The sequence below is a fragment of the Caretta caretta genome, chromosome 1 (genome assembly GCF_965140235.1).
Source record: "Caretta caretta isolate rCarCar2 chromosome 1, rCarCar1.hap1, whole genome shotgun sequence".
Classification (NCBI taxonomy): Eukaryota; Metazoa; Chordata; order Testudines; family Cheloniidae; genus Caretta; species Caretta caretta.
Window position 1 is genome coordinate 350,752,657 of NC_134206.1, and position 69,909 is coordinate 350,822,565.

The 69,909-nt window shown below is 50.2% G+C and overlaps 3 protein-coding genes and 3 long non-coding RNA genes across 6 annotated transcripts; 3 read left to right on the top strand and 3 right to left on the bottom strand.

The window, feature by feature from the left end:
* Window positions 1-2,192: 2,192 nt before the first annotated feature.
* LOC125630623 (interferon-induced protein with tetratricopeptide repeats 2) lies at window positions 2,193-7,126 on the bottom strand. The gene is made up of 2 exons (XM_048836810.2): window positions 6,809-7,126; window positions 2,193-4,273 (listed from the first exon to the last, which is right to left on the bottom strand). The coding sequence occupies exons 1-2, from the start codon at window positions 6,811-6,813 to the stop codon at window positions 2,968-2,970; spliced, it is 1,311 nt and encodes a 436-aa protein (XP_048692767.1). The 5' UTR covers window positions 6,814-7,126; the 3' UTR covers window positions 2,193-2,967.
* Window positions 7,127-7,333: 207 nt separating this feature from the next.
* Window positions 7,334-8,634, top strand: LOC142070677 (uncharacterized). Its single transcript, XR_012666639.1, has 2 exons — window positions 7,334-7,639; window positions 8,322-8,634. It is a non-coding gene; the product is annotated as an uncharacterized LOC142070677 (long non-coding RNA).
* A 2,067-nt stretch (window positions 8,635-10,701) lies between these two features.
* LOC125630625 (uncharacterized) lies at window positions 10,702-14,550 on the top strand. The gene is made up of 3 exons (XR_012666640.1): window positions 10,702-11,053; window positions 11,244-11,350; window positions 11,492-14,550. It is a non-coding gene; the product is annotated as an uncharacterized LOC125630625 (long non-coding RNA).
* Window positions 14,551-32,259: 17,709 nt separating this feature from the next.
* On the bottom strand, window positions 32,260-35,740 carry LOC125630621 (interferon-induced protein with tetratricopeptide repeats 5). The gene is made up of 3 exons (XM_048836808.2): window positions 35,444-35,740; window positions 32,925-34,332; window positions 32,260-32,790 (listed from the first exon to the last, which is right to left on the bottom strand). The coding sequence occupies exons 1-2, from the start codon at window positions 35,446-35,448 to the stop codon at window positions 32,925-32,927; spliced, it is 1,413 nt and encodes a 470-aa protein (XP_048692765.1). The 5' UTR covers window positions 35,449-35,740; the 3' UTR covers window positions 32,260-32,790.
* Window positions 35,741-36,012: 272 nt separating this feature from the next.
* Window positions 36,013-41,347, top strand: LOC142070678 (uncharacterized). The gene is made up of 3 exons (XR_012666642.1): window positions 36,013-37,250; window positions 40,859-40,956; window positions 41,098-41,347. It is a non-coding gene; the product is annotated as an uncharacterized LOC142070678 (long non-coding RNA).
* Window positions 41,348-43,084: 1,737 nt separating this feature from the next.
* Window positions 43,085-59,116, bottom strand: LOC125636905 (C-type lectin). The gene is made up of 5 exons (XM_075124601.1): window positions 59,041-59,116; window positions 51,955-52,049; window positions 51,522-51,659; window positions 46,751-46,865; window positions 43,085-43,146 (listed from the first exon to the last, which is right to left on the bottom strand). The coding sequence occupies exons 1-5, from the start codon at window positions 59,105-59,107 to the stop codon at window positions 43,085-43,087; spliced, it is 477 nt and encodes a 158-aa protein (XP_074980702.1). The 5' UTR covers window positions 59,108-59,116.
* Between the last annotated feature and the right edge of the window lie 10,793 nt (window positions 59,117-69,909).

Consider the following 69,909-nt stretch of genomic DNA (forward strand, 5'->3'; position numbering starts at 1 on the left):
TTCGCTGGACTCTCTCCAATTTATCCACATCCTTCTTGTAGTGTGGGGCCCAAAACTGGACACAGTACTCCAGATGAGGCCTCACCAATGTCGAATAGAGGGGAACGATCACGTCCCTCGATCTGCTCGCTATGCCCCTACTTATACATCCCAAAATGCCATTGGCCTTCTTGGCAACAAGGGCACACTGCTGACTCATATCCAGCTTCTCGTCCACTGTCACCCCTAGGTCCTTTTCTGCAGAACTGCTGCCTAGCCATTCGGTCCCTAGTCTGTAGCTGTGCATTGGGTTCTTCCGTCCTAAGTGCAGGACCCTGCACTTATCCTTATTGAACCTCATCAGATTTCTTTTGGCCCAATCCTCCAATTTGTCTAGGTCCTTCTGTATCCTATCCCTCCCCTCCAGCGTATCTACCACTCCTCCCAGTTTAGTATCATCCGCAAATTTGCTGAGAGTGCAATCCACACCATCCTCCAGATCATTTATGAAGATATTGAACAAAACCGGCCCCAGGACCGACCCTTGGGGCACTCCACTTGATACCGGCTGCCAACTAGACACGGAGCCATTGATCACTACCCGTTGAGCCTGACAATCTAGCCAGCTTTCTACCCACCTTGTAGTGCATTCATCCAGCCCATACTTCCTTAACTTGCTGACAAGAATACTGTGGGAGACCGTGTCAAAAGCTTTGCTAAAGTCAAGAAACAATACATCCACTGCTTTCCCACTAGTCTTGGCCTTCACAACAAAGAGATCCACAGGTTGACTGTGCGTTGGGTGAAGAAATATTTCTTTTTTGTTTGTTTTAAACCTGCTGCCTATTCATTTCATTTGGTGACCCCTAGTTCTCGGTTTATGAGAAGGAGTAAATAACACTTCCTTATTTACTTTCTCCACACCAGTCATGATTTTATAGACCTCTATCATATCCCCCTTTAGTCATCTCTTTTCCAAGATGAAAAGTCCTAGTCTTATTAATCCCTCCCAATATGGAAGCCGTTCCATAACCCTAATAATTTTTGTTGCCCTTTTCTGAAACTTTTCCAATTCCAAACGATCTTTTTTCAGATGTGGGTTCCACATCTGCACGCAGTATTCAGGATGTGGGCGTACCATGGATTTATATAGAGGCCACAGGATATTTTGTGTCTTCTTATCTATACTTCGCCGAATGATTCCCAACATTCTGTTCGGTTTTTTGACTGTCACTGCACATTGAGTGGATGTTTTCAGAGAACTATTCACAATGACTCCAAGATCTTTCTTGGGTGGTAACAGCTAATTTAGACCCCATCATTTTCTATGTATAGTTGGGATTATGTTTTCCCATGTGCATTTCTTTGCATTTATCAACATTGAATTTCATCTGCCATTTGTTGCCCAGTCACCCAGTTTTGTGAGCTCTCTTAAAACCTCTTCGCAGTCTGCCTGGGACTTAACTATCTTGCGTAATTTTGTATCATCTGTAAATTTTGCCACCTCACTGCTTACCCCTTTGTCCAGATCATTTAGGAATATGTTAAACAGCACTGGTACCAGACCAGACCCCTGAGGGACATCACTGTTTACCTTTCTCCATTTTGAAAACTGACCATTTATTCCTACCCTTTGTTTTCTATCTTTTAACCTGTTACTGATCCATGAGAAGACCTTCCCTCTTATCTCATGACAGCTTACTTTGCTTAAGAGCCTTTGGCGAGGGACATTATCAAAGGCTTTCTTAAAATCTAAGTACATGTTGACTCTTCCCCAGCAAATCATGTTCATTGATGTGTCTGATCATTCTGTTCTTTGCTATAGTTTCAACCCGTTTGCCCGGTACTGAAGTCAGGTTTACCAGCCTGTAATTGCCAGAATCACTTCTGGAGCCTTTAAAAAAAAATGGCCTCACATTAGCTATCCTCCAGTCATTTGGTACAGAAGCTGATTTAAATGATCGGTTACAGATAGTTCTGCAATGTCACATTTGAGTTCCTTCAGAACTCTTAGGTGATACCATATGGTCCTGGTGACTTATTACTGTTTAGTTTATCAATTTGTTCCAAAACCTCCTGTAATGACACCTCAATGTGGGACAGTTCGTGTTCCGTTAGTGACTGTCACGGTGCTTTACTGTGAGCTCGACGTGCCCGTGGGGTCCTGTGTGTGCTGCTCACCCTGATGCAATCTAGAGACAGGAGAAGCAATGTTTCAACACAAAGAAAGAGACTGATTTATTTCTCTTTTCTCTGTTACATATGTTTTTACTTCATTTACAATAAATCAGATCCATGACAAGCTGGGGAAACTGGTGCCATGTAAATGTAAGTCATGGTCAGGTGAGGTGCGGAAAGCAAAGATGGGAATAATTATATAGACACACTACAGGCACTCAGCAAAATGCAAATGCAAAAACTCAACGCTGTTAGAAGAAACTCCACACCTATTTGCTATGTGGATATTAGAAAGCAGCAGAGCTGGAGGGTAGGTTTGCGTAGAGACAAGGATGGTTGCACTGTCCCTCTGAGTAGAAACAGCTGCTCAGTATCAGAAGCTAAACTCTGCTCTGCAGTGATGCTTACAAAACACTTGACAATGGCTGGGTAGCTGATGGGCTGAGACCACTGTCCATTTCGCTGACCAGTATTGTCTGCCTCTGCTCCTGCATCTGTCTGCTGGTTCCCTCCTGTTGTCTCTTGTTGCAGACTGTAGACTCTTTGGGGCCAGACACAATGGGGTCCTGGTCCATGTCTTGGCTACTAGGCGTGACTACAAGACAGGTAGCTAATAATAATTAGCAGCAGCAGCAGCAGCATATGCCATAGTCTGAGTCATTTGCAACACGAATGTCATTGTTACACAGGTGGGGAAAGTAACTCACTTCAGAAGGAGGTCTTGGTGTGTCCAGGGAAGGGAAAGGATCCCCCATGTTCTCCGGATCTCCAGTCTCCTGCTCTATTGTTGCCACGAGTGGACTTCCTCCTTTATTCAAGAGAATGACTTTCAGTCTCGTGAATGAAGTCACGTATGGCCTCAGCCTCAGTGGTTTGGGAGTTCTGCTGGAATATTTCTGCCACCTTTTCCAACTTCCTTTTCAGCAGTTGCCTCTCCGGGTAGTTGTCTGGAATGGCAAAACCTGTTTTGTACATCTCAGCTGCCTCCCACACTGACTTCTGCTGGTACAAGAGGAAATTTCCCCAGTGAAGGCAGACTGCCTGCTGACACTTCTTGCTGAGGCTGGGCATTTCACTCAGGAGATTGAGATAAATCTCTTCTCGGTAGTGAGGTGTGTTTTCTCCATACATTTCAGCTAAAGCCAGCCTTGAAAACACAGAGGCTGGATCTTTCTGCACAGCCTTTTTGAAGGCCTCAATAGCTGCTGCCAACATTTCTTCTCTTCTGCTGGATTTGGCCCCCCACACCTGTATCTTGTAGCAATAACCAAGGTCATAGTGAAGGAGATGATAATTGGGGTTCAGAGAGATTGCTCGCTCTAGAATAGAAATTTTTTTTTCTACGAATTCCCCTTCAAAGAACTTGGCTGCATGTCTCAGGACCTCAGGGTCCAGGCTATTCTGAACAACATCTTCTAAGAGGGCTTCTGCTTGCTGTCTATCCGATTTCTTAAGGATCTCGGCTAAATACACCTTAGCTTCATAGTTTTGCTGCTGTTCAGGGATAATGTCTTCCAACTTCTCTCTGGCTTCATTCCAAGACGTAGAATTGTATGAGTGATCCCATGATGCAAAGGCTGCGATTGCCAACCCAGCAAGAAATTCCCCATTTGCTTCGTCTTCTCTTAACGCCATTTGGAAACACTCTGTGGCTTCTTTGCCATTGCGGAAGCCTGCTGCCAGGAGAGACCAGCCTTTCTGTGCATGTATCTCAGGGATCTGAGCTGCATGTGGAGAGCGGCTCTTCAGGGAGCTGCAGATCTTTCTGACCTTGTCCAGGTAAAGTTCAACCAAATCATAGTGGGCCAAGTGATAATAGATCCAGGCGTAGTTTCCGTAAATGACCAGGACCTGCCGGGGGAAGTTATCTGGGTGATCTCTTTGCAGAATCTTTTCGGCTTCTCTAAGGCTTTGCAGAGCGTTTTCATATTGCCCTTGCAGGTGGCAGAGATAAGCCTGCATGGCAAGGAGCGTGGGCTGGTTCTGGTAGTGAGTGTGGGCAATCCTGAGAGCCAGAGTTTGGAGGAGGTGAACTGCATCTACCTGGTCTCTGATTTCAAAGTTCCAGGTGAAGTGGCACTGGAGGGCCTGCAGCTTCTCCTTCAGACGCAGGGTGCTGTAAAGAGAGGGGAAAATGAGACTCCATTTGGGCTGAATGAATTTCCACTACATGCTACAATCATGGGTCAGTGATTACAGAGTGACAGGGTTTCTTTCTGGTTAAAAGCAAATTGCTCAGTGGCAACAAAGAACTAAGCCTGGATTTCAGTGTCTGATGTCCTCACTCTCCCATGCATGGGACCAGTATGAATGGGTTGAATCTAACCTTTGTGAAATCCTCTTAGTACTTCCTGTGTCCTAGAAAGCAACACTGCAAAACCCCATGACTCATTGCAGTAGATGCAGCCTGTGGTATTTGTTATGTCACAGAAAGCTCCCCGCTTTGTAACTTCAGGAGAATTTCTCAGGGGGGAAATAACAATGTACAAAACATTTGTTCAAAATGTGTTTCCCTGTTTGAATGCTCCTCCAGCACCAGAGCTGCTAAGTGAGAGTATTTAGAAGTGACTATTTTGTTGTGCAGTTCACCTTTAGGGCTGAAGCTAGCTATTAACTGGACTATTTGATGTGTGTTATTCCAAGCCAAAATGTACATCATGATGTCACAACACAGAGTTTACAAAAGAAAGGGATTTCCCATGTAAGAACTTGGTGAATCTGGAGCTAAGGTTGCAAATGCAGTATGGACCAATAATGTAAGGTATGGGGGTTAACCTTTATAGAAATGAAATTTTTAGGGAGCTGACATCTAGAAAATTGAACCTTCAGGGTGCGCTTAAACCCCCTCAAACATTGGAAATCATCTGGCTGCCCACTGGGGTCATTTATGTCCTGGGATACGTATATGTGTGAGTGGAGAGAGAGTCTCGCACTGACTTCAATGGCGGCCATTTATCCAAGGAGACAGGAAGGGCCTGACTCTCATTTACACAAAGGCTAGTTCCCAGCCCGCTGGCAGCGTAAAGCGAGTGTAAATGGAAAGGCCCCTTCGCACGGCCAGGGTGCTGTGAAATGGCCGCAGGGTGTGCCTACCCTGCAGTGAGAGGTGGGACCGTAGCATGGGCTGCCCTTCCGGCACTAGCTGTAACCTAGATATCACAGCTAAAAACAGCAGTGACGCTTGGCGGTGCAGGACCTGCAAGCCCATCTGGCCCCCCAGGTACGTACTTGTGTTTCTAGCCCACATCTGGGTCTGTGCCACTGCGGCTTCACTGCTCATTTTAGTCCCACTAGTTAGATTAAAGCTCGCACGGGGATGCCTACCTGAGCTAGACACACCTGCGACTGCACTGTAGCCATAACCTTAGTATCAATGGGAACGGGGCCCACTCTAGTCAGTAGGCAGGAGAGAAATGTAATGGGGAGATTCTGAGGGTCGGCAGAATGTAAATATTCTGTCTCCGGACATTTAATTGAGACAATTGAGGCCTGTTACACCCCTCCCGCTGCTGTGCATCCTGCATGCAGATGTGGTTGCCCCATCTCGAAACAGATAAATTGGAATTGGAAAAGGTTGAGAAAAGGGCAACAAAAATGATGAGGGGCATGGAACGGCTTCCATGTTAGGAGAGATTAATAAGACTGGGACTGCTCATCTTGGAAAAGAGACGACTAAGGGGGGATATGATTGCGGTCTATACAGTCATGACTGGTGTGGAGAAAGTAAATAAGGAAGTGTTTTTTGGAACCTGAAATATGGTCACCCTGGAACAAGCACCACACTGAACAATAGAACAATCCCCCGCCCCCCCCCCCGCGTCTTGTTAGACTCACAGGACTCCCCCCTCTGCCTTGCTAGACACATAGCCCCCCCCGCACTCCCTCCAGCTGTCCCTGCGCTGTGGTCTGGTGCCGGTGCCCTGCGCTCAGGGTGGTGCTGGGGGGGCAGTGGGGTGACATGGTCTCAGCTCCAGGCTGAGCGTTCACAAGAGCCCCCCGCCCCCCCTTGCAAGCAGCTGGTTCCCCTCCCTGCAGCCTCCCCCGCGCTGTAGCTCCGGGCTCCTGCTGCTGCTGCCTTTTCTCTCTGCAGTTCCTGGGCTGGTCCCATCCCACCCCCCCGGCTGCCCCTTGGCTCCAGCTCCCCAGGGATCAGAGTTAATCTCTCCCCCCTCCCCAACACCCGCAGCCAGGTTTCCTGAGCTGTAGCTTTCGAAAGCTTAGGCTCAAATAAATTGGTTCATCTCTAAGGTGCCACAAATCCTCCTTTTCTTTTTGTGAATACAGACGAAGACGGCTGCTACTCTGAAACACAACGGAGAGGGGGACAGGGCTGGGGGGGGGCACTCTCTTACCGACTCCTCCGTTGATGCGGAGCGAAGCCGGAGTGACAGCTGGCCAGAGGGGGAGCTCTCCGTGAAGGTGGAGCGAGGGGAGCTCGCAGGGCGAGGTGCCAACAGTGACCTGCACTAGCCCTGAGAGGCACCAGCCTGGAGAGTCAACAGGACGCAGAATTACCCCAGAGTGACCCCGCCCCAGAGCTTTCAAAGCCGGAGATTTACAGCCCCAGAAATGCGCAGAGGGGGTGGAAAGCTGTCTGACTTTAGCCCTGGCTGGAAATGTCCCCCCCGCCCAGCGACCCCAATGCTCCTACCTCATTGCGCTCCGCTGAGTCCCAGCCCGGCCAGGGGAGGTGACGGCTCCTTTCACTGCCCCGGGTTTCTTCCCAAGGTGTGGACGTGCCCGGTTCTGGGAGAGACCCGAGTTCTGCCCGGGCAGGCTGGACTGTGGCCGCCCGGACGATGCTGCCCTTCTTATGCAGGGCGGGTTGCTAGCTGGGGATCTCACTGGTTTGGCTGGGGAGCTGCATTTCCCCGGAAAGCGGGAGTGAGCAGCAGAAAAGGAAACTGAAACTTAACTTTCACTTCCACTTGTCAGCTTCAGCGTCCCCTCAGCCTGAGTCGCCACCTGCAGCTCCCTGGGTGACATGGGACTAGTTATGGGGGGGGGGGGGGTGTCGGTGTGTGGGTGTGGGTGGGTGTGGGTGTGGGTGTGTGTGGGTGTGTGTGGGTGGGTGTGTGTGGGTGTGTGTGTGTGTGTCGGTGTGTGGGTGTGTGGGTGTGGGTGTGTGTGTGTGGGTGTGTGTGGGTGTGGGTGCGGGTGTGTGTGTGTCGGTGGGTGTGGGTGTGGGTGTGTGTGGGTGTGGGTGCACACACGCGCTTGCACACGTACAATCCTGGCCTGGGCTTCCCAGCACACGGACGGGGTCACTCACCATCCCCGCGCCGCGGGCGCTCCCTGCTACGCCCCCAACCAGCTCCACAGCCCCCTGCCCCGAACCGGTTGCCCGCGTCCCGGCCCCGGCCAGCCCTTCCCCACCACCGGGGGGTGTTCGTATCGCCCTCACGCACTTCCAGGGCCCTGCCTGGGGCACGGAGCAGCGAGGAGCAGAGGGCGATGACGGAGGCAGGGCAATTAGCCAAAGGTGAGAGCTTTGTACCTGCTCCCCCAGGTCTCCGCCTCTCCCCGAACCTCCCCCAGCTTTATCCGCGCAGGGTGCGACTTTCCAAAGGGCCCCCCCCCCGGTTTAGTCACCCAGGCCCCATTGGCTGCCAGCGTGATCCCTGCTCCTCAGTCACTTGGGCACTTTTGAAAATGCCTCCCCCACATACAAATTAAACCCTCTAAAGTGAGGAAATAACAGTCAGGTTGTGACGTTATTGACATGACCTGCGACCGTATAGATCATTGTTCCAACCACTGTTATATAGTTGCAGCAAATATTGTACAGAGGTTGTGGTGTGAGGTGTCTATGGAGAGGTTAGGGTTGGCTGGGTAGGATTATGATGGGTCTATCGTTGTTGTGGTTGAAGTGATGAACATTGGCTATGTACTTGTATCTCCATGTGCTTGATTCTAAGTAGCCTCAGGGAAGCATTTGGTCAGCTTCTTGAGAAGGGACTATTCTCAATAAGTGCCCAGTCAAGAAACGCTTAACTGACAGTGGACCTTGGGAGACTCCAATTCACATGAGAAGTCTTCCTGGGAATGTTCAAGGTAGCATGTGAGCAATGGCTGCTCTCCCTGTAAAAGAATTGAGTCATGCAGGGACATGTGACTTGCCCAAGTGACTCCAGACGCCATCTTGCTGCTGTGATTTTCCACAGTAAGAACAAAGGGGTGTCCTTCCACATGGCAGAGGATATAAAAGGCCCTGGAAATCCCTCCATTTTATCTTCAATCCTGTTTCTTACCTTTGGAGAGACTTTGCTACACTGAAGCTCTGAACAAAGGACTGAATGACCCATCCCAGCTGGGGATGTTCTCCAGAGACTTGATTTGAACCTGCCGTTTATTCCATCACTACGACATGCCTGAACCAAGAACTTTGCCATCACTGTATGTCATTGATTCCATTTAAGCAATTTTAGCTCTCATCTATATTTCTTTCTTTCAATGAGTAAACTTTTAGATTCTAAAGGATTGGCAACAGTGTGATTTGTGGGTAAGATCTGACTTGTATATTGACCTGGGTCTGGGGGTTGGTCCTTTAGGTTTGGGAGAACCGTTATTCTTTTACTGGGGTATTGGTTTTCATAACCAGTCGTCCCCATAACGAGTGGTCCTGGTGGTGATACTGGGGAACTGGAGTGTCGAAGGGAATTGCTTGTGTGACTTATGGTTAGCCCGTGGGGTGAGACCAAGTGATCTGTTTGGCTGGTTTGGTGTGCCTTAATAGTAGTAAAGGAAACCCAACCTTGGGCTGTAACTGCCCTGCTCTAAGCAATTTGTCCTGAACTGATACTCTCCGTTGTGTCCCGCCAGAGGCTGCATCGTTACCCAGGTTCCCTGTGCAGCCTCACCTCTTCCCTTTGTACTGCCGCATGCTGGTGCGCTCCTCAATGAGACGATCGCGTTCTATCTCCGTGGGGCCCCTGCCTGGTTCACTGCGCTGTGGGGACAGTGTGGGGGTCTCTTCTGTTCCGTCCTACATCGGTTCTTACGCTCTGCTCCTCATTGCAGTGTCTGAGCGCTTTCCAGCTGTGCATTAATTACTGTGACTCACACCTGTCACATGTTTGGTTTCTCCTCTCCCAGAGGGAGAAGCGTCTTTCTAGAGGGTTTTTTAAATGTACATTTTGTTTTGTTTCAGAAGGTGGAGGATGTAAAGGGGGGAAGGCCGGTGGCTAGTTGCCATTTCCTTCTCACTAATAGGGAGGAGCTGGCTGTGAATCTGAAGGTGGAAGGCAACTTGGGTGAAAGTGACTACACAGCGATGAAGAGTTTGTGATCCTAGGGGAAGGAAGCAGGGGGAGCAGCAGCATAAAGATAATACACTTAAAAAGCCGATTTCAACAAACTCAGGGAATCGTTTGCCTGGTTCTCTGCCCTCGATCGGTAGGGGAGACTGTCCCGTCATTGAGGGGTGAGGGGGGAACGGCCAGCACCCTAGGGCCACATCTAGAGCAATTTATTTAAAGGGGATGCAAAGCCGCGGTTGCTTTTTGTTGGGGGGTGTCGGTGCCTGAGGCCTGGGCTTGCGAGGGTTAACGGGCTCTGACCAGCTCCCAGCTGAGAGCTCCTTGCTGGAGATGCATAAAGGGCTCCTGAAAGGGACAAATCCCATCATGTCCCGTGTGCTCCCCAGCCCCGGTCATCCGAGGCTCTCAGAGCAGCCCGAGGCCTTGCCAGCCGAATGCATTCTCCCCAGAGTGAGGCAGGCTGGCAGGGGGTGGGGCCTCACCATAGCCTGCTGCGTTTCCGGCCCAGCTCTTTCTGATTCCTCACGCTCCCTTTAGGTTTCATTTCTCTGCGGTTCAGCTTCCTGATCTCTGTGCAAAGAGCTGGCAGGTGCCCAGGACGGGGAGGGGGGGCAGCAGGAGAGACGTCACCCACCCTTCCCCTCTGAACATCCCCCTCCCCACACCCCCCTCCTGCGAACACTTGGACGACTCACATGCATGCCCCTGTGAGCACATTCCCCCCCCACACTGCTGTGCTGGGGCTGATCCTGGCTCTGTGGGGCCCTGCAGAGGGTTGCAGGGGTTGGGTGGCATAGAAGCCGGGCTGCGTCTGCCCCTCATGCCTGGTCTCTGTGCAGGGTTGAGTAACTGGGGTGTCCAGCTGGTGGGAGGGAGCCGCGTTCCCCATGGGCTGTTAACCCTCCGAACCCCTTCCTGTTGTCAGCTCCCAGTGGCTATGTGAGCAGGGAGTGACTGAGCTCTCCTCTAACATCTAGTGATGGGCTGGGGGAAAAAGACTTCTGTATTTACATGAGTACATAAAAGGTTGTTACAAGGAGGAGGGAGAAAAATTGTTTTTCTTAACCTCTGAGGACAGGACAAGAAGCAATGGGCTTAAATTGCAGCCAGGGAGGTTTAGGTTGGACATAAACTTCCTACAGTTGCTGTAACTACAGGGTTTGGCAGCTCCCTGGCACGGTGAGTCGCTCCTGCCCAGATCACAAGACTAGGAGCAACGTCCGGGTCAAATTGTCGTATAGACATCCACCTTTTACCAAAAAAGCCAAAGAAAGAACAAAAAAGATAAGAACGTTCAAAGCACCTTATTTGTGTTTCTATTGCATTTGGGTCTAGTAAACAATAGAGACACCTGTACATTGTTTTTATTATTGAGTCTGCAAAATACAAACCCAGTGAGCTTTCCCGCTACCCACCGAGCGCTGGGTTCAGTGGTGGGACCTGAGAACGTGGCATCGCAGAGAACAGCGGGTGGCGGCAGAGAAGCAGCAGCAGCGCCGGGGTGACCGATGGTGGCAGAGGGAAGGGTGGCAGCAGGGTCCGTTGTGCTCGATGCACATCCTGGATGGGGGTGGGAGGCGAACCCACATGAAGGCCCCTCTGAGCTCTGGGTCTTTGCTGACCAAGGACAGCCAACTGTGAGTGGGGTGCAGTGGAGGGAGAGGGGATTGATGTGCTAATGGGACATTCATTCCTCAGACTTTCCCACCAGCAGCTGGGAAACTGAGGCAAAAGACACTGCCCTGTGTTAAAGGGGAAAAGGACTGAAAGGCAAAGGAGGAGTGTGTGTGTGTGTGTGATAAGAAAAGAGATCCTTATGGCTTTCAGTCTCCCTAGGTTCGGCCTCCCTGTCCAGCGTCTGTCATCCGGTAGGATCCCTTCTCCTGCAAAGAGGACCCCTCCCACCCTAAATAATGAGGAATCAATCAGTAAAGGTAAAATCAAATAAAGTGTATTGAAGGGTTTATAACAAAGAGTGGGACAAATAAGAAGGGGAATAAAGAGCAAAATTGCGCAATACAGTGATTACCCCCAAACTCAACCCTACAAAACAGATATAAAAACCGTCTTCACAGATCAAAGCGACAGCAGGTGCTTGGGACCTCAATCCTCTGGCTAACGGCAAGGCTTTGGAGAGGAGCTCCAAGGAGTCCCTTGATGTTCCTTCGTGGCCATAGGAAAACAGAACAAATGGTACGCTCAGGAGCACAGCGATGGACGATGAGAAAGGTAAGTGCTGTTTCTTCTCCTCTCTTCTCTTTAGAGGTGAGGAAGCTGTTGGAGGAAAATCCCTAGGATGGATAGATGTCTGCAGGTAAGACCCACGACCCGTGACCGTCCCTGGCTGCCACTCAGTTGGACAACCCTGAGGCCATGTTCGGGGCACCTTTTTATACACTGGCCCGGGAAACCCCTTAGAAAAGGCGGGAAGCCCCTTCTGGGAAACCCCTTAGGAAAACCAGTTCTGACTGGAAGTTGTTTACAACTCCAGGAGAAATAAAAGAGCGGGAAAATGGACCTATAGCTCACGTGGGCATAAAATTCCATTTTGAAACCAACATGGATTCCTGTAGTCACAAAACATACGAAAATGAACCCACCTAACAAAAGTGTGCTGTGGGGTTGGCTTGGCTCATGATCACATGTGTTTGAATGTGGTTGTGATGTTTTCTCAAACTAATGCTGGGTTCCCTTTCCCTTTCAATAGCAGTTGTCTTTTGTAAAACACAGAGTCAGTGCCTGTGAGTGGGGACGTATTGTCTCTTGGAGGCGTCCGGGGCGGTGTTAAGTTTTCCCAGATTACTGCGGTGGGGGGGCTCGAGCCAGTTCTTTGTGGCAGTGTTAGGAGGAACCCCTAGATATTGAACCTGTGTGGGTGCTGCTGACTCCACCATGCAGAAGGGTGAAGTTACATTGTGGTAGGCCACGCCTAGAGGTGCCACTCAGGTCAGGGCCTGTTGTATTAATTTAGATGGGCCAAAGGTGTTAACTACTCCTGAGGGAATTCTGCACCAAAAAAATAAAAATTCTGTGCACAGTATTTTAAAATTCTGCAAATTTTATTTGTTAATAAGTAAATGTGGATGCTCCAGTGTGGCAGTGGGGAGCACAGGCCACTGGCTGCACGGAAGTGGGAGATCACTCTGCAGCACCCCCCGACCCCCCAGGACAGGACTCGGCAGTGAGGTTGCTCTGGACCCTGATACAGCGCAAGGGCTGGACCTCCCCCGAAACTCCCAGGGCGCTGCCCCTCTGCACCGGGCACACCAGGTGTGGGCAGGCAGGCTCAGCCCAGCAGGATCCAAGTGTGGAAGGGCTTAGTGTGGGGGGCAGGGGCATGTTTTCTGCACACACAGTGGTGCAGAATTCCCCCAGGAATAGTAACATAACCCAGTCACTGTCCAACACTGACCAGTTGGAAAAAGGTCCAAGGGGTGGTATTCAGGGACCTCAGCCTGCTTAGTACTGTGGCAAATGCTTCCAGCTCTGGTGGGGCCTGATGTTTACACAACCGCTAGAAACGTCCCTGCTTTGTGTGTCTGAGTGGAGATGAGATCAGGAGGAGATGGGTGGGCCAGAAGAGAGAAGAAACTCTGGTTATTGCAGATATCTAGAGGGAGACCAAGTCCTGTCCCTTATCCAAAAGGCCAGGCCCATCCTGCCTCCCTCTGAGGGTCCCCTTCCTCTCCTCCACTGAGATCTGGGCAGTTCAGGACACAGTCAGAGGGGGCTGGATGGATGCCTCTATGCAGGGCCAGGATTGGGACAGAGGAGACACACACAGAACTGCATGCTCAGGAGAGTTTATTCTTGTTGTGGGCTGCAGCCACTGAGGGGAAGGGGCAGGAGTGTAACTAGAACAGACACACTTCGGGGAAGAGAGTTTGCAGCTGGGGAAGTGAGATCTAGTCTCTCAGGGAGGGAGAGGACTGTCCCTTGATGCAGCAAAGGCATCGGAAAGTCTGGGACCTTGTCTGATCATGCCCAAGGAGCCCAGTTCTTTTGCATCCGAGGCGCTGAGCTCCCCCTTCAGGCGCAGGCGAGCGACTCTCCTCGCTAGGGTCGATACTTGCAAACGTAGCCATTTTTCGTATGACAGTCTTTATCATTCCAGTTCTTAAAATGTAGAAGGCAAAACCAATCACTGGGGCAATGGAAGGGCGAGTGGGGCCATTCCTGCCCTTATAGTGATGTCTCTCCTCATTGCACACTGCTGAGAGAAGACCCCAGCTCCTGTGCATGAGGCTGCAAGGATGAGGAGGCTGGAGATGAAGGCCCATGTGTCTCAGACAGGGACAGGCTCCATGGTTCCATGAGGGATGCTGTGTCAGAGTGATAGTGGAAGACCCTTGTGACATTGCACCCCATAATGCTTTATGGAAATCTGCTTATGAAAGTAAATAGGACATAACTGGAATATATTTTAGGTAACATATCTCTGCAAAGGTTATGGTCTACTGAATATATCTGTATGCATGTATCATTTTTGTACTCAAAGTTATGAATATTGGCTGTGTACTTGTTTGATTTTAAGTAGCTTTAGTAAGGCATTTGGTCAGCTTTGTTAGAAAGGAATTTGCAAGTTAAGTGCCCAATCAAGAAACACTTAACAGACAATGGATCTTGGAAGACTCCAATCCACATAAGAAGTCTACCTGAGGACGTTCAAGGTAGCATGTGAACAATAGCTGCTACCTGTAATTTCTGAGTCATGCATGGACATGTGACTTGCCCATGTGACCTAAAACTCCTGTTTGTAGCTGTATTCTACATAGGGAGAGGGAGGGGTGTCCGCCCACAAGAGAGTCTATTTAAACCCCTAGGAGACCTCTCCATTTTGTCTTCAGCTGGCTCAAGAGATAGCCTCTCCACCCCAAGGGATACCTGAAAGAAACTGGAACAAAGGACCGTAACCATAGGGGTGTGAGTGATTGCTGGACCCAGACTAGAAGGAGCCTAGTCTGCAAAAGAAGCTTACTGAAACATCTCTGAGCGTGAGGTTTCCTCTGTAATCACTTTCTTACTGTATTAGGTTTAGACTTGTGTGCTTTATTTTATTTTGCTTGGTAATTCACTTTGTTCTGTCTGTTACTACTTGGAACCACTTAAACCCTACTTTTTGTATTTAATGAAATCGCTTTTTACTGATTAATTAACCCAGATTATGTATTAATACTTGGTTGGGGGGGGGGGGAGGGGGAGAAACAGCTGTGCATATCTCTCTAACAGTGTTATAGAGGGCGAAGAATCTATGAGTTTATCCTGTATAAGCTTTATACAGGGTAAAACAGATTTATTTGGGGTTTGGACCCCACTGGGAGCTGGGCATCTGAGTGTTAGAGACAGGAACACTTCTTAAGCTGTTTTCAGTTAAGCCTGCAGCTGTTGGGGGACATGGTTCAGACCTGGGCCTGTGTTTGCAGCAGGTAAGCATGTCTGGCTCAAACCAGGCAGGGCACTGAAGTCCCAAGCTGCCAGGGAAAACAGGGGCAGAAGTAGTCTTGGCACATCAGTTGGCAGCCCCAAGGGGTTTTCTGTAATCCAACCCGTCACAACCCTCTTCTATTGTGTTGGAATATGTCTGATGAGAGCACGACGGGGCCTCTTGGTGCTAGGTGCTATGCATGCACATACCAACAGACAATCCCTGCTCCGGAGAGTGCACAGTCTAAGGAGACAAGAGGTGGGAGGGGAAAGTGAGGCCCATAGTGGGGAAGTGACTTGCCCAAGGTCACCCAGGAGATCAGTGGCAGGGCTGGGAATAGAACACTCAGACTCGTGAGCATCTGAGGCTGGGCGAGTCTGTGTGACTAGCAGAGCCCCATGAAGAATGAGTCATTCATGAATTAGCGAGTGAGCTTTCCCTGTTCACCCAGCTCTCTGTCCTATTGTCAGTGAATGGGATGAGACCTTCAGCCCCGCTCCACCCCCCACGCCACTCCAGCAACATGGACAGCAGAAAGCTGGCTTAAATGGCCAGCTGGGGATTCCTCTTGCATAGGGGAATCCAGAAGAGAGACATCTGCCTTTGCCCAACCCTGGCCTCCCCAGCATAGGGGACAGGCTGGGATGTGGCGGAAGCTCCTGTGCTCTGGCCGTCCAGGTTGTTACTGCCGCTGTCAAAGCAGTCCTGAGGCTGCTCTAAATTGCCCCGGGGCCAAAATAGCCCCCTGGCTGCCTCCAGAATCAGGGTGCCAAAGGCACCAACTGAAGAACCCATACCCTGCCTGCACATCATCTAGTGGACAATAGCTCTGCTTGGGTCTTTCCGTTTAACTGATTGTCTGGGACCAAATGTACTGTATGGCCTGCCTTTGACTGGAGCTGAACCTCAAACTGGGATGCGTGGGGGAGGAGTTATCAGGTGAGTTGAGAGGAGAGGGAGTGGCAGTGTGAGCTGAGGGAGACAGGCAGGCTGACAGGACAGGGGGCCATCTCCACAGAGAGAGCTGGAGGGTGTGGCTAGGGTCCTGTCTTGGCTGCTTTGTTGGTGCATTTGTGTTTGAACCATCTGCTTACCCCTGTAATTCAGCAGCTCAGTACAGTACTCGACACCACGATCATTGTTTGGTTCCCTGGTGTTCCAAGCTTTGTAGTGATACAGGGAGCGATCTCTCCACCTCCAGCGTCTGTACTGCAGAGACAGGGGAGAAAAGCCTTTGGGTCCCCAAAAGAAGAGATCTCGGTGATAAGGCACAATAGAAACACCTAAACCCAAAAGAGAAGCTCTGACTCTCTCCCACTTCCTGAGTAGGGCAAAGGGCCATGGGGCAGTGGGTGGGGAGAGACCAGCTCAGGGGGACAGAACCTGAGACGCTGATCTAATAGTAACACAGCACATGAACTTCACCTTCTACCTTCCAAGCTCTTTGCTTGAATTAACAAATCTCCACACCATGAAGCAGTCACTCTGGAGTGTGTTCTAGTCCCTAATGGGCAAGGCCCGCCATGGGGCACCGGTGGTTTTAAGCAAAATAAAAGTGAGTCTGTGATGGAGATGTTGGATGGATCAGGGAATGGGACACGGGGCCTTTTCCCCTCTAGTGGGCTCATCACCAGTCTGACCCCAAGTTAGCAGGACTGGCTAGCTCAGTAGAATCAGAGAAGGGGACACGGGGCCTTTCACCTCTAGGGGTGCTGCCTCTCGTCTGGCCTCAGCTCATGGGGGGACTAGCTGGCTTTGGGGGGTCAGAGAACTAGTTCCAATCCATTGCCAGGTTGTGGGGAGCTGGATGCCTGAGGAGACTAGAGAACGGGACACAGAGTCTCTCACTCCTCCTGTTCTGAGTCCAGCCCAGCCTCCGGTCTGGGGCGGGGGATCCAGGGCCTGAGTCTGCGCATGCTGTTCGGGGAGCCTCTGGACCCCAGCGCCTCTCTAGCGGTGGGGAGTGAGAGGAAACGGATGGAGACAATGCTTCAGGTGGAGCTTGGTAAGTTTACGAAGGGGGTGGCGTGACGGGGTTGCCGGCCATAGCACGGGCTGGACTCGGTGACCCCGTAGGCTCTTTCCAGTCCTATGTTCATAACGGCTCTATCCCCCTCTGGGGCCTCCTTCCTAGCCTGTGACTCCTCCCCCTTCGTGTCCCTGCCCTAAGGAGCTGGGGGCTCTCCTACAAAGAACCAGGCGAGGACGGGATCCCCAAGCTGAGGGAGCAACCAGCAGTGTTAGGGGCAGTGCATAGGTCTCTGGGGAGCAGAGGCTCAAGTCTTGGGCAGGAAAAAGTGGCTAGGAAGCTTGTTGAGAGTCGAGTGGGGACGAGATGTGGGGTGCAGGGGGAGGGCACGGCACATTGCATGAGCTGGGAGGGTGTTAGGGAGACGGGGCAGTAGTTGGAGAGGCAGGTGCAGGCCTAAGGTTGGTTTGATGGAGGAGACCAGGGCCTGGTCCTAGGCAGCTGCAGACTCTGCAGTTAAGTGCTTCCCTCCTCTTCACCATGTCTTCAAGTACCTGAGATGCCCATCACCTGCAGCAGAGGCCACCAATTCCCACGCACCCCTCAGCTAGCACACAGTCGTGCAGAAAGTGCCGCCTGAATGATTTTGGGGGCTGGGGTGCCAGGAGGTTCCCATCCCTGGGCAGAACCTCTGCAACAAGCTCACATGACCCCCCTCCACTGTGGGACCAGGACCCTGTGAAGACAGTGGAGTTACCCTGTGTATAACCAGTTCTGTCCAAAGCCTGCTGAAGTGGGTGGGAGTCTTTTCATGGTCTCTAATGGGCTGTGTATAGAAGCAAAGGGTGTGGTGTTTATGAGTAAAGTGTTTTGGCTTTAGAAATTCCTCTGCAAAGTCTGGGTGTTGTTTGCTTCAATTATGACATGTCCCTGAAGGGTCAGACTCTAAACCAGAGTGCCCACAAGGGCAGAGCTCTGGGGAGGGTGGGCTTACGCTGTTGGGGAGTCTTGGAGGGGGCGGGTGGTGGAGGAGTGTGAGTGCCCCTGTGGTCCCAGCCAGACACTGCCCTGTTAGCACCCGCAGCTCCTGTCACCTGAGCCTGCTGGGCTCTGATTGGCTGCTTCCATGGGGCCTCTCTCGGCAGCCCTTTGCTGCTCTTTTCCTGGGGCAGGATGTGATAGGACCACGGGGCCTCCAGTAGGGGCCACAAAGGCCTGGTGCAGCCTGTCTCACGCGCCCATGAGCCGTGGGGCCCCACTTTCAAGAAGGGGTGCCAGATCCAGAGTCTAGGACCAGGGAGTGAGCCTAGAGGTCAAAGAAGCAGGCAGTGCTAAGGCCTGTCCAGAATCCAGGGAGATCGGCACCGACTCTGTGGGTGCTCAGCAGCCACTGGCAGCCCTGTGGATCAGCTCCTTCCCCCCCACCCACTAGCAGGTGCTGCCAATCAGCCCCTCCTGCACGCCGCGATCAGCTGTTCAGCCTCATGCAGGAGGTGCTGGGGCGAGGGGGAGGAGCGGAGGCAGGAAGAGGTGGGGTAGGAGTGGGGGCTTGGGGAAGGGCTGGAGTGGGCGTGGGGCCTGGGGCGGGGAAGGGGTTGAGCCTGCCCCCTTGGGGAACTCAGGAAGTCGGCACGTCTGCCGAGGGATATCAGAAATACACCCATCCAGTTCTGGGAGCCAATCCCAGCAGCCTGCTAAGCGTCCAGCACAGGTGACCTCAACCATGGCGGGGACAACTGGCCTAACAGTGGCAGCCACCCTGGAGGGCTGTACCAATGGAGCGAAAGCAGCTCCGTGTTTGTGTGTAGACAAGCCCTTAGCAACAGACGGAAAACGTAGTAAAGTGTCACAAGGCCTGATTCTCATTTACTTCTCACTGACACCGCTCTGGCACTTGTGAAACTTCAGCCTTGGCTCTTAAGTACATAAGAACGGCCATACTGAGTCAGACCAATGGTCCATCTAGCCCAGTCTCCTGTCTTCGCACAGCGGCCACTGCCAGGTGCTTCAGAGGGAATGAGCAGAACAGGGAATCATCAAGTGATCCATCCTCTGTCGCCCATTCCCAGTTTCTGGCAAACAGGGGCTAGGGACACCATCCCTGCCCATCGTGGCTAATAGCCATTGATGGTCCTATCCTCCAGGAACTGATCTAGTTCTTTATTGAACCCTGTTATAGTCTTGGCCTTCACAACAAAGAGTTCCACAGGTTGACTGTGTGTTGGGTGAAGAAATATTTCCTTTTGTTTGTTTTAAACCTGCTGCCTATTCATTTCATTTGGTGACCCCTAGTTCTTGGGTTATGAGACGGAGTAAATAACACTTCCTTATTTACTTTCTCCACACCAGTCGTGATTTTATAGACCTCTATCATTTCCCCTCTTAGTCATCTCTTTTCCAAGCTGAAAAGTCCCAGTCTTATGAATCCCTCCCCATATGGAAGCCGTTCCATACCCCTAGTCATTTTTGTTGCCCTTTTCTGAAACTTTTCCAATTCCAATATATCTTTTTTGAGATGGGGGAACCACATCTGCATGCAGTATTCAAGAGGTGGGCGTACCATGGATTTAAAGAGAGGCAATAAGATATTTTGTGTCTTCTTATCTATCCTTCTCCTAATGATTCCCAACATTCTGTTTGGTTTTTTGACTGTCGCTGCACATTGAGTGGATGTTTTCAGAGAACTCTCCACAATGACTCCAAGATCTTTCTTGAGTGGTAACAGCTAATTTAGACCCCATCATTTTCTATGTATAGTTGGGATTATGTTTTCCAATGTGCATTACTTTTCATTTATCAACATTGAATTTCATCTGCCATTTTGTTGCCCACTCACCCAGTTTTGTGAGATCTCTTTGCGAGAGGACCTTCCCTCTTATCCCATGACCGCTTACTTTGCTTAAGAGCCTTTGGTGAGGGACCTTGCCAAAGGCTTTCTGAAAATCTAAATACATGTTGACACTTTCCCAGCAAATCCTGTTCATCAATGTGGCTGATAATTCTGTTCTTTCCTATAGTTAGTTTCAACCAGTTTTCCTGGTACTATTAAGGAAAAAAGAAAAGGAGTACTTGTGGCACCTTAGAGACTAACCAATTTATTTGAGCATGAGCTTTCGTGAGCCACAGCTCACTTCATCAGATGTGTACCGTGGAAACTGCAGCAGACTTTATATACACACAGAGAATATGAAACAATACCTCCTCCCACCCCACTGTCCTGCTGGTAATAGCTTATCTAAAGTGATCAACAGGTGGGCCATTTCCAGCACAAATCCAGGTTTTCTCACCCTCCACCCCCCCACACAAATTCACTCTCCTGCTGGTGCTAGCCCATCCAAAGTGACAACTCTTTACATAATCAAGTCGGGCTATTTCCTGCATAGATCCAGGTTTTCTCACATCCCCCCCACCCCCATACACACACAAACTCACTCACAGCCCCGCAACCTGAAGCAAATACTCACCAACAACCACATACCACACAACAGAACCACTAACCCAGGAACTTATCCTTGCAACAAAGCCCGTTGCCAATTGTGCCCACATATCTATTCAGGGGACACCATCACAGGGCCTAATAACATCAGCCACACTATCAGAGGCTCGTTCACCTGCACATCCACCAATGTGATATATGCCATCATGTGCCAGCAATGCCCCTCTGCCATGTACATTGGTCAAACTGGACAGTCTCTACGTAAAAGAATAAATGGACACAAATCAGATGTCAAGAATTCTAACATTCATAAACCAGTCGGAGAACACTTCAATCTCTCTGGTCACGCAATCACAGACATGAAGGTCGCTATCTTAAAACAAAAAAACTTCAAATCCAGACTCCAGCGAGAAACTGCTGAATTGGAATTCATTTGCAAATTGGATACTATTAATTTAGGCTTAAATAGAGACTGGGAGTGGCTAAGTCATTATGCAAGGTAGCCTGTTTCCTCTTGTTTTTTCCTACCCCCCCCCCCCAGATATTCTGGTTTAACTTGGATTTAAACTTGGAGAGTGGTCAGTTTAGATGAGCTATTACCAGCAGGAGAGTGAGTTTGTGTGTGTATGGGGGTGGGGGGGAAGTGAGAAAACCTGGATCTATGCAGGAAATAGCCCGACTTGATTATGTAAAGAGTTGTCACTTTGGATGGGCTAGCACCAGCAGGAGAGTGAATTTGTGTGGGGGGGTGGAGGGTGAGAAAACCTGGATTTGTGCTGGAAATGGCCCACCTGCTGATCACTTTAGATAAGCTATTACCAGCAGGACAGTGGGATGGGAGGAGGTATTGTTTCATATTCTCTGTGTGTATATAAAGTCTGCTGCAGTTTCCACGGTACACATATGATGAAGTGAGCTGTGGCTCACGAAAGCTCATGCTCAAATAAATTGGTTAGTCTCTAAGGTGCCACAAGTACTCCTTTTCTTTTTGCGAATACAGACTAACACGGCTGTTCCTCTGAAACCTGTTAAGGAAAAGTTAGCACATGTGACTCCATTTTGGTTTGGGGCCCACCATTGTTTAAATGCCAGCACATCATACACCAGGAGGAGTGATCCTTAGATACTGAATCCCTGTGAAAATCCTCCTCCTTGTCTCCAGCCTGCCTTGACTCCCAGTATCTGGTTTTTGTCAGTCTCTAACTCCCTGTCTCTTGGCCTTGATGTGAGGCCTCCCATCCTGATAATAAAGGTTACTGATGCATGGCTTTAGGACCATGCTGTGTAATTAACATACTGGTATAGCACGAGGAATGCACCAAGCAGGGATAGGTGGTAGATAAGACAAGGGTTTGTTTATTGGCTAAGGTTTCCGATGCACGAAGGCAACATGCTTTGCTAAAAAGTATATAACCTTTGTATAATCTGTATTCAGGGTCCCCTCCTGGCTAGCGGGGGGCACCACGCTCGAGCGTAATAAACTTAGTGTCTTTTGGGAACTCTGCAGTTGTGGACTTTGTTTATGTGCCTCAGCCGAGATTCGAACTGTGCGTGTCCTATCAGGTATAATTTGCAGCATTTGTGTGCGTGTCCTACCAGGTGTAATTCGCAGCATTTGTGTGCGTGTCCTACCAGGTGTAATTCGTAACAGTACTGAAGTCAGGTTTACTGGCCTGTAATTGCCAGAGTCACTTCTGGAGCCTTTTAAAAAAAATGGCCTCACATTAGCTGTCTTCCAGTCATTTGGTGAAGAAGCCGATTTAAATGATTGGTTACAGACGACAGTTAGTAGTTCTGCAATGTCACATTTGAGTTCCTTCAGAACTCTTGGGTGATGCCATCTGGTCCTGGTGACTTATTACTGTTTAGTTTATCAATATGTTGCAAAACCTCCTGTAATGACACCTCAGTGTGGGACAGTTCGTGTTCTGTTAGTGACTGTCACGGTGCTTTACTGTGAGCTCGACGTGCCCGTGGGGTCCTGTGTGTGCTGCTCACCCTGATGCAATCTAGAGACAGGAGAAGCAATGTTCCAACACAAAGGAAGAGACTGATTTATTTCTGTTTTCTCTGTAACTTATGTTTTTACTTCATTTACAATAAATCAGATCCACGACAAGCTGGGGAAACTGGTGCCATGTAAATGTGAGTCATGGTCAGGGTGAGATGTGGAAAGCAAAGATGTGTCTATATAATTATTCCCATTACAGGCACTCATCTATGCAAATGCAAAAACTCAAGGCTGTTAGAAGAAACTCCACACCTATCTGCTGCGTGGATGTTGGAAGGCCGCAGAGCTGGAGGGTAGGTTTGCGTAGAGACAAGGATGGTCACACCGTCCCCTCTGAGTAGAAACAGCTGCTCAGTATCAGAAGCTAAACTGTCCTCTGCGGTGATACTTACAAAACACTTGACAATGGCTGGGTAGCTGGTGGGCTGAGGCCACTGTCCATTTCGCTGACCGGTATTGTCTCCCTGTGCTCCCCTGTCCGTCTGCTGGTTCCCTCCTGTTGTCTCTTGTTGCAGACTGTAGACTCTTTGGGGCCAGACACAATGGGGTCCTGGTCCATGTCTGGGCTCCTAGGTGTGACCACAAGACAGGTAGCTAATAATAATTAGCAGCAGCAGCAGCATGTGCCATAGTCTGAATCATTTGCAACACGAATGTCATTGTTACACAGGTGGGGAAAGTGGCTCACTTCAGAAGGAGGTCTTGGGATGCCCAGGGAAGGGAAAGGATCCCCCATGTTCTCCACATCTCCAGTCTCCTGCTCTATTGTTGCCACGAGTGGACTTCCTCCTTTATTCAAGAGAACGACTTTCAGTCTCGTGAATGAAGTCACGTATGGCCTTAGCTCCAGTGGTTTGGGAGTTCTGCTGGAATATTTCTGCCACCTTTTCCAACTTCCTTTTCAGTAGTTGCCTCTCCGGGTAGTTGTCTGGAATGGCGAAATCTGCTTTGTACATCTCAGCTGCCTCCCACACTGACTTCTGCTGGTACAAGAGGAAATTTCCCCAGTGACGGCAGACTGCCCGCTGACACCTCTTGCTGAGGCTGGGCATTTCACTCAGGAGATTGAGATAAATCTCTTCTCGGTAGTGAGGTGTGTTTTCTCCATACATGTCAGCTAAAGCCAGCCTTGAAAACACAGAGGCTGGATCTTTCTGCACAGCCTTTTTGAAGGCCTCAATAGCTGCTGCCAATATTTCTTCTCTTCTGCTGGATTTGGCCCTCCACAACTGTATCTTGTAGCAATAACCAAGGTCATAGGGAAGGAGATGATAATTGGGGTTCAGAGAGATTGCTCGCTCTAGAATAGAAATTTTTTCCCCTCCAAATTCTAGTTGAAAGAACTTGAAATTCTAGTTGAAAGGGAAAAATGAGACTCCATTTGGGCTGAATGAATTTCCACTACATGCTACAATCATGGGGCAGTGATTACAGAGTGACAGGGTTTCTTTCTGGTTAAAAGCAAATTGCTAAGCGGCAACAAAGAACTAAGCCTGGATTTCAGTGTCTGACATCCTCACTCTCCCATGCATGGGACCAGTATGAATGGGTTGAATCTAACCTTTGTGAAATCCTCTTAGTACTTCCTGTGTCCTAGAAAGCAACACTGCAAAACCCCATGACTCATTGCAGTAGATGCAGCCTGTGGTATCTGTTATGTCACAGAAAGCTCCCCGCTTTGTAACTTCAGGAGAATTTCTCAGGGGGGAAATAACAATGTACAAAACATTTGTTCAAAATGTGTTTCCCTGTTTGAATGCTCCTCCAGCACCAGAGCTGCTAAGTGAGAGTATTTAGAAGTGACTATTTTGTTGTGCAGTTCACCTTTAGGGCTGAAGCTAGCTATTAACTGGACTATTTGATGTGTGTTATTCCAAGCCAAAATGTACATCATGATGTCACAACACAGAGCCCACAAAAGAAAGGGATTTCCCATGTAAGAACTTGGTGAATCTGGAGCTAAGGTTGCAAATGCAGTATGGACCAATAATGTAAGGTATAGGGGTTAACCTTAATAGAAATGTCATTTTTAAGGAGCTGACATCTAGAAAATTGAATCTTCAGGGTGCGCCTAACCCCCCTCAAACATTGGAAATCATCTGGCTGCCCACTGGGGTCATTTATGTCCTGGGATACGTATATGTGTGTGTGGAGAGAGAGTCTCGCACTGACTTCAATGGGGGCCATTTATCCAAGGAGACAGGAAGGGCCTGACTCTCATTTACACAAAGGCTAGTTCCCAGCCCGCTGGCAGCGTAAAGCGAGTGTAAATGGAAAGGCCCCTTCGCACGGCCAGGGTGCTGTGAAATGGCCGCAGGGTGTGCCTACCCTGCAGTGAGAGGTGGGACCGTAGCATGGGCTGCCCTTCCGGCACTAGCTGTAACCTAGATATCACAGCTAAAAACAGCAGTGACGCTTGGCGGTGCAGGACCTGCAAGCCCATCTGGCCCCCCAGGTACGTACTTGTGTTTCTAGCCCACATCTGGGTCTGTGCCACTGCGGCTTCACTGCTCGTTTTAGTCCCACTAGTTAGATTAAAGCTCGCACGGGGATGCCTACCTGAGCTAGACACACCTGCGACTGCACTGTAGCCATAACCTTAGTATCAATGGGAACGGGGCCCACTCTAGTCAGTAGGCAGGAGAGAAATGTAATGGGGAGATTCTGAGGGTCGGCAGAATGTAAATATTCTGTCTCCGGACATTTAATTGAGACAATCGAGGCCTGTTACACCCCTCCCGCTGCTGTGCATCCTGCATGCAGATGTGGTTGCCCCATCTCGAAACAGATAAATTGGAATTGGAAAAGGTTGAGAAAAGGACAACAAAAATGATTAGGGGCATGGAACGGCTTCCATGTTAGGAGAGATTAATAAGACTGGGACTGCTCATCTTGGAAAAGAGACGACTAAGGGGGGATATGATTGAGGTCTATGCAATGATGACTGGTGTGGAGAAAGTAAATAAGGAAGTGTTATTTATTCCTCATAACCCAAGAACTATCGGTCACCAAATGAAATTAATAGGCAGCAGGTTTCAAACAAAGAAATGGAAGTATTTCTTCCCACGATGCACAGTCAACCTGTGGAACTCTTTGTTGTGAAGGCCAAAAAAGAACTAGAGACGTTCATGGAGGACAGGTCCATCAATGACTATTAGCCAGGATGGGTAGGGATGGTGTCCCTGGCCTCTGTTTGCCGGAAACTGGGAATGGGTGACAGGGGATGGATCACCTGAGGATTCCCTGTTCTGTTCATTCCCTCTGGGGCACCTGCCATTGGCCACTGTTGGAAGACAGGACAATGGGCTAGATTGACCTTTGGTCTGACCCACTGTGGCCGTTCTTATGGACTCTGTGGATGCAATGTCTGTTCTTTGTTCTGGAATTGGCCTGGATACAGCTGAAACCCTAAGAATTCAAGGCATAAACACACCTGAGAGTTATTTCTATGAGACTTTCTGATTCCTTCCTTTTCTTGAACTCAGAACAAAAACTGATGACACTATGTTTTTCAGTTAAAATGTAAAATTGCACAGCAGCCATTGCTCTACAACCCAGCACGGCACAGAACCTGCCACCCCTTGGGAGTTAAGTGATCTCGTCTCACCTAACTCCCATTCTCCATCCTTCCTGACCTCTGTGCTGCTTTTCATACTGTCAACCATGACATCCATCCCAACCTCCTGGGACCTCATGAAGAGGTTACATAAGAACGGCCCTATTGGGTCAGACCAATGGTCCATCTAGCCCAGTGTCCTGTCTTCTGACAGTGGCCAATGCCAGGTGCCCCAGAGGGAATGGACAGAACAGGGAATCATCAAGTGATCCATCTGCTGTCGCCCATTCCCAGCTTCTGGCAATCAGAGGCAAGTTACACTTAGAGCTTGGTGTTGCATCCCTGCCCATCCTGTCAATAGCCCTTGATGGACCTGTCCTCCATGAACTTACCTGGTTCTTTTTTAAACCCTGTTATTGTTTTGGCCTCACAACATCCCCTGGCAACCAGTTCCACAGGTTGACTGTACGTTATATAAAGAAATACTTCCTTTTGTTTGTTTTAAACCTGCTGCCTATTAATTTCATTGGGTGAGCCCTAGTTATTGTGTTATGTAAAGGACTAAATAACACTTCCTTATTCACTTTCTCCACACCAGTCAAGATTTTATAGACCTTTATCATATTCCCCCCTTAGCCATCTCTTTTCCAAGCTGAAAACTCCCAGTTTTTTTCATCTCTCCTCATATGGAAGCTGTTTCATACCCTTAGTCATTTTTGTTGCCCTTCTCTCTACCTTCTCTATTGCAGTATATCTTTTTTGAGCTGGAGCAACCAGATCTGCACGCAGTATTTAAGATATGAGTGTGTCATGAATTTATATAGGGGTATTATCATATTTTCTATTTGATCTGTCCCTTTCCTAATGGTTCCTAACATTCTGTCAGCTTTTTTTGACTGCCATCGCACAGTGAGCAGATACTTTCAGAGAGGTATCCACAATGACTCCAAAGTCTTTCTTGAGTGGTAACAGTTAATTTAGAACCCAGCATTTGTATGTGTAGTTGGGATTATGTTTTCCAATGTGCATTTCTTTGCATTTATCAACATAGAATGTCATCTGCCATTTTGTTGCGCAGTCACCCTGTTTTGTGAGATCCTTTTAACTCTTCTCAGTCTGCTTTGGACTTAACTATCTTGAGTAATTTTGTATCATCTGCAAATTTTGCCACATCACTGTTTACCCCCTTTTCCAGATTATTTATGAAAATGTTGAACAGTCCTGGTTCCAGTACTGACCCTTGGGGAACACCACTACTCACCTCTCTCCATTCTAAAAACTGACCATTTATTCCTACCCTTTGTTTCCTGTCTTTTAATCGGTTACTGATCCATGAGAGGACCTTCCTTCTTATCTCATAACAGCTTACTTTGCTTATGAGCCTGTGATGAGGGACCTTGTCAAAGGCTTTCTGAAAGTGCAAGTACACTACTTCCCCTGGATCAGCCTTGTCCATATATTTGTTGACCTCCTCCGAGAATTGTAATAGGTTGGTGAGGCATGATTTCCCTTGACAAAACCCATGTTGACTCTTCCCCAACAAATAGGATGTATTAGCAGGAGCGTCGTAAGCAAGACACAAGAAGTAATTTTTCTGCTCTATTCCACGCTGATACAGCTTCAGCTGGAGCATTGCGTCCAGCTCTGGGCACCACATTTCAGGAAAGATGTGGACAAACTGGAGAAAGTCCAGAGGAGAGCAACAAAAATGATTCAAGGTCTATAAAACATGACTTATGAGGAAAGATTGAAAAAGCTGGGTTTAGGCTGGAGAAGAGAAGACTGGGAGGGGACATTTATATACTTGAAAACGGTTATAAAGATTGTTACAAGGAGGAGGGAGAAAAATTATTCTTGTTAACCTCTGAGGATAGGGTAAGAATCAATGGACTTAAATTGCAGCAAGGGTGTTTTAGGTTGGACATTAGGAAAAACTTCCTGACTGTCAGGGTGGTTATGCACTGGAATAAAGTGCCTAGGGAGTGTGATGGCGTGGCTGCCTGCCACTGGCAGAAATGGGATTAAAAGCAGCCCTACGGAGAGTGAGCTGTAGGCAGCCAATTAGAAAGGGGCTGAGAGAAGCAGGCAATCATGACCTGGCAGGCGCATATAAGAAGGGCTGCACGGCATAGCAGAGTTCAGTAGCCGAATGGAGTTTGTGGGGAGAAGACCAGGCTCTGAGCGGGAAGAAGGAGTGCCAGCACCTGGGATAGAGCAGTGCTGCAAGCAGGGGCCGGGGGAGCTAGGGAGAGCTCTGGGCTGGTTGCTACAACCTGCAGGCTGAGGACCTGAGGTATGGGCAGAAAGGGTGCTGCAGCTACATGGGAAGTGGCCCTGGGACAATGGACTGAAGTTGCCACTGGAGGAGTGGCTGAACAGAGACTGTGGGTCCCCTGGAAGGGGGAGAATACAGAGTGTGGCACGGCCAGAGGGCAGTGTCACTGAAGAGGACTCTACGTTTCTGGGCGTGGCGTGGGTCCTGGAACAAAAGTGATGGCAACAAGGCACCACCAGAGGAGGGGGCCCTGGTGAGTAGAGCTAATTCCCATCACAGCCAGCAGGAGGCGCCACAGTGGTGACTCCCATCCCGTCACAGGGAGGTTGTGGAATCTCTGTCAAAGAGTAGGTTAGACAATCCCCTGTCGGTGATGGTCTAGATAATACTTAGTCCTGCCTTGAGTGCAGGGCACTGAACTAGAAGACCTCTCGAGGTCCCTTCCAGTCCTATGATTCTATGAAATTGTGTTCATCTGTGTCTGACAATTCTGTTCCTCATTATAGTTTCAATCACTTTGCCTGGTAGTGAAGTGAGGCTTACTGGACTGTAATTGCCAGGATCACCTCTGGAGCTTTTTTAGAAATTGGTGTCACATTAGCTATCCTCCAGTCATCTGGTACAGAAGCTGGTTTAAATGATAGGTTACATACATAGGTTTTAGGACTGTACATTTCATTTCTGTTTAACTAGCTTCCTCATTTTTGTGTAGTTCCCCTTTCTGAAATTAAATGCTCCTGTGCTGGACTTCTTTGGTGGTCCCCTCCCCCCAGATATGTTCAGTTTAATTATTTTATGGATGCTATTACAAAGCGGTTCAGCTAAATTCACCTCTTGGGCTGGACCCTGTGCTCCCGTTTAGAACTAAATCAAGCATGTAGAAGCACTCGTCCAGACTGTAGGGAGATGGGGATAAAAATCTTGGAGCAGAAGGAATTATGGTCCTTTTATCCTGTTTAGATTCTCAGGGGCAAAGATTCCTAAACACAAGCAAGAGATCGGCAGGACTAACCTGGGTTAGCCCTAATGGACACATCGAGCTGGCATATTTCATCAGCTCTGGCACCATGTGAATCCTAAGACTGCAACACGTTTTTGTGTGTATGGTTACTTGTTTTAACTTTGTAAATAATGCTCTTATTTCTTTTTCCTGGTTAATAAATCCTAGTTTACTAGAGAAATGTCTACAAGTGTTGTCTTTGGTGTGAGATCTAAGGTGCAGATTGAGCTGGGTGTAAGTGAGTGGTCCTTTGTGAGTGAGACTAACCTGAATATTTTGTGATCTTTGGTGTAAAGCAACCATGTGCCACAGAGCAAGCTTGCCTGGGTTGCGAGAGAGATTGGAATGCCCCAGGGGACTGTCTGTGGCCCCACGGTAAAGCTGCCTAGAGCCTGAGGGGTTCAAGCTTGTCACTTGGTTGGTGAAATCGAAGTATAGAACTCCCAGCCAGTTTGGGGTTTGTGCTGTGGTTCTTAAAAGTCTGCCCTGAGGCTGGTATTCTCACTCATGAGCCACTCCAGCCAGCGTGACAATAAATACGCTTCCCCATGACCCTGCGGAGCCGCCTCCGGGCTCTCACGGCGCAAGGGGGCTTGGAGCTCCGATGGACACAGTTCTCCATAGCCCTGCAGAGCCACCCCTGTGACTGGCACAGCCTCCATCCCTGACACAGAGGGTCGCTCAGGGCCGCATTGCCCTCTAGGCCCTGCCCTCACCAGCCACACTGCCAATGGGTGAAGTTTTCCGCAGCCATTCTGGCTGCTATCTCCCATTACTCTCAATGGGGCTGAAGCCAGCAAGATGGCTGCCATTTCCCTACAGGCTGTCTGCACGTGGCAGGGACGTTGCCTGTAATGAAGAGGGCAGCCATCTCCGACTGTGTTCAGTGAGACCCAAGCCCGGTGCAGCAGAGCGACCACCTTTGTTGGAGGGAAGAAAGGGGGGAAAAAAACCACAGGAGAATTAAGTTATGGATGGTCATCATAAGGGCCAAATCAATGACATAAGGGACAGTCCTATAAAATAAAGAACGGGTGGTCACCCTAACACTCAGAGGCAAACTGTCTGGCACTCCATGAGGGTGGAGTTGGGGGCTAGCCAGGACATGGTTACGTCTCAGGAGCAGCAGAGCCCTGTAAAGGGAGGGTGTGAGGAGCAGCAGAGCCCTAGCTCTCGGGGGCAGGAGGCAGATTTAAGGTTTATAGGAGGCGGGGGGGACGGGAAAGAGGCTGGTGGTGCAGGTGAAAGGATCGGGATGGGATGGGAGAGAGATGGAGGGGATCAGCTGGTGTGTCAGCTGGGGGAGAGCAGGAAGCCGTCCCGGTGTAAGGGGGCTGCTGGCCCCGCACTGACGCTGAGTGGGGTTGTTTGGCTGCCCTCTGCCAATACCGGGGAAGGGCCACGGAGAAATTAGAATCCTGAGACTGGCAGTCCCTGGGGCCAATGGGCAGGGGCCAGTACTCTAGGTCAGGCTGATTGACAGGGCGGGCAAGCCAATGAGGGAGTCAGGAGCCTGGGGGCCTGTCCTCCGTGTGTGCTGGAGCTCCCTGAGCCAGGGCAGGGCTGAGCTAAGGGGAGAGCTGGGCAGGAGGCGGAGCTGCAGCAGCCAGGGGGCCAGAGCTGGGGAGCTGGAGCGGGGGTGGTGGTGGAGAGGATGCTGGAGCTGGAGCAGCCCGGGGGTGGGGTGGGGTGGGGGGCGCTGGAGCCGGAGCACCCTGGGCTTGGGGGTGTTTACACAGGGGAGGAGCAGGAAGGGCTGGGAGAGGAATACCCCACAGCTGCTGGGTTGAGGTCCTTGGACTGGCATCCGGGACAGAGGGCGGGCCGGGTTCCCCCCCCAGTCAGTGCTGGGGTGAGACATGAGGGAGAGCCCCTGGGGGCGGTGGGGGCCGTCTGGAGCAGCCTGCGATGACACCCGGCAGGGGCAGAACGTTAACGTGAGGTGGTCGGGGGGGCGCAGGGAGAGGGAAGCGCGGCTGCTCCCAGCGCGAGAGGCCAGGGCGTGACCAAGGGGCTTGACGGGCTGAGTAACCACGGGAAGGGGCGTCCGAGCTAATTCCCCAGATGAGCCAGAAGACGGTGCTGCCGAGGGGTGAGTAGCACCAACCCCGTCACGCCATCTCAGCTCTCCACTGTGCCCACAGAATGGCCGCGCTGGTCCCCATAAAACTGCCTGAACCCCCGTAGCTGGGTCTCCGCGGCTCCTTTCCAGCTCTGAGTGGTGATACATCCATCCACAAACAGCTGCTGGGAGGGGCCCCCAACCCCGGACAGCCCTGGGGCAGGTACCTGCTGACTGCCCAGGTTTGCTGTGGAAAGGGATTGCGGCTGGAAGCAGGGCACCTGCTCTGCGTGCAAAGCAGCCCCCAACCAGATAAGAGCTTTCCTGTGTTTTGCCCCTTCCCCAAGCTCCCCGTGGATCTACGCCCCGTCCCCTCCAGCATCCCCCGACAGGGCAAACCTGCCAGTTCCAACCCCCCTCTCACTCACTCACACCCAGCCTGCCCTGGCTGTCTGCTTATCCCTTCATCGCAGCGCAAAGGGGCCCGTGGTGTTTGGATGCGCCTGGCCAGTTGGCAGCGCTGGGGTGAGCGTGTTCACCTGCACCTGATGGGGTCGCGGTGCCTGAGGGGTTGGAGCACACAGGACCCCTGGGAGGGCTTTTGAACGTGCCAGGTAAGGAGCCTTTACCCCTGCCCCACCCCTTTGTCCATCTCACCCACCTGGGAGTTTAGGGTCCTTTAAGGTAATCCCTTGAGTGCCCAGCAGACCTCAAAGGTACCCCCTTAGCTGTCTAAGCGTCTATGGCTGCTTTTCAAAAGGGCTAGCAATGTCTACTGAAAACCATGGAGAATCTTCCTCACCTCACCCCACCCCAATGAGAACAATAGAGGATTCCACCGCCCCCCCGCCCGCCCCTGAGAATACTGCAGGGGTCTTGGACCCCAGCTGAGAACAATGGGAGCTGCTGTGTGCTGAGCTCTTTGGTAAATCTGGACACTCATTTCCACCAAGTGAGCTTCTGAAACTCCAGCCTTGGCTCCTGCTCTATTAGTGACTGTCACCGTGGTTTACTGTGAGTTCGACGCGCCCGTGGGGTCCTGTGTGTGCTGCTCACCCCGATGCAATCTAAGGGCACGGAAAGGAATGTTCCAAGATGGTGTAATTGACTGATTTCTGTTTTCTCAGTTACTTTTATTGTGAATGAAATAAAACCATAGCAGATCAGTGACAAGCCAGGGATGAAGGTGCCATGTCAATGTGAGTCATTGTCAGTGAGAGGTGCTGAAAGCAAAGATGGGACTCATGATATAGGCACACTACAGGCACTGAGCCATGCAAATACAAAAACTCAACGCTGTTAGAAGAAACTCCACACTTATTTGCTGCGTGGACGTTAGAAGGCAGCAGAGCTGGAGGGTAGGTTTGCTTAGAGACAAGGATGGTCGCACTGTCCCCTCTGAGTAGAAACAGCTGCTCAGTATCAGAAGCTAAACTGTCCTCTGCGGTGATACTTACAAAACACTTGACAACGGCTGGGTAGCTGGTGGGCTGAGACCACTGTCATTTTGCTGACCAGTATTGTCTCTTTGTGTTCCCCTGTCTGTCTGCTGGTTCCCTCCTGTTGTCTCTTGTTGCAGATGGTAGACTCTTTGGGGCCAGACGCAACGGGGTCCTGGTCCATGTCTGGGCTTCTAGGTGCTATCAGAAGAAAGGAAGCTAATAATAATGATAAGAAACAGCAGCAGGATGTGCTGTGGTCTGAACAATTCAGGGAACCCAGAATCATTTGCAACATGAATATCACTGTTACACAGGTGGGGAAAGTGACTCACTTAAGAAAGAGGTCGTGGTGTGTCCACGGAAGGGAAAGGAAAGGATCCCACATTTTCTCTCCTTCTCCAGTCTCCTGCTCTGTTGTTGCCACCAGTGGATCTCCCCATGTACCACGGACTTTCATTCTCTTGAATGAAGTAATGTATGGCCTCAGCCTCTGTGGTTTGGGAGCTCTGCTGGAATTCTCCTGACACCTCTTCCAACCTGCTTTTCAGTTGTTGCCTCTCCAGGTAGTTGTCTGGAATGGTGAAACCTGCTTTGTACATCTTAGCTGCCTCCCACACTGACTTCTGCTTATAGAAGAGGAAATCCCCCCAGTGAAGGTAGACTGCCTGCTGACACTTCTTGCTGAGGCTGGGCATTTCACTCAGGAGATTGAGATAAATCTCTTCTTGGTAGTGAGGTGTGTTTTCTCCATACATTTCAGCTAAAGCCAGCCTTGAAAACACAGAGGCTGGATCTTTCTGCACAGCCTTTTTGAAGGCCTCAATGGCTGCTGCCAATATTTCTTCTCTTCTGCCTGACTTGGCCTCCTCCAGTTGTTTCTTGTAGCAGACGCCAAGGTCATAGTGAAGGAGATGATAATTGGGGTTCAGAGAGATTGCTTGCTCTAGAACAGAGATTGCTTTTTCTATGATTTCTGGTTGAAAGAACTTGGCTGCATGTCTCAGGACCTCAGGGTCCAGGCTATTCTGAACAACATCTTCTAAGAGGGCTTCGGCTTGCTGTCTATCACACTTCTTAAGGATCTTGGCTAAATACACCTTAGCTTCATAGTTTTGCTGCTGTTCATGGAGAATGGCAGCCAACTTCTTTTTGGCTGCTTCCCGATGTACAGGCTTGTGTGAGTGAGTCCATGATGCAAAGACCGCAATTGCCAACCCAGCAAGTAATTCCCCATTTGCTTCGTCTTCTCTTAATGCCATTTGGAAACACTTTGTGGCTTCAATGCCATTGCGGAAGCCTGCTGCCAGGAGAGACCAGCCTTTCTGTGCATGTATCTCAGGGATCTGAGCTGCATGTGGAGAGCGGCTCTTCAGGGAGCTGCAGATCTTTCTAACCTTGTCCAGGTAAAACTCAACCAAATCATAGTGGGCCAAGTGATAATAGATCCAGGCGTAGTCTCCATAAATGACCAGGACCTGCCGGGGGAAGTTATCTGGATGATCTCTTTGCAGAATCTCTTCGGCTTCTCTCAGGCTTTGCAGAGCGTCTTCATATTGCCCTTGCAGGTGGCAGAGATAAGCCTGCATGGCAAGGAGCGTGGGCTGGTTCTGGTAGTGAGTGTGGGCAATCCTGAGAGCCAGAGTTTGGAGGAGGTGAGCTGCATCTACCTTGTCTCTGATTTCAAAGTTCCAGGTGAAGTGGCACTGGAGGGCCTGCAGCTTCTCCTTCAGACGCAGGGTGCTGCAAAGAGAGGGGAAAATGAGACTCCATCTGGGCTGAATGAATTTCCACTACATGCTACAATCATCCCCACCACCATGACAGGGAGCGACACTGTCCCCCACCTCCAGTGAATACCCCTGCTGCAGGTATCCCCTTCAGCACCCACCAATTGTACCCCCCACCCCCACATTCCCTCCCCCTCCCCACTCGGCAGTGTCCTCTTTTTGGGAACCTGAAATATGGTCACCCTGGAACAAGCACCACACTGAACAATAGAACAACCCCCCCCCCCGCCTTGTTAGACTCACAGGACTCCCCCCCTCTGCCTTGCTAGACACATAGCCCCCCCCGCACTCCCTCCAGCTGTCCCTGCGCTGTGGTCTGGTGCCGGTGCCCTGCGCTCAGGGTGGTGCTGGGGGGGCAGTGGGGTGACGTGGTCTCAGCTCCAGGCTGAGCGTTCACAAGAGCCCCCCGCCCCCCCTTGCAAGCAGCTGGTTCCCCTCCCTGCAGCCTCCCCCGCGCTGTAGCTCCGGGCTCCTGCTGCTGCTGCCTTTTCTCTCTGCAGTTCCTGGGCTGGTCCCATCCCACCCCCCCGGCTGCCCCTTGGCTCCAGCTCCCCAGGGATCAGAGTTAATCTCTCCCCCCTCCCCAACACCCGCAGCCAGGTTTCCTGAGCTGTAGCTTTCGAAAGCTTAGGCTCAAATAAATTGGTTCATCTCTAAGGTGCCACAAATCCTCCTTTTCTTTTTGTGAATACAGACGAAGACGGCTGCTATTCTGAAACACAACGGAGAGGGGGACAGGGCTGGGGGGGGGGGGCACTCTCTTACCGACTCCTCCGTTGATGCGGAGCGAAGCCGGAGTGACAGCTGGCCAGAGGGGGAGCTCTCCGTGAAGGTGGAGCGAGGGGAGCTCGCAGGGCGAGGTGCCAACAGTGACCTGCACTAGCCCTGAGAGGCACCAGCCTGGAGAGTCAACAGGACGCAGAATTACCCCAGAGTGACCCCGCCCCAGAGCTTTCAAAGCCGGAGATTTACAGCCCCAGAAATGCGCAGAGGGGGTGGAAAGCTGTCTGACTTTAGCCCTGGCTGGAAATGTCCCCCCCGCCCAGCGACCCCAATGCTCCTACCTCATTGCGCTCCGCTGAGTCCCAGCCCGGCCAGGGGAGGTGACGGCTCCTTTCACTGCCCCGGGTTTCTTCCCAAGGTGTGGACGTGCCCGGTTCTGGGAGAGACCCGAGTTCTGCCCGGGCAGGCTGGACTGTGGCCGCCCGGACGATGCTGCCCTTCTTATGCAGGGCGGGTTGCTAGCTGGGGATCTCACTGGTTTGGCTGGGGAGCTGCATTTCCCCGGAAAGCGGGAGTGAGCAGCAGAAAAGGAAACTGAAACTTAACTTTCACTTCCACTTGTCAGCTTCAGCGTCCCCTCAGCCTGAGTCGCCACCTGCAGCTCCCTGGGTGACATGGGACTAGTTATGGGGGGGGGGGGGTGTCGGTGTGTGTGTGTGGGTGTGTGGGTGGGTGTGTGGGTGTGGGTGCGGGTGTGTGTGGGTGTGGGTGTGTCGGTGTGTGTGTGTGGGGGGGTGGGTGTGCGGGTGTGTGTGTGTGTGTGTGTGTGGGTGTGTGTGGGTGTGGGTGCGGGTGTGTGTGTGTCGGTGTGGGTGTGGGTGGGTGTGGGTGTGGGTGCGGGTGTGTGTGTGTGTGGGTGTGTGTGGGTGTGTGTGGGTGTGGGTGCACACACGCGCTTGCACACGTACAATCCTGGCCTGGGCTTCCCAGCACACGGACGGGGTCACTCACCATCCCCGCGCCGCGGGCGCTCCCTGCTACGCCCCCAACCAGCTCCACAGCCCCCTGCCCCGAACCGGTTGCCCGCGTCCCGGCCCCGGCCAGCCCTTCCCCACCACCGGGGGGTGTTCGTATCGCCCTCACGCACTTCCAGGGCCCTGCCTGGGGCACGGAGCAGCGAGGAGCAGAGGGCGATGACGGAGGCAGGGCAAGTAGCCAAAGGTGAGAGCTTTGTACCTGCTCCCCCAGGTCTCCGCCTCTCCCCGAACCTCCCCCAGCTTTATCCGCGCAGGGTGCGACTTTCCAAAGGCCCCCCCCCCCCCCCAGGTTTAGTCACCCAGGCCCCATTGGCTGCCAGCGTGATCCCTGCTCCTCAGTCACTTGGGCACTTTTGAAAATGCCTCCCCCACATACAAATTAAACCCTCTAAAGTGAGGAAATAACAGTCAGGTTGTGACGTTATTGACATGACCTGCGACCGTATAGATCATTGTTGCAACCACTGTTATATATTTGCAGCAAATATTGTACAGAGGTTGTGGTGTGAGGTGTCTATGGAGAGGTTAGGGTTGGCTGGGTAGGATTATGCTGTCTGTATGGGTCTATCGTTGTTGTGGTTGAAGTGATGAACATTGGCTATGTACTTGTATCTCCATGTGCTTGATTCTAAGTAGCCTCAGGGAAGCATTTGGTCAGCTTCTTGAGAAGGGACTATTCTCAATAAGTGCCCAGTCAAGAAACACTTAACTGACAGTGGACCTTGGGAGACTCCAATTCACATGAGAAGTCTTCCTGGGAATGTTCAAGGTAGCATGTGAGCAATGGCTGCTCTCCCTGTAAAAGAATTGAGTCATGCAGGGACATGTGACTTGCCCAAGTGACTCCAGACGCCATCTTGCTGCTGTGATTTTCCACAGTAAGAACAAAGGGGTGTCCTTCCACATGGCAGAGGATATAAAAGGCCCTGGAAATCCCTCCATTTTATCTTCAATCCTTTTTCTTACCTTTGGAGAGACTTTGCTACACTGAAGCTCTGAACAAAGGACTGAATGACCCATCCCAGCTGGGGAAGATCTCCAGAGACTTGATTTGAACCTGCCGTTTATTCCATCACTACGACATGCCTGAACCAAGAACTTTGCCATCACTGTATGTCATTGATTCCATTTAAGCAATTTTAGCTCTCATCTATATTTCTTTCTTTCAATGAGTAAACTTTTAGATTCTAAAGGATTGGCAACAGTGTGATTTGTGGGTAAGATCTGACTTGTATATTGACCTGGGTCTGGGGGTTGGTCCTTTAGGTTTGGGAGAACCGTTTTTCTTTTACTGGGGCATTGGTTTTCATAACCAGTCGTCCCCATAACGAGTGGTCCTGGTGGTGATACTGGGGAACTGGAGTGTCGAAGGGAATTGCTTGTGTGACTTATGGTTAGCCCGTGGGGTGAGACCAAGTGATCTGTTTGGCTGGTTTGGTGTGCCTTAATAGTAAAGGAAACCCAACCTTGGGCTGTAACTGCCCTGCTCTAAGCAATTTGTCCTGAACTGATACTCTCCGTTGTGTCCCGCCAGAGGCTGCATCGTTACCCAGGTTCCCTGTGCAGCCTCACCTCTTCCCTTTGTACTGCCGCATGCTGGTGCGCTCCTCAATGAGACGATCGCGTTCTATCTCCGTGGGGCCCCTGCCTGGTTCACTGCGCTGTGGGGACAGTGTGGGGGTCTCTTCTGTTCCGTCCTACATCGGTTCTTATGCTCTGCTCCTCATTGCAGTGTCTGAGCGCTTTCCAGCTGTGCATTAATTACTGTGACTCACACCTGTCACATGTTTGGTTTCTCCTCTCCCAGAGGGAGAAGCGTCTTTCCAGAGGGTTTTTTAAATATACATTTTGTTTTGTTTCAGAAGGTGGAGGATGTAAAGGGGGGAAGGCCGGTGGCTAGTTGCCATTTCCTTCTCACTAATAGGGAGGAGCTGGCTGTGAATCTGAAGGTGGAAGGCAACTTGGGTGAAAGTGACTACACAGCGATAAAGAGTTTGTGATCCTAGGGGAAGGAAGCAGGGGGAGCAGCAGCATAAAGACAATACACTTAAAAAGCCGATTTCAACAAACTCAGGGAATCGTTTGCCTGGTTCTCTGCCCTCGATCGGTAGGGGGGACTGTCCCATCATTGAGGGGTGAGGGGGGAACGGCCAGCACCCTAGGGCCACATCTAGAGCAATTTATTTAAAGGGGATGCAAAGCCGCGGTTGCTTTTTGTTGGGGGGTGTCGGTGCCTGAGGCCTGGGCTTGCGAGGGTTAACGGGCTCTGACCAGCTCCCAGCTGAGAGCTCCTTGCTGGAGATGCATAAAGGGCTCCTGAAAGGGACAAATCCCATCATGTCCCGTGTGCTCCCCAGCCCCGGTCATCCGAGGCTCTCAGAGCAGCCCGAGGCCTTGCCAGCCGAATGCATTCTCCCCAGAGTGAGGCAGGCTGGCAGGGGGTGGGGCCTCACCATAGCCTGCTGCGTTTCCGGCCCAGCTCTTTCTGATTCCTCACGCTCCCTTTAGGTTTCATTTCTCTGCGTTTCAGCTTCCTGATCTCTGTACAAAGAGCTGGCAGGTGCCCAGGACGGGGAGGGGGGGCAGCAGGAGAGACGTCACCCACCCTTCCCCTCTGAACATCCCCCTCCCCATACCTCCCTCCTGCGAACACTTGGACGACTCACATGCATGCCCCTGTGAGCACATTCCCCCCCCCCCACACTGCTGTGCTGGGGCTGATCCTGGCTCTGTAGGGCCCTGCAGAGTGTTGCAGGGGTTGGGTGGCATAGAAGCCGGGCTGCATCTGCCCCTCATGCCTGGTCTCTGTGCAGGGTTGAGTAACTGGGGTGTCCAGCTGGTGGGAGGGAGCCGCGTTCCCCATGGGCTGTTAACCCTCTGAACCCCTTCCTGTTGTCAGCTCCCAGTGGCTATGTGAGCAGGGAGTGACTGAGCTCTCCTCTAACATCTAGTGATGGGCTGGGGGAAAAAGACTTCTGTATTTACATGAGTACATAAAAGGTTGTTACAAGGAGGAGGGAGAAAAATTGTTTTTCTTAACCTCTGAGGACAGGACAAGAAGCAATGGGCTTAAATTGCAGCCAGGGAGGTTTAGGTTGGACATAAACTTCCTAGCTGTCAGGGTGGTTAAGCACTGGAATAAATTGGCTAGGGAGGTTGTGGACTCTCCATCATTGGGGATTTTTAAGAGCCAGTTAAACACCTGCCAGGGATGGTCTAGACTCTAGATCATACTTAGCCCTGCCTTGAGTGCAGGGGACTGGGCTAGATGACCTCTCGAGGTCCCTTCCAGTCCTACGATTCTATGAACTCACCTTCTCTGCCTCGATATCCAGCAGACAGAGCTGCCGTGCCAAAGGGAGAGTGTTGGCTGGTGGTGGGTTACAAATCACTTTACTATTGAATGCAGGGGAATGACAGGTTGTTACCTTGTTGTGTGAGTAAAGGGCAGCAGAAGTGGGCTTAGCCTGTCCTGATGCAGGCCGTCACCCTCCAGTGAAGTGCCCTCGTGAAGCAGGGTGTAGGCAGCATCTCTGGAGCCAGCTCTTGTCAGTGCAGGAAGTTGAGGCATTGGGTCCCCAGGGCATTCCCCTGGGCAGCTCTCCCACTCCTGCCTGGCCGGGGCACGGGGAGCCTGGGACTCCACAGCCACAGGGGAGTTCCCAACCCACCTTCCCCAGGGTGGGCTTTGCTGAAGGGCCGCACTCGCTGTTTACAGTTGCTGTAACTACAGGGTTTGGCAGCTCCCTGGCACGGTGAGTCGCTCCTGCCCAGAGCACAAGACTAGGAGCAACGTCTGGGTCAAATTGTCGTACAGACATCCACCTTTTACCAAAAAAGCCAAAGAAACAACAAAAAAGATAAGAACGTTCAAAGCACCTTATTTGTGTTTCTATTGCATTTGGGTCTAGTAAACAATAGAGACACCTGTACATTGTTTTTATTACTGAGTCTGCAAAATACAAACCCTACATTTAGATAAATTACAATGGCGTGGACGTGTCCATGTGCATATTTGTTTGTTTTTCCTAAAGTTAATTAAGTCTTTTAGGAAAAATTGTCAGAGCAGCCACCAGCAAGAGTTGGTGGCTGCACAGTGGCCACCAAAAATTTTGTTGTGAGAAGGCCTGGTGTAAAGACAGAGCTACTTGACGCAATTGAGAGTAGCTGTTCTGTTAAGGGGTCACTAGGGCTGAAATCACTGATGATGAGCTCCAGCTGCCAAACCATCGACCTGGTGAAGGACAGTGGTGCAGGGAAAGAGAGCGCCCGAGCAGTGAGGTTTCCTGCTACCCACCGAGCGGTGGGTTCAGTGGTGGGACCTGAGAACGTGGCATCGCAGAGAGCAGCGGGTGGCGGCAGAGAAGCAGCAGCAGCGCCGGGGTGACCGATGGTGGCAGAGGGAAGGGTGGCAGCAGGGTCCGTTGTGCTCGATACATGTCCTGGGTAGGGGTGGGAGGCGAACCCACATGAAGGCCCCTCTGAGCTCTGGGTCTTTGCTGACCAAGGACAGCCAACTGTGAGTGGGGTGCAGTGGAGGGAGAGGGGAGCGATGTGCTAATGGGACATTCATTCCTCAGACTTTCCCACCAGCAGCTGGGAAACTGAGGCAAAAGACACTGCCCTGTGTTAAAGGGGGAAAGGACTGAAAGGCAAAGGAGGAGTGTGTGTGTGTGTGTGTGATAAGAAAAGAGATCCTTATGCTTTCAGTCTCCCTAGGTTCGGCCTCCCTGTCCAGCGTCTGTCATCTGGAAGGATCCCTTCTCCTGCAAAGAGGACCCCTCCCACCCTAAATAATGAGGAATCAATCAGTAAAGGTAAAATCAAATAAAGTGTATTGAAGGGTTTATAACAAAGAGTGGGACAAATAAGAAGGGGAATAAAGAGCAAAATTGCGCAATACAGTGATTACCCCCAAACTCAACCCTACAAAACAGATATAAAAACCGTCTTCACAGATCAAAGCGACAGCAGGTGCTTGGGACCTCAATCCTCTGGCTGACGGCAAGGCTTTGGAGAGGAGCTCCAAGGAGTCTCTTGATGTTCCTTTGTGGCCACAGGAAAACAGAACAAATGGTACGCTCAGGAGCACAGCGATGGACGATGAGAAAGGTAAGTGCTGTTTCTTCTCCTCTCTTCTCTTTAGAGGTGAGGAAGCTGTTGGAGGAAAATCCCTAGGATGGATAGATGTCTGCAGGTAAGACCCACGACCCGTGACCATCCCTGGCTGCCACTCAGTTGGACAACCCTGAGGCCATGTTCGGGGCACCTTTTTATACACTTGCCCGGGACACCCCTTACAAAAGGCGGGAAGCCCCTTCTGGGAAACCCCTTAGGAAAACCAGTTCTGACTGGAAGTTGTTTACAACTCCAGGAGAAATAAAAGAGCGGGAAAATGGACCTATAGCTCACGTGGGCATAAAATTCCATTTTGAAACCAACATGGATTCCTGTAGTCACAAAACATACGAAAATGAACCCACCTAACAAAAGTGTGCTGTGGGGTTGGCTTGGCTCATGATCACATGTGTTTGAATGTGGTTGTGATGTTTTCTCAAACTAATGCTGGGTTCCCTTTCCCTTTCAATAGCAGTTGTCTTTTGTAAAACACAGAGTCAGTGCCTGTGAGTGGGGACGTATTGTCTCTTGGAGGCGTCCGGGGCGGTGTTAAGTTTTCCCAGATTACTGCGGTGGGGGGGCTCGAGCCAGTTCTTTGTGGCAGTGTTAGGAGGAACCCCTAGATATTGAACCTGTGTGGGTGCTGCTGACTCCACCATGCAGAAGGGTGAAGTTACATTGTGGTAGGCCACGCCTAGAGGTGCCACTCAGGTCAGGGCCTGTTGTATTAATTTAGATGGGCCAAAGGTGTTAACTACTCCTGAGGGAATTCTGCACCAAAAAAATAAAAATTCTGTGCACAGTATTTTAAAATTCTGCAAATTTTATTTGTTAATAAGTAAATGTGGATGCTCCAGTGTGGCAGTGGGGAGCACAGGCCACTGGCTGCACGGAAGTGGGAGATCACTCTGCAGCACCCCCAGACCCCCCAGGACAGGACTCGGCAGTGAGGTTGCTCTGGACCCTGATACAGCGCAAGGGCTGGACCTCCCCCGAAACTCCCAGGGCCCTGCCCCTCTGCACCGGGCACACCAGGTGTGGGCAGGCAGGCTCAGCCCAGCAGGATCCAAGTGTGGAAGGGCTTAGTGTGGGGGGCAGGGGCATGTTTTCTGCACACACAGTGGTGCAGAATTCCCCCAGGAATAGTAACATAACCCAGTCACTGTCCAACACTGACCAGTTGGAAAAAGGTCCAAGGGGTGGTATTCAGGGACCTCAGCCTGCTTAGTACTGTGGCAAATGCTTCCAGCTCTGGTGGGGCCTGATGTTTACACAACCGCTAGAAACGTCCCTGCTTTGTGTGTCTGAGTGGAGATGAGATCAGGAGGAGATGGGTGGGCCAGAAGAGAGAAGAAACTCTGGTTATTGCAGATATCTAGAGGGAGACCAAGTCCTGTCCCTTATCCAAAAGGCCAGGCCCATCCTGCCTCCCTCTGAGGGTCCCATTCCTCTCCTCCACTGAGATCTGGGCAGTTCAGGACACAGTCAGAGGGGGCTGGATGGATGCCTCTATGCAGGGCCAGGATTGGGACAGAGGAGACACACACAGAACTGCATGCTCAGGAGAGTTTATTCTTGTTGTGGGCTGCAGCCACTGAGGGGAAGGGGCAGGAGTGTAACTAGAACAGACACACTTCGGGGAAGAGAGTTTGCAGCTGGGGAAGTGAGATCTGGTCTCTCAGGGAGGGAGAGGACTGTCCCTTGATGCAGCAAAGGCATTGGAAAGTCTGGGACCTTGTCTGATCATGCCCAAGGAGCCCAGTTCTTTTACATCCCAGGCGCTGAGCTCCCCCTTCAGGCGCAGGCGAGCGACTCCCCTCGCTAGGGTCAATACTTGCAAATGTAGCCGTTTTTCAGATGACAGTCTTTATCATTCCAGTTCTTAAAACCTAGAAGGCAAAACAGAAATCAGTGGGGCAGTGGAATGGCGAGTGGGGCCATTCCTGCCCTTACAGTGATGTTCCTCCTCATTGCACACTGCTGAGAGAAGACCCCAGCTCCTGTGCATGAGGCTGTGAGGATGAGGACGCTGGAGATGAAGGCCCATGTGCCTCAAACAGGGACAGGCACCATCGTTCCATGAGGGACGCTGTGTCAGAGTGACAGTGGAAGACCCTTGTGACATTGCACCCCATAATGCTTTATGGAAAATGCTTATGAAAGTAAATAGGACATAACTGGAATATATTTTATGCGAGATAGGCCATGTAACATATCTCTGCAAAGGTTATGATCTACTGACTATATCTGTATGCTTGTATCATTTTTGTACTCAAAGTTATGAATACTGGCTGTGTACTTGTTTGATTTTAAGTAGCTTTAGTAAGGCATTTGGTCAGCTTCCTTAGAAAGGAATTTGGAAGTTAAGTGTCCAATCAAGAAACAATTAATAGACAATGGATCTTGGACCACTCCAATCCACATAAAAAGTCTACCTTAGGACGTTCAAGGTGGCATGTGAACAATGGCTGCTACCTGTAAGTTCTGAGTCATGCATGGACATGTGACTTGCTCATGTGACTCCAAAACTCCTTTTTGTAGCTGGATACTATATAGGGGGAGGGAGGGGTGTCCACCTACAAGAGAGTCTATTTAAACCCCTGGGAGACCTCTCCATTTTGTCTTCAGCTGGCTCAAGAGATAGCCTCTCCACACCCAAGGGATACCTGAAAGAAACTGGAACAAAGGACCGTAACCATAGGGGTGTGAGTGATTGCTGGACCCAGACTAGAAGGAGACTAGTCTGCAAAAGAAGCTTACTGGAACATGTCTGAGGGTGTGGCTTCATCTGTAATCACTTTCTTACTGTATTAGGTTTAGACTTGTGTGTTTTATTTTATTTTGCTTGGTAATTCACTTTGTTCTGTCTGTTACTACTTGGAACCACTTAAACCCTACTTTTTGTGTTTAATGAAATAACTTTTTACTTATTAATTAACCCATATTATGTATTAATACCTGGTTGGGGGGGGAGGGGTGGAAACAGCTGTGCATATCTCTCTAACAGTGTTATAGAGGGCGAACAATCTATGAGTTTATCCTGTATAAGCTTTATACAGGGTAAAACAGATTTATTTGGGGTTTGGACCCCACTGGGAGCTGGGCATCTGAGTGTTAGAGACAGGAACACTTCTTAAGCTGTTTTCAGTTAAGCCTGCAGCTGTTGGGGGACATGGTTCAGACCTGGGCCTGTGTTTGCAGCAGGTAAGCATGTCTGATGAGATTACTGGTTCTGTGGATGAAGGGAAAGCAGTGGATGTATTGTTTCTTGACTTTAGCAAAGCTTTTGACACGGTCTCCCACAGTATTCTTGTCAGCAAGTTAAGGAAGTATGGGCTGGAAGAATGCACTATAAGGTGGGTAAAAAGCTGGCTAGATTGTCGGGCTCAACGGGTAGTTATCAATGGCTCCATGTCTAGTTGGCAGCCGGTATCAAGTGGAGTGCCCCAAGGGTCGGTCCTGGGGCCGGTTTTGTTCAATATCTTCATAAATGATCTGGAGGATGGTGTGGATTGCACTCTCAGCAAATTTGCAGATGATACTAAACTGGGAGGAGTGGTAGATACGCTGGAGGGGAGGGATAGGATACAGAGGGCCCTAGACAAATTAGAGGATTGGGCCAAAAGAAATCTGATGAGGTTCAATAAGGATAAGTGCAGGGTCCTGCACTTAGGACGGAAGAATCCAATGCACAGCTACAGACTAGGGACCGAATGGCTAGGCAGCAGTTCTGCAGAAAAGGACCTAGGGGTGACAGTGGACGAGAAGCTGGATATGAGTCAGCAGTGTGCCCTTGTTGCCAAGAAGGCCAATGGCATTTTGGGATGTATAAGTAGGGGCATAGCGAGCAGATCGAGGGACGTGATCGTTCCCCTCTATTCGACATTGGTGAGGCCTCATCTGGAGTACTGTGTCCAGTTTTGGGCCCCACACTACAAGAAGGATGTGGATAAATTGGAGAGAGTCCAGCGAAGGGCAACAAAAATGATTAGGGGTCTGGAACACATGACTTATGGGGAGAGGCTGAGGGAGCTGGGATTGTTTAGCCTGCAGAAGAGAAGACTGAGGGGGGATTTGATAGCTGCTTTCAACTACCTGAAAGGGGGTTCCAAAGAGGATGGCTCTAGACTGTTCTCAATGGTAGCAGATGACAGAACAAGGAGTAGTGGTCTCAAGCTGCAGTGGGGGAGGTTTAGATTGGATATTAGGAAAAACTTTTTCACTAAGAGGGTGGTGAAACACTGGAATGCGTTACCTAGGGAGGTGGTAGAATCTCCTTCCTTAGAGGTTTTTAAGGTCAGGCTTGACAAAGCCCTGGCTGGGATGATTTAACTGGGAATTGGTCCTGCTTCGAGCAGGGGGTTGGACTAGATGACCTTCTGGGTCCCTTCCAACCCTGATATTCTATGATTCTGGCTCAAACCAGGCAGGGCACTGAAGTCCCAAGCTGCCAGGAAAACAGGGGCAGAAGTAGTCTTGGCACATCAGTTGGCAGCCCCAAGGTGTTTTCTGTGATCCAACCCGTCACAACCCTCTTCTATTGTGTTGGAATATGTCTGATGAGAGCACGACGGGGCCTCTTGGTGCTAGGTGCTATGCATGCACATACCAACAGACAATCCCTGCTCCAGAGAGTGCACAGTCTAAGGAGACAAGAGGTGGGAGGGGAAACTGAGGCCCATAGTGGGGAAGTGACTTGCCCAAGGTCACCCAGGAGATCAGTGGCAGGGCTGGGAATAGAACACTCAGACTCGTGAGCATCTGAGGCTGGGCGAGTCTGTGTGACTAGCAGAGCCCCATGAAGAATGAGTCATTCATGAATTAGCGAGTGAGTTTTCCCTGTTCACCCAGCTCTCTGTCCTATTGTCAGTGAATGGGATGAGACCTTCAGCCCCGCTCCACCCCCCACGCCACTCCAGCAACATGGACAGCAGAAAGCTGGCTTAAATGGCCAGCTGGGGATTCCTCTTGCATAGGGGAACCCAGAAGAGAGACATCTGCCTTTGCCCAACCCTGGCCTCCCCAGCATAGGGGACAGGCTGGGATGTGGCAGAAGCTCCTGTGCTCTGGCCGTCCAGGTTGTTACTGCCGCTGTCAAAGCAGTCCTGAGGCTTCTCTAAATTGCCCCGGGGCCAAAATAGCCCCCCGGCTGCCTCCAGAATCAGGGTGAAAAGGCACCAACTGAAGAACCCATACCCTGCCTGCACATCATCTAGTGGACAATAGCTCTGCTTGGGTCTTTCCGTTTAACTGATTGTCTGGGGCCAAATGTACTGTATGGCCTGCCTTTGACTGGAGCTGAACCTCAAACTGGGATGCGTGGGGGAGGAGTTACCAGGTGAGTTGAGAGGAGAGGGAGTGGCAGTGTGAGCTGAGGGAGACAGGCAGGCTGATAGGACAGGGGGCCATCCTCACAGAGAGAGCTGGAGGGTGTGGCCAGGGTCCTGTCTTGGCTGCTTTGTTGGTGCATGTGTGTTTGAACCATCTGCTTACCCCTGTAATTCAGCAGCTCAGTACAGTACTCGACACCACGATCATTGTTTGGTTCCCCAGTGTTCCAAGCTTTGTAGTAATACTGGGAGCGATCTGTCCACCTCCAGCGTCTGTACTGCAGAGACAGGGGAGAAAAGTCTTTGGGTCCCCGAAAGAAGAGATCTCGGTGATAAGGCACCATAGAAACACCTAAACCCAATAGAGAAGCCCCGACTCTCTCCCACTGCCTGAGTAGGGCAAAGGGCCGTGGGGCAGTGGGTGGGAAGAGACCAGCTCAGGGGGACAGGACCTGGAGACGCTGATCTAATAGTAACACAGCACATGAACTTCACCTTCTACCTTCCAAGCTCTTTGCTTGAATTAACAAATCTCCACACCATGAAGCAGTCACTCTGGAGTGTGTTCTCGTCCCTAATGGGCAAGGCCCGCCATGGGGCACCGGTGGTTTTAAGCAAAATAAAAGTGAGTCTGTGATGGAGATGCTGGATGGATCAGGGAATGGGACACGGGGCCTCTTCCCCTCTAGTGGGCTCAGCACCAGTCTGACCCCAAGTTAGCAGGACTGGCTAGCTCAGTAGAATCAGAGAAGGGGACACGGGACCTTTCACCTCTAGGTGTGCTGCCTCTCGCCTGGCCTCAGCTCATGGGGGGACTAGCTGGCTTTGGGGGTCAGAGAACTAGTTCCAATCCATTGCCAGGTTGGGGGGAGCTGGATGCCTGAGGAGACTAGAGAACGGGTCACAGAGTCTCTCACTCCTCCTGTTCTGAGTCCAGCCCAGCCTCCGGTCTGGGGCGGGGGATCCAGGGCCTGAGTCTGCGCATGCTGTTCGGGGAGCCTCTGGACCCCAGCGCCTCTCTAGCGGTGGGGAGTGAGAGGAAACGGATGGAGACAATGCTTCAGGTGGAGCTTGGTAAGTTTACGAAGGGGGTGGCGTGACGGGGTTGCCGGCCATAGCACGGGCTGGACTCGGTGACCCCGTAGGCTCTTTCCAGTCCTATGTTCATAACGGCTCCATCCCCCTCTGGGGCCTCCTTCCTAGCCTGTGACTCCTCCCCCTTCGTGTCCCTGCCCTAAGGAGCTGGGGGCTCTCCTACAAAGAACCAGGCGAGGACGGGATCCCCAAGCTGAGGGAGCAACCAGCAGTGTCAGGGGCAGTGCATAGGTCGCTGGAGAGCAGAGGCTCAAGTCTTGGGCAGGAAAAAGTGGCTAGAAATCTTGTTGAGAGTCGAGTGGAGACGGGATGTGGGGTGCAGGGGGAGGGCACGGCACATTGCATGAGCTGGGAGGGTGTTAGGGAGACGGGGCAGTAGTTGGAGAGGCAGGTGCAGGTCTAAGGTTGGTTTGATGGAGGAGACCAGGGCCTGGCCCTAGGCAGCTGCAGACTCTGCAGTTAAGTGCTTCCCTCCTCTTCACCATGTCTTCAAGTACCTGAGATGCCCATCACCTGCAGCAGAGGCCACCAATTCCCACGCACCCCTCAGCTAGCACACAGTCGTGCAGAAAGTGCCGCCTGAATGATTTTGGGGGCTGCGGTGCCAGGAGGTTCCCATCCCTGGGCAGAACCTCTGCAACAAGCTCACATGACCCCCCTCCACTGTGGGACCAGGACCCTGTGAAGACAGTGGAGTTACCCTGTGTATAACCAGTTCTGTCCAAAGCCTGCTGAAGTGGGTGGGAGTCTTTTCATTGTCTCTAATGGGCTGTGTATAGAAGCAAAGGACCCCATTCTAGACGCCAGGAGTAAAGTGGATTCTATGCTGCACTGGTTTACTGTGGTAACAGGAAGGTCTGACATGACCTAGTGAATAAGCAACACCTCCTACAATACCTAACTTTTTCTGAGAGGCCTCCTGCCCAATTACTAAATGCAAACCTGCTTCGTTTCCAAGGGCTGAAAATATCAGGCCGCGTGGCCACAAAAGCAAGGCCCTTCTGAATTCAGTAGGAATTCTGGATGTGCACAGAACACGGACAGGACTGGTTCCCGCATGGTTACAGAACTGCGGTAAAGTGGAACAATGTTCAGCTTGTGTGATTGGAGGATATCTGAATCCATATTATAAGACTGTCCTACATAAATGAGGACAAGTTGAGATGCCTTTGTTATTTTGTTCCACTCTTTGTTTCCATGGGGAATTTGCCAGTGCAATAGTACTGTCTTCCTTTTAAACAAACAAAACTAAAACAAATGGTAATGGCTGTTGAAAATAGCAATTCCAGCCCTAGTTAGCACTGGGAAGGCCCCAGCATTTGTTCCTCAATTTTACCCTACTTTTTCTACAGCAAGTTACAGTGGATAAGCATATTTGATTTGGGAGAAATGAAGTAACCGCAGCCTAAACTGAGCATGAGCACTCCTGAATTTTGAGAGTGTTCAAATCTGGAAGGAAGGTGCTCGATTCCCTTTCTGAACATTAGATAAATCTGGAAAGGAAAAGCCAATTTCTGCTTCCATGGCTCAGATCCTCCTGCGTGCCTGGTACTGTATCTAAAGCTGCCCAGGTCCTCTAGTAAAGCCTCTCCTCCCTTACTTATCATTTTAACTTCTGGTGGGATCCACAAACCTACCCTACTAGGCTTCAGATAGAGAGGGGCACTGTCCATTCATCCCACCCAGTTCCTTCTTTGGGAGCTGCCAGGCGAGGTCACACCAGCATCCCTATTCCAGCCAGGGGACGTCTTCTGAGGGTGATATTGGGGCCAAAGCCTTTTACTCCTTGGCATACTTGTTCCCCATTCCCAGTGCTACCCCCTTCTAGCAGCCAGCTCCCCATTCACAGCAAGCTGCAGCGCATGGGGTTTCAGCTTCCCCACTCCTTTTCCTGTTGATAGTGGCCAAGGGAAAGCAGGGAAATGTAGTTCCTTCCCTGCTCCAGGACCGGCTCTCTAGGCAGGGAGCTGGCCAAGGAACTACAGCTCCCAGGGCCCCTTGGTTTCTCAGCTCCCAGGCTGGATCCCTGCTGCTCTGAGGCTCAGAGCCTCCTCGTGTGCAGCGCTGTGAGGGGGGGGAGTGAGTGTTATGGGCCCCCTTCTGAGCTTGGGCCCGGGGCGCCACAGAGCCATTGGTGCCAGGGTAAATCCGGTACTGCCAACTAAATCATCCCAGCCAGGGCTTTGTCAAGCCGGGCCTTACAAACCTCTAAGGAAGGAGATTCCACCACCTCCCTAGGTAACGCATTCCAGTGTTTCACCACCCTCTTAGTGAAATAGTGTTTCCTAATATCCAACCTAGACCTCCCCGACTGCAACTTGAGACCATTGCTCCTTGTTCTGTCATCTGCCACCACTGAGGACAGCCGAGCTCCATCCTCTTTGGACCCCTGCCTCAGGCAGTTGAAGGCTGCTATCAAATCCCCCCTCACTCTTTTCTTCTGCAGACTAAACAAGCCCAGTGCCCACAGCCTCTCCTCGTAAGTCATGTGCCCCAGCCCCCTGATCATTTTCATTCCCCTCCACTGGACTCTCTCCACTTTGTCCACATCCCTTCTGTAGTGAGGGGACCAAAACTGGGCACAATACTCCAGATGTGGCCTCACCAGTGTCGAATAGAGGGGAATAATCACTTCCCTCAATCTGGCAATGCTCCTACTAATACAGCCCAATATGCCGTTGGCCTTCTTGGCAACAAGGGCGCACTGCTGACTCATATCCAGCCTCTCGTCCACTGTAATCCCCAGGTCCTTTTCTGCAGAACTGCTGCTTAGCCAGTCGGTCCCCAGCCTGTAATGGTGCATGGGATTCTTCCGTCCTAAGTGCAGAACTCTGCACTTGTCCTTGTTGAACTTCATCAGATTTCTTTTGGCCCAAGCCTCCAATTTGTCTAGGTCACTGTGGACCCTATCCCTACCCTCCAGCATATCTACCTCTCCCCCCAGCCTAGTGTCATATGCGAACTTGCTGAGGGTGCAATTCATCCAATCATCCAGATCATTAATGAAGATGTTGAAGAAAACAGGCCCCAGGACTGACCCCTGGGGCACCACTTGATACTGGCTACCAACTAGACATCTAGAGCCAACTAGAGCCATTGATCACTATCCGTTGAGCCCGACAATCTAGCCAGCTTTCTATCCACCTTATAGTCCATTAATCCAATCCATACTTTAACTTGCTGGCAAGAATACTGTGGGAGACTGTATCAAAAGCTTTGCTAAAGTCAAGATATATCATATCCACCGCTTTCCCAATATCCACAGAGCCAGTTATCTCATCATAGAAGGCAATCAGGTTGATCAGGCATGACTTGCCCTTGGTGAATCCATGTTGACTGTTCCTGTTCACCTCCCTCTCCTCCAAGTGCTTCAAAGTGGATTCCTTGAGGACCTGCTCCACGATTTTGCCAGGGACTGAAGTAAGGCTGACAGGTCTGTAGTTCCCCGGGTGCTCATTCTTCCCTTTTTTAAATATCGGCAATATATTTGCCTTTTTCCAATCGTCTGGGACCTCCCCTGATTGCCATGAAGTTTCAAAGATAATGGCCAATGGCTCTGCAATCACATCAGAAAATCCAAAGGGGAGCTGGAATTTACGGAAGGACGGAGATGGAAAGGGTGCGGGAGGGCCGGGGTTAAAGATGGAGTGCACATGGGAGACTCTGGTGCTCATGACAGGGGTAAGGGGTTAGGAGTGGGGGAGGGAGCTCCTGGCAGCTCCTATGAAGGGCTCATGTGGTATGTAGTCTGCACAGCCCCTGGGAAACAGAGTTATGGGGCGCGGGGTGGGGGAGGGGAGGAGCAGCTGCCAGAGGCAAAGCAGGCTCTGGGCACTCACCTTCCGGGGATCGTGCAGTCCGATCCAGACGCGATCCTTGAAGCCTGACTCGGTGATGTATCTGGCCACCGTGTTCCCTTCTGCCTCAGTGAGAATGGAGGCGAGATGGGCCCCTTTGTGGTGATATTGACACTGCACCTGCGGCAGAGACAGCGGCGAGGCCTGTTACCCCCCTGCAGGGGGCACTGTTTGGCACTGGTGTGGGGTCCTGCCCCACCAGGCTGCAGCAGGAGCAGGGACGGCTGTGAGGGGAGGGAGCCCCCTCTCGGTGCCTCTTCCCGAGCCCCAGGGCCTGGCACCAGCCACGTCACTTCTGCAGCCTCCCCACCCATCCTCTGCAGGGGTACACACTGGGGCTAATGGTGATGTCACCAAACCCCTTCAGCCCCTGCCCACTAACCCACCCCGTAGATCCCTGAGAAGAGCCTTGTACCTCAGCTTCTGACCAGGACACCTCTTCAGGGAACAACGCGTAGCATTGACCTTGGTAGAACAGCCAGTCACTGGGACAGGACGTGGCCCCTGTTCCTGATCCGAGAGAGGGGATGGGACGGGGAGAGAGAACAGTGTGGTGAGAGGCTGTTTCAGAGAAGACAATGGGAGCAGAGCTGCTGGCTGTCATCATTCCAGCTTCTCCAGATCTCCCCAAATCCTGTCAACGTTTGCCCTCTCTCAGAATGGCCACTATCTCCTATTACTTTCAATAGGGCTGAAGCCACGCAGTTAAAACAGCTGCCCCTCCCTTGCCACCTTTGTCAGTAGCAGTGAGGCTGTTGTACTGAAAATTACCACTGTCTCCTCTCCAAGGGGACAGGAGCTGGGCTGTCCTCAGTGAAGATGGTCTCCTCCTATCTTCTGTGCAGGAGCACTGGGGAACCTGATGGGGAGGGGAGGTAGCAAAACGGTTGAATCAAAGTACACAGGGGACTGGGGGTGAGGATGGGGAGTACTTCTGGAGGGTGGGTGAGGTCCCAGATGACTGGAGAAGAGCAAACATAGCACCTGTCTTTAAAAAGGGGAACAAAGAAGATCCGGAAAATTATAGACCAATAGCCTAACTTCAATACCTGGAAAGAGACTGGAACAAATGATGAAACAATCAATTTGTAAGCATCTGGAGGAAAATTGGGTTATAAGTAAAAGCCAGCATGGAATTGTGAAGATCATATCATGCCAAGCCAACCTAATTTCCTTCTTTAACAGGGTTACTGGCCCCATGATGCTGTGGAAGTTGTAGACTTGTTAGATCTTGATTTTAGTAATGCTTTTCACACAGTCCCACATGATGGTCTGATAAGCAAACTATGGAAATGTGATTCAGATGAAATTACTATAAGGTGTACTATAAGGTGGGTGCCCAACCAGTTGAAAGACCGTACCCAAAGAGCAGTTATCAATACTTTGCTGTCACATGGGTGGAACATATCTAGTGGGGTCCCTCAGGGGTCTGTCATTAGTCTGGTACTGTTCAACATTTTCATTAATGACTTGGATAAAGGGGTGGAGAGTACACTTATAAATTTTGTGGATGACACCAAGCTGGGAGGGGTTGCTAGCGCTTTGGAGGCAGGATTAGAATTCAAATGGCCTTAACAAACTGGAGATTTGGTCGGAAATCAACAAGATGAAATTCAATAGAGACAGGTGCAAAATACTTCACTTAGGAAGGAAAATCAAACACACAACTACAAAATGGGGAATAACTAGCTAGGTGGTAGTACTGTTGAAAAGGATCTGGGAGTTATAGTGGATCACAAATTGGATATGAGTCAACAGTGTGATGCGGTTGACAAAAAGGTTAATGTCATTCTGGGGTGTGTTAACAGGAGTGTTGTGTGGAAGACACGGGAGGTCATTGTCCCACCCTTCTCGGCACTGGTGAGGTCTCAGCTGGAATGTTCAGTTCTGGGGCCGCACTTTAAGAAAGATATGGAGAAGATGGAGAGTTTCCAGAGAAGAGGATTAAGTTTAGAAGTGTGTGCAACAAGAGTGATGTAGTGGTGGGAGTCTGCTATAGACCACCGGACCAGGGGGATGAGGTAGATGAGGCTTTCTTCCGGCAGCTCACGGAAGCTACTGGATCGCATGCCCTGATTCTCATGGGTGACTTTAATTTTCCTGATATCTGCTGGGAGAGCAATACAGCGGTGCATAGACAATCCAGGAAGTTTTTGGAAAGCGTAGGGGACAATTTCCTGGCGCAAGTGCTAGAGGAGCCAACTAGGGGGGGCGCTTTTCTTGACCTGCTGCTCACAAACCGGGTAGAATTAGTGGGGGAAGCAAAAGTGGATGGGAATCTGGGAGGCAGTGACCATGAGTTGGTTGAGTTCAGGATCCTGACGCAGGGAAGAAAGGTAAGCATTGGCCTGCTAAACCCAGGGTTGTGAGTTCAGTCCTCAAGGGGGCCATTTAGGGATCTGGGGCAAACATTGGGGACTGGTCCTGCTTTGAGCAGGGGGTTGGACTAGATGATCTCCTGAGGTCCCTTCCAATCTTGATATTCTATGATTCTATGATTCATCCCGACTTCAGGAAAGCAGACTTTCGACTCCCTCAGAGAACGGATGGCCAGGATCCCCTGGGGGACTAACATGGAGGGGAAAGGAGTCCAGGAGAGCTGGCTGTATTTCAAGGAATCCCTGTTGAGGTTACAGGGACAAACCATCCCGATGAGTCGAAAGAATAGTAAATATGGCAGGCGACCAGCTTGGCTTAATGGTGAAATCCTAGCGGATCTTAAACATAAAAAAGAAGCTTACAAGAAGTGGAAGGTTGGACATATGACCAGGGAAGAGTATAAAAATATTGCTCGGGCATGTAGGAATGATATCAGGAGGGCCAAATCGCACCTGGAGCTGCAGCTAGAAAGAGATGTCAAGAGTAACAAGAAGGGTTTCTTCAGGTATGTTGGCAACAAGAAGAAAGCCAAGGAAAGTGTGGGCCCCTTACTGAATGAGGGAGGCAACCTAGTGACAGAGGATGTGGAAAAAGCTAATGTACTCAATGCTTTTTTTGCCTCTGTCTTCACTAACAAGGTCAGCTCCCAGACTGCTACGCTGGGCATCACAAAATGGGGAAGAGATGGCCAGCCCTCTGTGGAGATAGAGGTGGTTAGGGACTATTTAGAAAAGTTGGACGTGCACAAGTCCATGGGGCCGGACGAGTTGCATCCGAGAGTGCTGAAGGAATTGGCGGCTGTGATTGCAGAGCCATTGGCCATTATCTTTGAAAACTCGTGGCGAACGGGGGAAGTCCCGGATGACTGGAAAAAGGCTAATGTAGTGCCAATCTTTAAAAAAGGGAAGAAGGAGGGTCCTGGGAACTACAGGCCAGTCAGCCTCACCTCAGTCCCTGGAAAAATCATGGAGCAGGTCCTCAAAGAATCAATCCTGAAGCACTTGCATGAGAGGAAAGTGATCAGGAACAGCCAGCATGGATTCACCAAGGGAAGGTCATGCCTGACTAATCTAATCGCCTTCTATGATGAGATTACTGGTTCTGTGGATGAAGGGAAAGCAGTGGATGTATTGTTTCTTGACTTTAGCAAAGCTTTTGACATGGTCTCCCACAGTATTCTTGTCAGCAAGTTAAGGAAGTATGGGCTGGATGAATGCACTATAAGGTGGGTAGAAGGCTGGCTAGATTGTCGGGCTCAACGGGTAGTGATCAATGGCTCCAGGTCTAGTTGGCAGCCGGTGTCAAGTGGAGTGCCCCAGGGGTCGGTCCTGGGGCCGGTTTTGTTCAATATCTTCATAAATGATCTGGAGGATGGTGTAGATTGCACTCTCAGCAAATTTGCGGATGATACTAAACTGGGAGGAGTGGTAGATACGCTGGAGGGGAGGGATAGGATACAGAAGGACCTAGACAAATTGGAGGATTGGGCCAAAAGAAATCTGATGAGGTTCAATAAGGATAAGTGCAGGGTGCTGCACTTAGGACGGAAGAATCCAATGCACCGCTACAGACTAGGGGCCGAATGGCTAGGCAGCAGTTCTGCGGAAAAGGACGTAGGGGGGACAGTGGATGAGAAGCTGGATATGAGTCAGCAGTGTGCCCTTGTTGCCAAGAAGGCCAATGGCATTTTGGGATGTATACGTAGGGGCATAGCGAGCAGATCGAGGGACGTGATCGTTCCCCTCTATTCGACATTGGTGAGGCCTCATCTGGAGTACTGTGTCCAGTTTTGGGCCCCACACTACAAGAAGGATGTGGATAAATTGGAGAGAGTCCAGCGAAGGGCAACAAAATGATTAGGGGTCTAGAACACATGACTTATGAGGAGAGGCTGAGGGAACTGGGATTGTTTAGTGCACGGAAGAGAAGAATGAGGGGGGATTTGATAGCTGCTTTCAACTACCTGAAAGGGGGTTCCAAAGAGGATGGCTCTAGACTGTTCTCAATGGTAGCAGATGACAGAACGAGGAGTAATGGTCTCAAGTTGCAGTGGGGGAGGTTTAGATTGGATATTAGGAAAAACTTTTTCAGTAGGAGGGTGGTGAAACACTGGAATGCGTTACCTAGGGAGGTGGTAGAATCTCCTTCCTTAGAGGTTTTTAAGGTCAGGCTTGACAAAGCCCTGGCTGGGATGATTTAACTGGGAATTGGTCCTGCTTCGAGCAGGGGGTTGGACTAGATGACCTTCTGGGGTCCCTTCCAACCCTGATATTCTATGATTCTATGATTCTAAGAGGAACGAAAATGATAATAGTTTTAGAAAACCTTCCCTATGAGAAATGGTTAAATAATGGGTATTGTTAGGGGGCTTATTCCTTCACCCACTTACTTCCGTGGTCCTTCTCGCATGAACAGAGAGCAACAATACCCGAAGTCCAAAGGTGCAAACAATTCGATGTTTATTGGGATGAACTTCCAGCAAGCATGATTCCAGTTTCCTTCCTTAGTGTCCTCCTTCCCAGCTCTGACACCACAGAGCCTTAGACCTGTTTCCCTGTTCCCATTCCTACCCTTAGCAAAACATGATTCCAATTTTCTTACCCCCATTCCTTGCTCCCATTTCCCTCACCCACATGCCCATGCCCACCCCCACCCACACCCACTCACTTCCTCATTGACTACAGATTATATAGTAAAACTTGAGTTCTGCTTAACTATACCTTAACCAATCATTTTCCTGAAATTTAACTAACCAATCCTAACATATTGTCCAATTATATCCCACCACCTTAATAAGTTTACACCCAGCAAAATTAATTATACAGCAGACAGGAACAATCACAGAACCAGACAGAGATTATACAGACAAACAATAGCAAAGTGGGAACTACAATGACAAGACAACACAGAAGCGAGGATTTCACATCCCAGCTATTGATAAGTGAGTTCTTGCCAGACAGGATGCTATCAAACTAAGTTTCCTTTTACATTTTCTAGGCACTTCCCTTTCTCTGGAGGTGATAGGAATACAATCCTGTCCTGATAGTGCCTAACAGCCCAATAGCACCTTATTTCAATGTGACTAGTTTGGAATGTGAGAATGTGACCGTTCGCTTCCTAGCTTATGGCTGCCTCTGCTGCTTAGCCAAAGGCCTTAGCCTAAGAACAGGGCCTCAGACTGTCACAGTAAGAGAAGGCCCTTACACCGGCAGACAGTGATTTCTTTCTTTTATACCTCTAGAACTAGCCAAGCGATAAGAATACACCTAAATTCTTAAAGTACAGGCCTTTGCAGACAGGCCTGAATATCTATATCCTAACAGGTATGTTTAGTCTACAGAAAAGAAGACTGAGGGGAAACCTGACAACCAGAGATCCTAGAAATCCATTTGCTGTGGAAAAATGCGGAATTTGTGTTTTTTACAGAGAATCTTTAGTTTTTACATTTTGTGAAAAAATAAAAATATATACACTATTAACTATTAAATAAATTTTATTGAAAGTACCAGTGCCACTTATTCAATGCATGCAACCTTCCACTCTTGTGGTTAATTTTTGAATGTGCTACATAGCTAAACATACTCCAATAAACTACTTCCGGCGTACAGATCTTACTGAATGGCATATAGTGGTTTGTGTTTTAATGCATCTCAAATTTCACTTCAGCCTCCAGCTGTGAGTAATTAAAGTTATGAGAAGATGCCAAAAACTTTCAAAATCACCCCCAAAGATTATGTCACTGAGTTGGCAAGGACAAATTTCACGTTGATGGTAATGTGCTGTTCTATTCTGTATGCGGCAAGGCTGTAGATTACGTTCGATGGCACACAACTGTAGAACACAAGGAAAGTGCTAAACGTAAACTGAATGAAAAGAAGCAAAAACAAGAGGCTGATCGAGAACAGGCAGGGCCATCGACTACAGCAACGAATCAATGCACTGTGACTGGATCATTCCATCGTTTTACAACTGTAAATATATCAGTAAAACATTGTGTTCAACTGATACCTATATATATTGTGGCAAGGGAAACTAAAGTTCAGCATTTAATAATAATCACAGAAAAACACAGATTTTTATGCTTTTTTTAATTGGAGAATTTTTTTATCATGGAAAACTAGGATCCCTCCTGAGGAACAGTCTTCACATCTATTACGGGCTGTTATAAAGAGGATGGTGATCAATTGTTCTTCGTGTCCACTGATGGCAGGACAAGAAGGAATTGGCTTAATCCGCAGCAAGAGAGATTTAAGTTCGATATTAGGAAAAATTTGCTAACTTTCAGAGTAGTTAAACTCTGGAATAGGCATCCAAGTGTGTTTGTGGGTTCCCTGTCACTGGAGGATTTTAAGAACAGGTTGGACAAACACCTGTCAGGGATGATCTAGGTTTACTTGGTCCTGCCTCAGTATGGGGGGCTGGACAAGATGACCTCTGTAGGTCCCTTCCAGCCCCCCATTTCTATGGTTCTCTGATAGCTGAGGGCCTAGAGAAGGGAGGGAAGGCAGGGAGCTAGTGACAGGTGGGTGGGGGGAGGGATTAGGAGCATGTGGAGTAAGTGCAGAGATTGGTGGGGATAAGTAAGGAAGGGGGGCCGGGGGAGAGAAATAGTTTGTGGGTCCCAGGACTCTTCTTGGCACAGGAGGAGGGGGGAAGGGTTTGGATTATCCATAGCACAGGGATCAAGCTCATGAAGAGGTGCCATTTTGAGCCCCCTGAAAAGATGGCGGTCACTCATTTGGGATGTTATTGGCACAGTCTGTTTCCTGGTTGGGACGGGACCCCTCTGCCCCGGTGGGGAGAGTCTAAGCTGCAGCAGGAGATCGGGGAGGGTCTAGCTCCCAGCCTGTCTCTCACACTCAGCCCCAGGAGGTCGCAGGGATTCCCTCTGCACTCAGAGCCAGGGGCAGTGGGAGGCAGCCTCTCTCCTCAGGCAGGGGCTGAACCGCTGGCTGGGGTCTGGATTAGTGGGTTTGGTGGGGAAGGGGCTCTGGGGACCCAGCTGTGTTGGCTGCTCCCACATGGTGGGGTTGGGGGCCTCCGAGTGAAATGAAGTCACTTCCTATCGAGGGCAAACAGAGCCTGGGGTCTCCAGCTCCGAGGGGCCTGGCAGGGGACTCACCTTCCATCAAGGGGTTAAAGATCAGGCAGCCGAGGAGGCAGAGGCCGAAGTAGGCAACTGGCCCCATCTTCTCACTTCCCTGGGGGGGAAACACACAAGGGAGATGGGGCCATGACAGCCTGAGACACCCCTGGGAGCAACCCCCACCCCAACCCTCGCAGGGCATTTCAGTGCTTTGGAGCTGGGGCTGTTTGCTAAAGGGCCTAGATGGGCTGGAAGGACCCCGAGAGCGATCCTGTCCCCCACCCTGAGGGGTTGCAGCTCGGAGCCCATCTACTTGGTTCCGAAGGGCCCTTCTGCCTCTAGCTCTCACTGAGCTATGCCCCGGGGACAGAACTGGACACCCGGCAGGGAGCCAGGTCCCAGCTCCTCAGTGGCTGGGCTCTGCAAGCCGCACCGCCAGGCACTCCCCAGACCAGGGCTGCAGGTAGGGAGGAGCTGGGGGGCAGCAGGGAGGCCAGGCCCACTCAGAGGAAACAGGATCCCAGGTAACAGGGTCCCATTTGCAGAACAAAGTGGTTCTCAGAAGGGGCATTTGCCATCTCCCGCTGTCCCTCTCTCCCCAGTGCTGGGGCTGGCAGGTCCACACAGTAGCCACCTACACAGAACTTGGAGAGAGAAGCACACGTGGGAGGAAGTAAGTTTGGAAGAGGCACCAGGGCCACCAGGATGGAGGCCAGTCTGTGTGCACATGGCTGGAATGCCAGCTGCAGGTGCAGCACCTCTGCAATAGTTCTCTGACTAGAGACCAGTTTAGGGTTAGAAAGTGGAGTCCTCTCGTGTTATCACCCAGCCCCTGGTCCACAAAACACCTACTGCCCCTGCCCCTGGGGCCTTTCCTCCACTAACAGGTGTTTGAATCACACTCATATTTTCAGCTCCCGGGCGATCGAGTGTCTGGAAAGCTAACACCGTGTATTTGGGGATGGGGAGGGGAGGGGGGAGAGTTACTGTACCTCTTGGTGGGGGATGGGATTCCCGTGGTACCATGACTGGGCAAAGGGGTCCAATGGGAGAACCGCCCTGCAGAGTGATGCTTCATTGGGGACTGGACACAGGACTGGAGGCTGGTCCCAGCTCTGGGAGGGGCAGAGGGCTTGGCACAGCTATGCGGGGCATTAGGGTGACACGGGCAGGGCTGTGCTGGGTGGGAGGAAGGGGTGAGACAGAAAAAGTCCCAGGGTCAGAGGACACACACAGGGCACCCGCCCCTGTAACGGATCAGCTGCCACCAGCTACCCAGCACAGGAGGAGGAAGAAGCTGGAGGAAGCCAGGGTCTCACCTGATTATCTCTCTGCGTAGCCGCTCCGGTGCAAGGTCGGATCAAGTGCAGCCAGCATGGGACACTGGCCGTGCCTGGGGCATTTATAGACCAGTCCAGGGAAGGGGGCGGAACAGGTGTCAATACTGAATATGCAAATCTGTCCAGATGGCAGATACAATCATTTAATGCCCTGGCAAACAGAGATAAGAGGAGCTCTGACACACCCATCCCCTGGGCTGTGAGCAGGAGAAAGTGCTTGTCAGGGCTCAGATAACAGATAAAATAAGAGCTGTTCCCTCCCCCTCGTCTGTCAGTGCTGAGATCAGTGTCACTGTTGGGAGCCATCGTGCCCTGGCACTGACTGGCCCAACTGCTCCCGTCCATCTTGTCCAGTGAAAAGTTTCGGGCAGATCCCCAGGGAGTGTAATTCAGCTGGAGCCCCACTGAAGTCAAGGGTGGGATCCCCAGCGGGTACAGTCTGGTGTAGGGCGATTGGAGTCCTTGGGGTCAGACCCCCAGCGGGTGGATGTTGCTCCGAGCTCCATTGGAATCACTGGGGCTGGAACCGCACCGGGCGTAAAGTGTCCAGAGCTCCACAGGAGTGAATGGAGTCACACCAGCTGGGACCTGGCCCCCATCAGAGTAGGCTAAAATGGCAACTTTTCCAATTCCTGGACCTCAAGCCCAGGGAGGCACTTGCCCCATCACACGCCCTGTGCTTGGCTCATCGGCGCCGTGCACTGGGTGTTGTCATTTACACCTGTGCAAAGAGACTGGGAAATGCACCATCCTGACTGGGTGGCATTTTACACCTACCGGGCACTGGTGTAAATGGTGACATGTGGGGCCAGGGGAAAGTCAGGCCCATGAGGACTGGAATATAACTGGAGGGTGCTGCCTGTGGCCGAGGTATTGGCAATGTAATGGGCTCCCCACGCTCCCTCGTGTCTGTCTCTCCACTGTATTTCAAGGGAGTCCGTTACCCTGGTATCTAGGTGCTGACCATAGCAAGATGAAAGCGGTGTAAGACTTGCACCCAATGTGACTCTGTTCTCACATGTCTGTGGTTTGGCTGCTTATATTTGGAGATATTTTTTGCCTCTTTAATATGGTCATCATGGCTCCTGTTACGAGGGGGGCGGGGGGCTTAGGGCTTCATGGGGCTGGACAAATGAGCATTATTAATCTTGTCAGTAAGTAAATATTTCACTGAAGAATGGACAGTTTTCAATAACACAGGGGACAATCCCACCAGATAGTCCCACTGCTGCAAAGCCCAACTAGTATCAAAACTTCGTTTAGACAGGGGATGAATCTCCTCTTACTTCACCTAAAATCTGGAGGCATAAGCCACAGGGCAGAGCCCTGTTCCCTGGTTCTGACTAAATACAGCTTCCATCCCCCTTTCAGTAGCCATATGGGGACTGCCCAGAAGAGAGCAAGGGAAAAAGGAAGCTCATGGGGATCATCCCTCTCATCCTCATAATGAGAAAGATTCGAGTCGAGATCTTCTTCTGACCCACCACCCTTCCTAGTCTACGACTCCATCAAATCACAACCACTATTCTCTTCTACCCTCCCAACATGGCTATCAGAGCACAAGTTTGTCTCTTACATTCCCCATGATCTGCCTGGGTCTTATTCTGAGAATCCTTCAGTAAGGCCCTAACAATTTGATGATTTAACTGGGAATTGGTCCTGCTTCGAGCAGGGGGTTGGACTAGATGACCTTCTGGGGTCCCTTCCAACCCTTATATTCTATGATTCTATGATTCTATGATTCCTTCACTCTCCACTGTCTACTGTTTCGATCCAGACACTTCCTGCTCCAGCCTCTTATTCTCTCGCTCACTGTGACACCCCTGCTTTTGCAGTGCCACTATCTCAGCAGCCCTCAGGCTGAGTATTTCTTGTCTTTCTCATTTTTCTCTTTCTTTAACGCCTCTATTTCTGCCTTTAACTGATTTATCTCTTTATCTACTAGCATCATTAACATCTGCTTACACAGCTGTAGGAATGCTCCGGGACCAGTAAAACTCCCAGGCTTCCAGAGACCATAATCATGCTCCTGCATAAAATCTGCCAAGCTGTTGCCCCAAACCATTTCCAGCTTTTCTTTCTTTCCAGATGTTCCCTTTCCTTCTGACATATCTTCTTACCCGACCAGGCTGTCAGCCTGAGCCCGAATCAATAATGGAATGTAACCGTAAATCAACTCACTGGCTACGATGTGGGAAGTTACAGGTTGCGACCCTGATCCACTGTCCCCTTCCCCTACTGCAAACAAACAAACAAACAAACAATTTATATCCATCACCCCTTCCTCTGCACCACTCCTGGCAACTGGCCCGCCAGATCTGTTACCCCGGATTTTCAGAACCCAAATCAGTGGTAACTCTGGGAACACAGCACTTCCGTCTGATAAATAATTGATACAAATGAGTGCTCTTATCTAAAATGGCTATTTCTTAGATTTAAGCACACACAGACAAGCAATAGGATTAGAAGATCCCAAATAATTACCTAAAATCTGAGATGGTATTGAGTAATTAGCAGCAGGTCAATGATGGCCAGTCGCTTCCCCACTGGGGAGTAGGGTGCCAGGCAAAAGGTCTCTCAGGATAGCTTCAGAGAACTACTCCAAAGAACTCTCTATTATCTAGTCTTTTTATAACTACCTTTCACAAAACACATAGCTCATAGTGACCCCTACTGGGTCATCACTTCTCCTAACGTCAATCAACTACTTATCGATAAAACATTCCTAACAATCTTAGCCATAATAATCTTCTATATCAAAGGTGTCTAAAGTCAAGGTCTCTGTCCACATATTTTCTTTCACGCTCATAATTTTGTTGACTCTTTTCACCCCTCCTCCCACTCTGATTAGCAGAAACTGCAAGCCTGCAGCTAGTATTTGACCTTGCCTCCAAAAGCCCTGCTTGTCCAAATTAACCCTTAACTATGTGGTGTTCTATTTTATTAATTAATGGTGGCTAAATGCACATAATATGGTTGTAATTAGCTTGCTCAAGTTCTGGGGTATCACTGCACTCAAATCCTGAATAACGACCCCTGCCATTAGACTTTGAGGGTTTTATTTAACTCTCTCAGGCCTTTGCCTTATCTTTCCTAAAAGGCCTTAATGCCAAGCCAATGCTTAAATAACAATCAATCATTATTTTGGGCCTTAGTCCCTACACTGCCATGACAGGAATAAGGGAGATCCAGTCTGAAACAAATGATCCCCACACTGGGCCTCTGTTCTCTTCTGGTGTGACAGAACTGGGAATGGTCTGTAATGTTTTTATGAACACTATGCATTTCAGTTTACCCACTGGCCTTTGTATTGTTACTCACTGGGCACAGAGGGGTTAAAATGCTTCCCCTGGAATGGAGGGAAGGGATGAGATGTTTGACTCACGTGGCTCTCAGGTTGGAGACCAGAATCATGAACATGAACTGAATAGAACCTGCACAGGTGAGAGGAGGATCAGGCAATATGAAGGAAGAGCCAAAGACCAGGCCACTAACACTTCATGACTGGGAAGTCGAGGCAGGCTGAACATGTGAACTCAGCGTGGTTGGCAGCAGGAGGACAATGGACTGCAGGTGTCAGGGGTCTGCGTTAAGAGTGGGGCTCACAGACACAGCAGCTTTCATTTTGGGACTCAGAGAGCGGAAGAGAGAAGAAGGAGGTCAGAGAAGCAGGGTATGGCGAAGCCCTGGCTTCCCCAAGGTGAATTCTGTCCAAAGCTTACCGCTCATGCTGGCCTAAAGACTCTCCCAGCTGCTGGATTTCCGGTGACTAATAAACGTTACCATGTTTTGAGAAGGCTGCCCAGTGTTGCTGCAAACACTGAAGTGCATTGCACCCGGAAGGGGTAAAATGTCGCTCTCAGGAGTCTGACTTCAGGTGGACTCACTGCAGGGAGCCGCAGACAGACATGGGGGCTGCTGGAGCCAAAAGCCCAGACTTGGAATCATTGAAGTTGTGGGCTTGCCCTTGTGCAACAGCTTGGAGCTTTGGGGTCCAACAGACCAAAGGGGTTGTGCTCCAGAAACTGTTTAAAAACGTCGGGCATAGACCAGACCCTGTGAATTCATGACAAGTGGTAACTTCACTCATTTCATTTCCAAGCACCAGCTGACTCCTAATATGAATTTTATGGATAGATTCCAATCCCAGGAGGAAACATTGTGATCATATCGTCTGACCCCCTGTAAAACACAGGCCAGAGACCTGCCCCACAATCATTCCTAGACGAGAGCTTATTAAAAAACATCCAATCTTGATTCTAAAATTGCTAGTGATGGGGACTCTACCAAGACCCTTGATAAGTTGTTCCAGTTACCCTCACTGTTAAAAATTCATGCCTCATTTCCAGTCTGAATTTGTTTAGCTTCAACTTCCAGCCACTGGACTGTGTTGCACCTTTGTCTGCTAGTCTGATGAGCCCATCACTAAATATTTGTTCCCCATGTAGGTACTGATAGAATGATCCAGTCACCCCAACCTTCTCTTTGTTAAGTTAAACAGATTGAGCTCCTTGAGTCTATCACAATAAGGCAGGTTTTCTAATCCTTTAATTGTTCTTGTGGCTCTTCTTTAAACCCTCTCCAAAGTATCAATGTCTTTCTTGAACTGTGGACACCAGAACTAGCCATAGGATTCCAGCAGCAGTTCACAGAAACATAGAATATCAGGGTTGGAAGGGACCTCAGGAGGTCATCTAGTCCAACCCCCTGCTCGAAGCAGGACCAATCCCCAACTAAATCATCCCAGCCAGGGCTTTGTCAAGCCTGACCTTAAAAACCTCTAAGAAAGGAGATTCCACCACCTCCCTAGGTAACCCATTCCAGTGCTTCACCACCCTCCTAGTGAAAAAGTTTTTCCTAATATCCAACCTAAACCTCCCCCACTGCAACTTGAGACCATTACTCCTTGTTTCGTCATCTGCTACCACTGAGAACACTCTAGATCCATCCTCTTTGGAACCCCCTTTCAGGTAGTTGAGAGCAGCTATCAAATCCCCCCTCATTCTTCTTGTCTGCAGACTAAACAATCCCAGTTCCCTCAGCTCTCCTCGTAAGTCATGTGTTCCAGTCCCCTAATCATTTTTATTGCCTTCCGCTGGACGCTTTCCAATTTTTGCACATCCGTCTTGCAGTGTGGGGCATTGCCAGCAGATCGAGGGACATGCTGGCAATGCCCCTACTTACACATCCCAAAATGCCATTGGCCTTCTTGGCAACAAGGGCACACTGTTGACTCATATCCAGCTTCTCAGCCACTGTAACCCCTAGGTCCTTTTCTGCAGAACTGCTGCCGAGCCATTCGGTCCCTAGTCTGTAGCGGTGCTTGGGATTCTTCCATCCTAAGTGCAGGACTCTGCACTTGTCCTTGTTGAACCTCATCAGATTTCTTTTGGCCCAATCCTCTAATTTGTCTATGTCTCTCTGTATCCTATCCCTACCCTCCAGCGTATCTACCTCTCCTCCCAGTTTACTGTCATCTGCAAACTTGCAGAGGGTGCAATCCACACCATCCTCCAGATCATTAATGAAGATATTGAACAAAACTGGCCCCAGGACCGACCCTTGGGGCACTCTGCTTGATACCAGTTGCCAACTAGACGGTTGCACCACTGCCAAACACAGAGGAAAAAACCCCTCTCCACCGCTAAACGAGATTCCCCTGTTTGTGCATCCCAGGATCCCATGAGCCCTTTAGGCCACAGTGTCGCACTGGGAGCTCATGTTCAGCTGATTATCCACCCCCACCCCCAAATCTTTTACAGAGTCGCTGCTTCCCAGGGTAGAGTCCTGCATCCTGTAAGTCTGGCCTATGTTCTTTGTTCCTAGATGTCTCCTTTTACATTTAGCTGTATTACAGTACATACCAATGACCTGTCCTCTTCATTATTTACCAGTTCCTGCAACAGACATCAAATACAATAAGCATCCTGGTCTTCAAAGATATGCCTCAGAAATGTTTTCCTCAGCAAACACTCATTCACAGTTTACTGCCAGTCCTGGAACCTGTTATCAGCCCCGGCACATAGAGCAGCCAGCTTTATTGCTCACCCTGACTATCACATGTTATAGAATAATTATGATCAACCCCCAGAAGCCAGTAGCTGCCCACTGGCCCATTTTGCAGCTGTTGAACCCTCCTTAGGGATGGTCAAACACCCAGAAGTTCAGTGAAAGGCACCAACGTGTGGGGCAGAGCCAAAATATCTAAACAATTTGGGCCTCCCTGTGGGACCCCCGGCACCTGCAGTCCCAGGCAGGGTGGGGAAAGTGGGCTCTTCAGGGGTCCGTATTCTTCTCACATAGAAGGTCTGGCTGAGAGCTGCAGTTTCACTCCTTTGCTCCAGTTCTCTTTCAACACTGAGAGGGGGATTGCGTGGCTGAGCCTTCAGCTCTGCCCCATATTCCCACGTGGGTGCTGCCTGGGAACAGGGGGCTGTAGGAGAGGATGGGGTGTGGGGCAGCAGTTCTCAGGTATTGTTATACCATGGTCTCTTCATAGAATCATAGAATCATAGAATATCAGGGTTGGAAGGGACCTCAGGAGGTCATCTAGTCCAACCCCCTGCTCAGAGCAAGACCAATCCCCAATTAAATCATCCCAGCCAGGGCTTTGTCAAGCCTGACCTTAAAAACTTCTAAAGAAGGGGATTCTACCACCTCCCTAGGTAATGCATTACAGTGTTTCACCACCCCCCTAGTGAAAATTTTTTTCCTAATATCCAACCTAAACCTCCCCCACTGCAACTTGAGACCATTACTCCTTGTCCTGTCCTCTTCTACCACTGAGAATAGTCTAGAACCATCCTCTCTGGAACCACCTCTCAGGTAGTTGAAAGCAGCTATCAAATCCCCCCTCATTCTTCTCTTCTGCAGACTAAACAATCCCAGCTCCCTCAGCCTCTCCTCATAAGTCATGTGTTCCAGACCCCTAATCATTTTTGTTGCCCTTCGCTGGACTCTCTCCAATTTATCCACATCCTTCTTGTAGTGTGGGGCCCAAAACTGAACACAGCACTCCAGATGAGGCCTCACCAATGTCGAATAGAGGGGGACGATCACGTCCCTTGATCTGCTCGTTATGCCCCTACTTATACATCCCAAATGCCATTGGTCTTCTTGGCAACAAGGACACGCTGCTGACTCATATCCAGCTTCTCGTCCACTGTCACCCCTAGGTCCTTTTCCGCAGAACTGCTGCCTAGCCATTCGGTCCCTAGTCTGTAGCTGTGCATTGGGTTCTTCCGTCCTAAGTGCAGGACCCTGCACTTATCCTTATTGAACCTCATCAGATTTCTTTTGGCCCAATCCTCCAATTTGTCTAGGTCCCTCTGTAACCTATCCCTGCCCTCCAGAGTATCTACCACTCCTCCCAGTTTAGTATCATCCGCAAATTTGCTGAGAGTGCAATCCACACCATCCTCCAGATCATTTATGAAGATATTGAACAAAACCGGCCCCAGGACCGACCCCTGGGACACTCCACTTGACACCGGCTGACAACTAGACATGGAGCCATTGATCACTACCCGTTGAGTCTGACAATCTAGCCAACTTTCTACCCACCTTGTAGTGCATTCATCCAGCCCATACTTCCTTAACTTGCTGACAAGAATACTGTGGGAGACCGTGTCAAAAGCTTTGCTAAAGTCAAGAAACAACACATCCACTGCTTTCCCTTCATCCACAGAACCAGTAATCTCATCATAGAAGGCGATTAGATTAGTCAGGCATGACCTTCCCTTGGTGAATCCATGCTGGCTGTTCCTGATCACTTTCCTCCCATGTAAGTGCTTCAGGATTGATTCTTTGAGGACCTGCTCCATGATTTTTCTGGGGACTGAGGTGAGGCTGACTGGCCTGTAGTTCCCAGGATCCTCCTTCTTCCCTTTTTTAAAGATTGGCACTACATTAGCCTTTTTCCGATCATCTGGGACTTCCCCCGTTCGCCACGAGTTTTCAAAGATAATGGCCAATGGCTCTGCAATCACAGCCGCCAATTCCTTTAGCACTCTCGGATGCAACACATCCGGCCCCATGGACTTGTGCACGTCCAACTTTTCTAAATAGTCCCAAACCACCTCTTTCTCCACAGAGGGCTGGTCACCTCCTCCCCATGGTGTGCTGCGCAGTGCAGCAGTCTGGGAGCTGACCTTGTTAGTGAAGACAGAGGCAAAAAAAGCATTGAGTACATTAGCTTTTTCCACATCCTCTGTCACTAGGTTGCCTCCCTCATTCAGTAAGGGGCCCACACTTTCATTGGCTTTCTTCTGGTTGCCAACATACCTGAAGAAACCCTTCTTGTTACTCTTGACATCTCTTTCTAGCTGCAGCTCCAGGTGCGATTTGGCCCTCCTGATTTCATTCCTACATGCCTGAGCAATATTTTTATACTCTTCCCTGGTCATATGTCCAACCTTCCACTTCTTGTAAGCTTCTTTTTTATGTTTAAGATCCGCTAGGATTTCACCGTTAAGCCAAGCTGGTCGCCTGCCATATTTACTATTCTTTCGACTCATCGGGATGGTTTGTCCCTGTAACCTCAACAGGGATTCCTTGAAATACAGCCAGCTCTCCTGGACTCCTTTCCCCTTCATGTTAGTCCCCTAGGGGATCCTACCCATCCGTTCCCTGAGGGAGTCAAAGTCTGCTTTCCTGAAGTCCAGGGTCCGTATCGTGCTGCTTACCTTTCTTCCCTGCATCAGGATCCTGAACTCAACCAACTCATGGTCACTGCCTCCCAGATTCCCATCCACTTTTGCTTCCCCCACTAATTCTTCCCATTTTGTGAGCAGCAGGTCAAGAAAAGCTCCCCCCCTAGTTGGCTCCTCTAGCATTTGCACCAGGAAATTGTCCCCTACATTTTCCAAAAACTTCCTGGATTGTCTATGCACCACTGCATTGCTCTCCCAGCAGATGTCAGGAAAATTAAAGTCACCCATGAGAACCAGGGCGTGCGATCTAGTAGCTTCTGCGAGTTGCTGGAAAAAACCTCATTCACCTCACCTTCTTAAGAGGGAGACCCACTCATGAACACCGATCAACACTACCCCATGGTAACACTAGCTAGGACCCCGTGTATAGAGAATGTTTTATACAAATTATTTTTGTGCTGAAAAATGCAGATGCAGGTTGACTGCAACAATTCCTGAACTCAGGTCGATTCTGGATAATGGTTTTGTTGGATTATAATGAACAAATTTTGGAAATGTTAAAATGGTTTGTCTCGGCCTTTCTCAAACGCAACATTTTGACTTTCCATTTGAGAAAGCCATTTTGGCATTGCATTGAGTTTTATTTTACAGAAACTTTTAAAAAGGTTTGAAAACATCAAGAATGAAATGAAACATTTCTTTGACCTGAAACAAAATGTTTTCTTTTTGCCAGAGTCTCAGTTTTTTTCCTTTTGGTTTTTCAGTTCAACCACTGAACCAAAATACTGATGATTTGCACATCTCTACCCCATCCTCAGGGCCAAGCTGGCAGTAAAATCTGCAGCCAGGTTCCTCCCGCCTCACTTTCTGCAGCGCTGCTGTGGGACAGGCTGGAGATTTGGTGGCAGAGTCAC

Coding starts and splice junctions, on each gene's coding strand:
- LOC125636905 (XM_075124601.1), bottom strand. CDS start 59,107: ATGGGGCCAGTTGCCTACTTCGGCCTCTGCCTCCTCGGCTGCCTGATC. Junction 52,050..59,040: donor CTTTAACCCCTTGATGGAAG/GTGAGTCCCCTG, acceptor CTCTCGGATCAG/GAACAGGGGCCACGTCCTGT. Junction 51,660..51,954: donor TGTCCTGGTCAGAAGCTGAG/GTACAAGGCTCT, acceptor TCTCTGCCGCAG/GTGCAGTGTCAATATCACCA.